Here is a 72,089-nt window from a genome sequence, read left to right on the forward strand (position 1 = left end):
TTTTATGTTATTTACCCCATGATTTTAGCTAACCTTTACATCTGATTGGTTTTTGGATTTGTACTATCCATTTCAATTATGATACATCATAATGCAATAACTTTTGGTCAATTTTTTGACTTTGATTTTATACTTTAGGTTTTCATTTATTTGTGTATTAGTTTATAAAAGTTTCTTAAGCGGTTTAAAAGCATTCAATATTTGTTATCACCGGCTAATTGGGTTAGTTTTTTAAAATTATTAGTACATTAATTTGCAAAAAAGGATCACTACATTTTTTTTCCAATAAAAATACGGTTAACGTTTGTTATCCTTGGCCAACGGCCGGGTATAATACTAGTAAATTTATTCAAGTATTATTATATCGATAAATTAATAAATTATCAATTTAAAGAAGCATTGCAAGCATCAACAACACTTCATAACCTTTTGTTACATTACGAGAAGTAAATGTCTCGGACTCTTTAAAATAATTGAAAGATTTAAATATGAACCCAATATAAATTTGAAGCTAAAAAAAAAATACAAACAAGTGACTATAGATTCCATACTACTAGATGAGCTTAGAATTTTGGTATATTCTAGAAATTATTAGTTTATAATTTTGTTGGGACCGATATATCTATACTTGAAATTCAAAAAAGTTATTATCTTATTATTTTATCGATTGAGATAATATTTTGTACTTATCTCAAGTTGGAACTAGACAAATTATTAATTTTATCGAGATGATTTATCAAGTATTAATTTATAAATGTGCTACTGAACTTTAAGCCCGTGTCTAATATGCGGGGCTTACGACGTTATCAGCATTAGATATTAATTTGTTATAGTTTAAAATTTAATATATTACTTTGAGTAATATAAAATTGATATATATATATATATATCAACATTTTGAGTTTTATATTGAAATATTTTTTTAAAGTATGTTCATCGAAGTTGTTTCTAGTGACATGTATAGCGATATTTGAAACATCATAATAGGTCACTATCATTTTATCTGATTTATTGTTAAACATGGTGTATTACATTCTTACTTTAAAAAATCAAGAGTTGTGATTGGTCGATAAATCTTTAAAGCAACTGTGCTTTAATATAATAATATATTCTAGTTTATTAAAGATAAAAATACAACTTTACCCTTAATATTTATGATTAGTATTTATAAATTAATCCTTCATCTATGTATTCACTTTTGGAGTAGATAGTTTGTACTAGATTTTAGACCCGTGTTCGACACTGTACACGTGGTTTACGATATTATCAATATTAGATCTTCATTCATTTAATTCATAAAAACTTATAACTTTGAAGATATACGGTTCTAAGTGTTATACTTTGCAAGTTGTAGTAAAATAACCACATGTTCGTCACTGTCATTATTAGCTGATACATATTGTCGTAGTCATTCCACAAGGTACATGCTACAATAATTTCTCTATTATATAATTTTTTTGAAACCAATTGTACTCATAATGTGATATTATTATGAAAGATTATTAAGAATTAAAATATAAACATACTTGTGATTTCGTATTACATTCAAGTATACGTGTTTGATCATGATACGACCCATAACATGATTATGTTAATTTTCAACCAGTGTCCTATGATAATTAGATAGGATTGTTTTCATATTGTTTGATAACAATTAGGACTTTTGATTTGAGTGACAATTGTAACTTTAAAAAATTAAATATAAATATTTTTTGTAACGTTTTTAAAAAACTTAAGAAAAAACTTTTCAAATTGATGGCTAAAAATAAATATAAATTAAGTATTTAGGGTTAAAAGTATAAATTATTGATGGAAAACAAAAAAGTGTAAATTAATGAGACTTTTTATACGAATTAATATAAATACCAGTATATTAATATATTTCGATAATGATTTTTAGGATTTTTAATTTATAGCTAATCTAAATGATGACATAAGCGAGAGTCAATTTTATGAAATTGAGCGATTTGATTGGTTAATAAGTTATTAGTTCGACTATCTTATAGTATACATTAAGATTAAGATTAAGATTGATTATTTTCCTCCAGAACATCGGATCATATTTACATTTGAGCATTGGTGTTTGAAATTTGAAAATCTTTATGATAGAATTGTTCTATATGTAACGATAAACTTGGAATTAAAAAATAAAACAAACATCTATATATATATATATAAAAGCCTATCAGAAAGTGCTTACTTGGCGTTCTCCTATCTCGCCATGTCAGCAAATTCTGATGTGGCGTTACCAGAGCGATCTAAATGACACATCAGCAGCCACATGTGCATCATATTTGCTTATGTGTATAGTCCACGTAAGCATGCAAGCCATAATGGTAGCCTTTATATTAAAAAAAAAGGTTATGGGTTTCGAACCCGCGACCTACCTTTTGTGCGCAATGCATGTTTACCACTTGAACCAAAGAATTTTTTGTTCATTTATGGAATTTCACTATTAATAAAGCATCATTTTGATCCAACACACATTTAGGAAATAATTATAATCTCAGATCCTCCCCATCGGTGACTACCAATTTCCCCAATTTTCAATTTCCTCAAATCGTTTCCTATCAAAAATAGCGTTGTTTTTGTGTTATAAAGATTTTATGTTTTGAGTTATAGACTTTTAGTAATATTGATAAATTATGGTAATATATCGTTTGATTTTTTGTTTGAATAGTGTCATTTTCATGGCTGAATCACAAGAAGATTAATTAATTTGCAATCAATAGATTCAAGATTAAGGTTATATTACTTCATTGAGTAATAATATACCTTTTCATGATTTTTGATAATAAATATGTAATTTCTCACACTTATTTCCATTTTATATTTTGTGCAAGTTAAGTATTTTTAGTTTTAATGGATAAGTTGTAATATGTTATTAAAATATGTTTTTGTTTAGATTGATATCTTTATTTTCATAATTTCAATAGTTTTATATTTGTTTTGTTAGGTGTTATATCATGAACACCAACTGTTTGATGAAATTTCTCAATGAAAAAAAATAACTGTTTTGTTTAAGCGCCCGTATTGTTTTGGTAAGCATCTATTCAATAGTTCAAACGATGGAGATACTTTTTGTCATTTGTCTAATTGGTGTAGATGATGTTTCTTAGTACTATTATTATCATCTGATGTATAGAGCAAAAAATCAAAGATTAGAGTTAATGTATACCAATGCCAAGATAGTCGAAGCAAGACAAAGATGCAAAGAGATACTCAATCCTAAAGAACAAAAATTCAATGCTCAGCCACCTAATGTATCAAGTATTTTGACCTTATTGAGTTAGATATTGTAAGTTTTAAATATACTATGAATTTGTATTCACTTAAAGTCCTTACTTCATTTTTTTTAAACTGTACTTAATTCATATTTAGTTAATGTTTCATAGGGAAACCATGACATAATATTACAATTATTTATACCATAAACATAAGTTATCAAGCCATAATTGGATTCCATCAAATGAGTTTTGTAAGTTCTAACCATACGATATAATACAAAATTGTATGATTTTTATTTCTGGCCACTAATCAGATATACTATCATATTTCTGTATATATTGATTTATTTGCATTGTTACAAATATAGTTTGTACCAACTAATAGTGTTTCGGGTCATAATTTTTTTCTTAAGTTCAAGAGACTATCATGAAAGTATTTTAACTTTGAATTTCATAATCTTACATAAAAGACTCAAACATATAAATCTTCTTCTATATTTTTTGATTGCATAGTGAGTGAAAATCAAAACTAATCAAATTGTCTTACTAATGTGTTTGTGATTCTACGTATTTTTTCAGGTATGTTGGATGAGCTTTAGGATCACATCGAGGAGTTTATTAATATGGCCAATGATGATATTTTTGTATGTAATTTTGATCTTTTTTATGTTAGTTATAATCATAAAATAATTAGTTGTGTACCTTTTCATTTGTTATATCTTAAATTTATATGAACCAAGAATTCAGAGGTTATATCTTTAGCAACTACCATGCTAATATATGAACTATGACTTCAGAGATTATAAGTACTACTGTCCAAAACATTACAAAGAGTCAACAATTGGTTATGGTTGTAAATTTTATTGAACCTTTGCTTACCAATTCCAATTCTAATGAGGATCTTATTGTTCAGACGTAGGCACTTGGATTAAGCAGAATGTTTGAAAGATGAAAGGTCTCGTGGGAGTGTTGTAAAGGGGAATCTTGGAAGTGGGTTTGGCTCGCGTTGGGCCGATTTAAGGGTTACAAAGAAGAATAGTAAATAACACTACTTGGGTTTGTTTTGATTGCGGGTATAGTGATGGATAGTGGTTTTATGAGAATTTTTAAGTTAATGTTTAAGAGGATTAATTATTTTTCGGTAAAAAATAATAAGGGTATGGTTTCAAGATATAGGGTTGTGTACACAATAATTGTGAGGAATGTCTTTTGAACTCGAGTGATTGATCCTAAGGTATCACGACCTTATTAATGAGTACCAATGTCAATAGGTTTTAAATCATATATGTTTTCAGTTTGCATCAAATGACTTATATTTTTGTAAATTCACAAGTGACTTTCTCCAAGATGATCCATCAAATCATTACTTTTATAAGTATATAAAATAGTATATACGTCGATTAATAGTATTTAACTATTCACTTATGTCAAAATTTCTCTTTATACTGTCTCATTTACAACGAATTATCTAGAAAATAATTTAGACCGCTGCATTGCGCGGGTTTCACCTAGTATCTATATATATATCGATGAATTAAATTACTATAAGCATTTAGTTTCACTTATGAGCAAATCAATTGACAATTATAATCAACTACGAGCATGGTACTCGCGCAATGCGGCGACAGTAGTGGGGAAAACGGTCTGCTTTATTAGGGATTTTGGATAGTTATGTAAAGGAAAAAAAAACAAAAAAGTTCAAGGGCAAATAAGGTATTTCAAAGACAGAAATATTTAATAGAGAAGATTTGTTTTATTAAGTAGTAGAGATTTTACTTTTGATCGTGAAGAAATTGATAAATCAATTAGTACTCTTACTCAATAGTTCACCTTCATTAATTAAGTCTTCCATCAAAATATTCAAGATATATATATTTAGGATGCTAATTGATAGGCCGCTAATGTGTTATGGAATTTCGAAATTACATTTTATTGATTTGCTTGAATTGTTCTGCGCCTAAGTACGCATGAATATAGGTGGGAATATAATTTTAAATTAGAAATAATTTTTTTCTAAATTTCCAAATTTAAACGAGTTGCTATAATTTAGGGTGATTAGGAGGATAAATATTAAGGGTATATTTGTATTTTTAGTTAATTATTATAATTAATTGGCCACATGGTAATGTAGCTAATATACCCCCCATTTTATATATAATTTCTAAAAGAAAGGTTCATTAAGAATAAATATATCATTTCTAATGTCTCATTTTCTTTTAATTATTTCCAAAATACAGAACTGAATTAACTATTTCCAAACGTGTAAATAACGGTATTTTTAACATCCGTTTGTATTTTGGCCTAAGTTGTTAACAGAGTTCCAAACCCGGGGATAAAAAACGTAATTTTATGAATCCATGAATGAAACATGAAAGTGGGTACAAACCACATGGACGAAAACCATAATTTACTCTACTTTTTATATTTTGCGGGCCGGAGCCTGTAAATGTGACGGCGCACACAGAAATTAGGAAACAACCTTATACAGCTGACTCATATCCGAATTCCATGGCTATCGACATAATTACTTAAAATTATGATTATTAACGTAATAAAATATCATATCATATATATATGTAGGACATAATTATTTTTTGAAAGATACTATATAAGTCTATAACTTGTTTAAAGTACAATAATTCACCGTCCGTGAGTCCGTCTACTAACCATAACTTTAAAAACCCGATTACAAAATTCTATAAATAACTTATTGTTCTGTTTACATACTCGCAAAATATCATAAATAAGAGAAACTGAAAAACGTTAGTACGTAAATATATAATATATAATTCGTATGATAAAATGTTGCACTGCACTATATGTACAATTTTATTTTTTTAAAAGATTCTATAAGCTAGATCAAAACTTAATTTATTTTTAAAATAAAAAAGAAAAAAAGATATATCCTCAAAAAGTTTTTATATACAAATATCTGCATATATAAAATATCTATATGTCTATATCTATATTTCAACTATATCCAATAAGTTATCCTAAATATATATGCTTATATAAAAGGTGACACCACTACTTCACAACTATATACTATCATCATAGTCCGTAAAAACATAAATATAAAGATATATATTTCATCATATTATAACTTGTAAAGGTTTGAGCTAGCTAGCCAATTAAAATATACGAGCATATATATGGGTTCTTTAATGGGAGGATGGGATTCTCATGTTCATGATGCTAAATCTAGTAAGTTTTATTTTAAATTTCATGCATGTTTGTTATAATTAATTTGTATTTGGCGATTTTACTACGTACGAATCTGACATATACATAATAATTATATAATGGAGTATATAATAAACTACAGTAATATTTGTTGTTGTTATTTCATCATTAGTAAAACTAGAGAGGAACAGATCGATGACAAATGAAGGGATTGAAACTTATTGGAGATCAAAAAAGAATATTATTGTCCAAGAAATAGTTCTAGATCATGATGAGGATCATGTTCTTAAACCTTGTCACACGTTTTCGGTGGGAGATCAGGTTATATTTTTATTTTTATGTATTGGCTAGCTAGAAAAGTAAATAAAATTACTTCAATATCGTTTGTAGTCATATATTACTACCGTTAATTAATCGTTATGTTGTATCATGTATTTCCGTATCACTACTGAAGCGCTACATATATATTGCTATTTTTCGATCTTGGAGTTTCAAACAACATTTTTACTAATGTTTACTTTCCACAGAAAAACGAAACCGGAAAGGTGTATAATAGATCGAATTCCCTTCCTATCACGAACAAAAATGTGATTATAGAAGATGAGGATGATGAAGAAAACCAGGAGGCACTTTTCAAGAACCATGGCTGGTAATTTATTATATTTCTTAAGTTATTTAATATTATGTGATTGGTGTATATGAATGAAAAACATTATATATTATGTAAATAATTATTAAATACTGGATTTCTCTCATAATTTGTGATTTGATGTTGGAACATGATCAGATGGCCCGTACCATTGATGGCACAATAATACTCCAGTAGCGTTGATCCAAACTAGTCATTCGATAAAAGTTATGATTAATTATCAATATATACGATTGCTGATTCAAATGTACTTGGATTGTTGTTTGTGTAGGTGGATAAATAGTAGATGGGCATTTTTAAATGAACCACCAGTGCTTGCATCTGAAACACCATTTCGATATGCCTCACAATTCCATGTTGCTCATGAACATATCGCGCGACACCTCCAAGAATAATCACACTACTACTCAAGACATCATAGCTTGATCAAACTGTTCTTCGTGTGATGTTTACGTTTTTTCCTTTGGATAGATTGAAGCATATAGCATCAATATGTAACTCTGAAACGCCTAATTTTTGTGTCATTTGTTTACTAGCTAGTTGATATAATGTATAATTATTACGATGGTTAATTAAAGTGTAAAAGTTTATGTTATTGTTCTATATATTGTATGCTTTCTTTCAACTCTTTATATATTATTTGTTTAAAAACTTATTATGAAATGAATAAGTCTTTATAAAGGTGTTGATGTCATTGGATTGAATAGTTTTTTTTTTTTTGATAAATAGTTTGATAATCCTCAATCTTTTGATCAAATGGTTTTCCTTAATTTGTCTAATGAATAGTGATGTAAAAAGTCTTAGAAATTTTTTTCCAAGATTCAAGATGGTGGATTAATTAAGTAACAAAATAAACAAGTTTCATAAGTATTTTTTTAAAAATTTTTATTTTTATTGTTGATGCTCTAAGTATAAAAAAGGACACGGTCACACGGACAACAAAAGTGTGCCTTGAGCTTGGCCCGTTTAATCTGAGATATATAACTTGAGGTCAAGCTCAACTCATTTCAATTTTTTGGAGTAAAACTTGAGCACCCTATGAATGTTTTTAAAGGTTTGAGCTCTAAAGCTTTTTGTATATATTATTATTATTAATTAAGTTAATTAACATTTTAGTTGTGTATAGTATTAACATATTAAATTATGACTTATATTTATTAATAAAGTAAAAATATCTAATATTAATAATAATAACATAACTTATGCTATAAATTTAAGCTCATTTTAGGATCGAGATTAGGCAACTCGATTTGGTGTTTTGAAGCTTGAGCTCGTTTATCAAAGGAACTCCAACTTAAGCTCGAAATTGACTTGAGTTCGTTTCATGCTCGGCTCGATTCAAGCTCTTAACGAGTCGAGCTTGAATCTATAGTTAGGCTAGTTTACACTCTAAAACCACTTATCTAGTGATATTCACATTCCATATTTTCTTTCGAGAGTCTTCATAGTTTATATAGGCATATAGCTTAATTAACGAATTTAAAATTCTCAGGCCCATCCAATTCTTTATGAAAAACGTTTGTGACCGGTGGTCTTATATACCTATTTTAGCATAACTTTCAGCATAAATAGATTTGTCTTATCTTAAATAGTTCAAACGATAAAATAGATAAAACAAATATAGCCCGTAAGCACATGTCTAAAGATATGTGTTGGAAACATCTTAAATCATACGTTATTGACTTATTGGGTACTCTTAAGCATATGTAACAAATTAGTTTTATACACAAAATGCAAACTATGGACAATAAAGTGTTTGCACATCAATCTAACCGGCCAAAATTTTACTAATTTGTTTGTGTTTTGATTAGATTAGACCCTTCTATTATACCACCTATATATTTCATGATATTAACTTGATGGGGCTAGCTTGATCATGGATGTTTTGGATGGTCAACTTGATTCATGTATGCAGGTCATAGTGTTGTTTTCCTTTATTGTCTTACTCTTAACCCGTCTTCATAATATTGGTTTTAGAATAGAAACCATTGTGAGCTAATGACATTGTGACGGGCTTAATTGCTCGTTGTCTAGAGTAGAGGTGCAAGAAGCGGTTAACCGATTTCGGTTATTAATTCTAATAATCGGTTTCAGTTATTTTTTGAAACAGTAATAACCGGTTACGGTTAACTTGTACCGGTTAATAACCGATTTCTAGGTTTTAAAACTAGAACTTATCTAACCGATTTCGATTAATAATAACCGGTTAACCGATACCGGTTAACCTATTCGGTTTTTTAACCACCCATTATAATATTGAGAAAGTGATGAATAATGGGGAAAAACAATCATTTCCGACAACTCTGAGTGGCGAACCTATATTTTTTAAACACAAAACAAAATTTATCATCCTAAATCTCAAAAACAAATAAAAATGTTGGATCTAATGAAAGAAACATTAATCTATATATAGTATAGATATATTGAAAACTTACGAAATCATCTGATGGTGCGATCTTTCCGGTTATATATTAGTGTATGTATATAATATGATATATATATATATATATATAGGGGGACAATCAAATAAGAACAGTTTTAAAATAAGAACAGTGAGAACACCTTAAAATCATCATTTTAATGCATTAAAAGTCTATAAAACTGACATAGTGCATAACTAATTATCATTATTTAATTGTTTAACAACACATTGATTCATCAAATCGAAAAAATCATGTTTTTTGTTGGATGCATCATTTTGATGAATATGCATCCAAGATGGATGCACAAAACAAATAACATGATTATTTCGATTTTGACGGATGAATGTGTTGTTAAACACTTAAATAATGATAATTAGTTATGCAATATGTTAGTTTTATAGACTTTTAATGCATCAAAATGATGTTTTTAAGGTGTTCTCGATCACCGTTCTTATTTTAAGAGTGTTTTCACCGGAGTGTTACCATATATATATATATATATATAATATGTATATAATATGTGATTAACCAGTTAATCGATTATTAATTGGAATAATTAACCGGTTATAGGTTAACAGGTTAATAATCGGTTTTGGTTTTAAAAAGAGTAATCGGTTAGTAACCGGCGGTTTCTGATAACCTATAATCGGTTTTTACTATTCTGATTATTAACCGGTTTCGGTTACCAGTTACAGATTGATTCGGTTTGGTTAATCGGTTTTTTTTTGCACCTCTAGTCTAGAGTCTAGACGTCAAGTATAACTTGTATTGGGCATCTATTATGGGCTTGTGGCCCACTTCGGTAGTGCTAGAATTTAGTTTTGGTTGGCTATTAGTAATCTGGTTGTACTTTTCTTTATTTCATTGGGAACTCTTGTAGTCTTGTGTCTTCTACATTTGTTAATATAATGGTTTTTGAATGAGTATTCTCCATCTTTAACAAATGCATCAAATAGTTTCAGAAATTAGACGTATACGTAAAATAAGAATACTTTTACATTAAATTTGTTTTTATTCCAACGCGTATACACCAAATGTTTACCTCAATTTGATTTTCTATCGAATATATTGGATAAAACTAAACTTATGTCAGCACAATGCGGCGACGGTAATGGTAGTGGTGGCGGCGACGGGTGGGGGAGGTGGTGGCGACAGCTAGCGGCGGTAGTGTCGGCAGCGGTGGCGGTGATGGTGGTGAGGGTGGCAATGCTAGTGAATGTAAAAATAATTAATGTTAAAAATGGTTGAGTAGTTATTTTAAAGGGTTGACAAATCCATATTATAAATTATTTAATTAAAAGTATTATAAGTATTTTAGATTGTGATATTTAAATTAGTGAATAAAGGAGAAAGATATTTTCGATTTTTCAAAAGCTGAAAATTCAAGGAATAAAAAGGCTTTATTCGATAGTATAGATTTACAAGTTTTACCATTTATAAATTGTATGAATTAATCTGAGGATAAGTAAGGTATTAAAATAAAGCAAAATAGTGTGTAAAATGATTGAAATAGAAGGTATTAGAATTTGGTGTAAACGAACCAAAAAGATAGTGTTGTATTAAAAATTACACTGCACCAATCTTGGTGACTTGGATGGAGATGATTTTTTAAACTAGAACACCAAATTTGGTGATTTGGTACATATATTGAATTTTGAAGATGGTTTAAAGGCTCTTTATATTTATACAAAATAGCATTACATTATCTTTTTTTCAAATTTATTTCTTTTGATTATCAGGTTGAAAAATTTAACATGATAAGTATTTTGTTGCACCATTCTATTCATAATTTAATTCTTAACTTTTCAAATTTATATGATTGTACATGCTAACTTTGGTTTTTTGAGTGGAGTTGGAGTCAAGATTCAGCAGGTAGGTAGGGACATAGAATATTGAGGCCGGCAATAGATAGCCTTTAGACTCGACTTATAATAAGGTATATCATGCCTTGCGATATTACAATACTATATAGTGAGTATATACTATATACATAATACATGTATTGTTTGTATATCATACTTATTGGGTAATGATATTTTTATAATAAAATTTAGCCATATACAACAAAAATATAAATTTTTATTGTATAAAATACAACTGAATGATGCAGATTTTGTTGTATATAGCTAAAATTTGTTGTAGAAATATCTTTTCCCTACTTATTGTGATCACTACCCTCTCCATTATTGGTTTTTGAGTAGAATCTTGAAAAGCTACTAGAAAAATACTCGTACATTATGATAGTATATAGTGTAAGATTGGAAACGGTGGTGTAATGGTGCCGGTGACAGATGGTGGTGGCATTGATGGCGAGTTACGTTGTCTAAGTAATTGACATAAAAATAAAAGTAATTAATGTTAAAAAAAATGTTATCTGTATTTTAGTACGGAAAAAAAAATTAAAAATAACTAAATGTTTTATAATGTAATATAAAAGTAATTTCATATAAAGATTTTGTGCAGTGTAATCCCTGGTCATATATAGTGTCAAAATACTTATGACGAACTACACAATTCAAAAGCCTTTCCGGTCCTTTCCAAAAACCCTGTTATCCTACAAAGTAGAGTGTCATTATAAAAATAAAATTTGTACATTGTTTGATACGAGAAATAGATACTTGCGCGTTGCGGCGGTGGTGACGGTGACGGGTGGTGGTGGCGGCGGAGATTGGTGGTGGTGGCGGTGGCACCGGTCAGTAGTGGAAGTTATTGATGTAATGTGGCTATGGTGTCTAGACATCATGTATTAGAATGTGTATACTACAACTGCCTTAATAGGGCGCAGTGGCATCCCTGTGTTGCAATGAAGGTTTGGGCCCTGGGAGACCAGGGTTCGAATCCGAGCAATCAAAGGTTTCCCCCAATTTAGCTTTATGCCTTCTGTAGCGGCTAAAGTGGTGTGGTTTTCCCTCCCTTGTGGTTCCCTGACTCGTGGATCGGTCGCTAGTGACTACCTGCCCAATTGGATGTAACGGCTAGCCGTCCCGTGACACGAATGTTCAAAAAAAATTAGAATGTGCATACTCTTGAAACTTAAAATAAATATTGAAATTTTAAGTTTAATGTTGAAAATCAAAAATAAATTTGCTGATAATATAATATAAATAACTAGCCAGAGGTCAAAACTTTAGCTCATAGATAGAGCTTTTGTTTAGATGTAACTGAAGGTTTTGTTTGTATAAATGTATTTCAGTATTTGTTTTTGTTTGTATAAATGTATTTAAGTATTTGTATAAAATAAGTGAAATTAAAGCGTATAAATCGAAAAACAAAGTGATTTCTGGAGAATTTTAGCCTAGTAGTGAGCATGTATTTCTTTTCATTTCATTGTTTCATTCGTTATGTTCTTTTTTTTTTGTTAGTTATGGATCTTTGGTTGATGTAAAAAATGTTCAATTTCTTAGCCGCTATGACAGCCTAGTACGGCTTATTTGATGTACATATTCTTCTTCAACGCCTTGCAAATACTACAAATAATATTATTATTATTTACACTTTTAGTTAGTATAAATAAATTGGAAAATTTGTCACACCTTTATGTGTGTAAAATTATATTAAACTAAAAGTATATATAAATTTATTCACATTAAAAATTGTGGTATTCTAAAAGTTTACAGTTTTTAGTGTGAATTTTCATATTTAATTTATCACACCATATTTGCTCACACTAACTAAAAATGTAGTGTGAACAAATGGGTGTAACAAATTAAGTATAAAAGTTCACACTAAAAAATGTGAATTTTTAGAATACCACAATTTTTATTATGAATAAACTTTTACACACTCTTAGTTCAACATAATTTTACACACATAAAAACGTGAATAAATTAAAATTTTATTCACGCTAATTAAAAGTATGAATAATTGTAATATTATTTGGAGTGCAATTAGATTAATAAAAGTTATAACGTTTTAGTAAATATATAAAACGAAAAAAATGCCATTTAAATCGTTAAAATATTATGCATGGAATAATGAAAACGTCACTGAGTTTGTAGGGAACTAGGGATCCGTGATTTGAGGTAGTTTTGTGATCGGACAGAAGAAAGTATCATGCAAATTATTTGTGCTTTTGTCTTCTACTGTGCCCTTTTCATCATTTTATATTTTGTATTCATTTTATTTAATCAACTGAATTGCCCCTTTCATCAGAAAATGGGTTTTTACAAGATGTTACAAACACACATCATCACAAACAAAGATGTATCTTATTATAACTCCAGGCTAATCATTCTTGGTTTCGTTTTGTATTTTTGATTTATAATAAAGTCCAAAGGAATGAAAGCAGGATCTTATTGATATCTAATCTAACTTCGGTGATGTTTTATAATGATAGAATCTCAATATGGGTATGTTTAACAAAATTAACTTAAAGTAGTTGAGGATAGCGCTTATTCTTTTGATTAATCATGATGTATGCATTTTTGCTACTTGCAATAACAACTAAAATTATGCGATAAGACTAGTTTTGTAACAATGGATGCGGCGATAGAGATGTGAAACTTTTTAGATTTGATAGAAGGTCGTGGCGATTATGGAGGCAGTGATAAAAAGTTGCAGGTGATTGTGATTGTAGTAAATGATAGCTAGAATCTTTTGAAGTTGGGGTCAATTTCATAAGTAAAGTTAAATAACTTTAACTTGTGGATTTAAATCAATGGACAAATATCAAAGATTAAGTTTAAATTTTAATCCTTGATTGTAATTTATAGGTTAAGGTATGCTTTAACACTACTACCTATAAAATTGATCATAACTTTAGAATATCTTTTATGAGAAATGATATTAGTACATACAACTTAATAAATTTACTACACTATCACATTATTTATTTGTACATTATTTTGAAAAAGCTATACAATATGATAAATTAATTAAAATGTGTAGTAAATTTATCATCTTTTTTCTTTTATCTTATAAAGAATTGGTGAAATGTGGTGGCAATGATCATGGTAGTGGGGCAAAGGAAGGTGGTTGATAAGAAAGAAGTTAGTGTATCTTATAGCTTGTGACGTGTGATTGGAGACATACATAGAGGTGATTTAAAAGTACAATGGATTAGGTAATTGTTTTAGGTCCCAAAAATTCTAAGGTCTCAATATTTTGTATTTTAGACTTAATGTTAGGATTTTGGACTAAGTATCATTATATAATTTGCATTACAACACTCTTTTGATTTTTGCATTAATTCTGCATTTTTTTTATTATTACTAATATTTCAATAACAAAAGTCGAACTATATATATATATATTTTACTTTAGTTTATATGGTAATAAAGTAGGCCCCACAAATTGATCTCGTTTGAAGCCTCCAAAAACCTTAAGCCGCCACTAGACATACAAATCTGCTTTGGTTACAATGATTGAAAAAATTAAAAATGATATATACGATTAAAGCTTATAGATTAACAAAACATATCTAAGATACGTGAAAAACTGAAAATATTGAAACATGGGGAAAGAGAACTAATGCAAATTTATATGTCAATAGTTGAGTTGATTATACATGTTTAAACATATGAACTTAAGCATATGTACCATACTCTAAAGATATATACCAAACACCTAACAAAAATCAAAGTGAGATACAATACCAACTCCAACTGCCGGATGAACATCTTTCGCTGCATCCCTGTCGTTGGAGCCTTGGAGGGTCTCATCGAACGCCAAAGGTCGGGGTGAACGGCTTCACGGCGTGAACGATGAGGCTTGTGTGTTTACAAATTGTAATTTCAGATTTAAATGAATTATGATCCATATATCTTTGTTTGAGATATCAACTTACATCAATTATTGAAATTTATTTGATCGTATTCAACTTACATTACTTATTCATATTATTACTGGATAAAATTAGGAAAAAATTTTACATTAACACTAATTTTTTCTTCACAAATATCAAGGAGATTAAAGCGCATGTTTATCTAAAGTTTAACTTGAATGGAGGCATACGGCACGGATAAGGCAGCTTTTTTGGGTGATAGGATTTTGGATTAGAATATTTCAAGCAAAAAAGCCAAAGCTATAGCAAGTGGCTTGTAAACGACAATTGTGTTGTGGCATCTTGCTCGCCTCTTCTATACTCCCAATCACTACCCCTTTTCACATCTTACATGACAAACTGCATAAAATGATAACTAGAGCGTATGTAATGATTACAGTACCACACCAACTTCGTGTGCTATGTTACAGTCATATAAACACCATGTAGCAATCACTCAACAATAATATTACATCAATAATAAATTAGTAATACCTTTATAATTGAATCACACCATATTCATTTTTCATCATCTTTATCTTAAGATTGACACATTTGAATTTTATATATATAAAAACTTCATTAAACTATAAATTACAATTCTAAAAAAAGTTATAATAAACAATAAAGTTTATAAAGAAAATAAATTAAAGTTTTAATATATATATATACACTAGTCATAAGCTTGCGCGGTGCAGCGGAATAATAGCGGCGGAAGTGGTGACGGTTGGCGACGGCAGCCGTAGCAGTATAGTTTTTAATGTAAAAATAGTTAATGTAAAATCTGTGTAGTTTTTTTAGAGTTAAATGTAGATTTTGCACATTTAACTAATTTAGGATATTATAAATATTTCAAGTTAAGATTTTGAAAATAATGAATACTCATATAATATAAAGGATGAGTGTTACGAGGTTATCAACCACTTGATTGGGAAAATTGAATGGAATGAAATGATTTATAATGTAGTATATATATATATATATATATATATATATATATGAGAAAATAGAGTATGTGGTTGTTAGACACCCAAGTTTAGGTGTAAAACACTTCACATACTAATGTTTTAATATATTTATAAATGTTTGGCCCTCATGTTTTTTACGGGTGTCTAACAGCCACATAAACCCTAACATATATATATATATATATTATAACTTCTTTTAAGCTATAATCTATTTTAATTATTATAACTTTATTTTTGTTACTTAATATCTACGATAAAAATGTTTTTATTTTGTCGTTGTATTGTTTCATTAACTTCAACTTATTAAAAATTTATTATCCACAACAAAAAAAATTTAAAAAGTTTTTGGTATTAAATTCATATATATATAGGGTGGTAATCAAATGAGAATCAATTTAAAATAAATTTATTATTCACAACAAAAAAAATTTAAAAAGTTTTTGGTATTAAATTCATATATATATAGGGTGGTAATCAAATGAGAATCAATTTAAAATAAGAGCAAATAAGAACATTTAAAAATTACATTTTGATGCATTAAAATAAGTTATCTAGTCCAATGCATTAAACTATATTTGGATAAAACTTTTTGTTAAAGAGGACTCACAACCTATTAATTAAATAAGTTATCTAGTCCAATGATATTAATTTTTTGTATAACTTTTATCTATAATACCTTATAAAGCAAACTGGATTCCTCCTTTAACTTAATTAAGAACCTGATAAGACAAAAATGTCCTTAAATAATCTTCCTTGCTAAGCACCCTCTCACGTGATATACCAACTATGCCCTTCAACCATTTTCGTCTCTAGCAAAGTAAAACCCTATCAACGCCACCACTAGATTGTCTTTCCCACCACCGCCGCATTACGCGGGTACCATGCTCGTTTTAGAAAACAAAACTTTCCATATGTCCTAAAGTTGTTCACAAAATCCTGCCATATAATGTTATTTACCCTTTTGTTCATTAATTTTTAATTGTTCATTGTTATTTCAAATTCAATGGTTCGATATGATAATAATATGGAAAATGACTAATCCTCTTAATAAAATGTTGACATATAGTATCCACTAATTCTTTTTCCTAATCTTGTACCCTGATTTTTTCACATGTCATGATCCAATCGCTAGAAGAATTTTTTGATTAATTTGTTAGGAGGATTAATTATTTCCAAATAATGAAATCACTAATTGCACAATGCACATGATACAACAATAATATGTTATTCAAATTAGTGAATTACTATAGCTTCCAAAAAAAACATAAAAACACAAAAATGATACGAGTAAATAACATTACATATTCTTACCAGTGGTAAACACCACCCTTGCCTCTGGAGACAGAGGTCATGGGTTTGATCCTCATCCCATGCAAAGGTTGGAGGGCCTTTTCTACCATTTAGGTAGAAACTGGAAGCAGCTTTTTCTACCATTTCGATCCTCTCTACCATTTTAACCTCCCCATATACCGTCAAGATATTGGGGCTCAAAACCCACAGAAGGCGGTACTGAGCAGATACTTACTTAGCATTACATATTCTTAAGCAACCCAATTCAAAATCAACTTTTTCATGTTTATTACCACAGTGGCTATATAAATGACAAGAAAACAATAAACAGGAAGGGGCAGGGAGATATACAGAGACACAAAAACCTCAAACCCACCCCCACCACCACCTCCAATTATGGGTGCTGAATTTCTCCCAAAGCCCAGTCAGAATCATGACATCTCCGGCGAATCGGACGGTCCTCCGGTCATCTTAGGCCTCCTTCCGGCGGCTTTAATTGACCACATAGCAAGGGTTGACCAAACAATCCTGTCCACAATTCCCGGTGAACCTGGTGGTTCTTTCCCTGTACACTTTCTCCCTCTTAACTTTTATTCATTTGGGTTTAAATTTTTTCATAATATAAGCAATACCATGTAATAAATTGTTTAAATTTCATTGCTTTTTCTACATTTCTACAACAATACCCAATTTCGTCGGGGGAGGTGACACGTAGACAGATATATATTATAGTCTGCATCCAGACAGACCTCAATTTCATTGCTTTATGTGTTAATTTTAGTTATAGTATATGGGTTTTGTTTCTTGAATGTTGGAATTTTAGAAAGATGAAAGCTTTATGTGAAATCTTTGAGTAGTGTAATCATATGGATTGGTTTTTGATCTGAACATTTAGTATTAGTATATTATTTGGATATATTAAGTTCACTACATGCCATTACTTTTGATCTAAGTATTACTAGTAATTTTGGAAAATTTAACATGAGATGTGGCATATTGATATATTTGTGTAAGTTTCCAATAGTAGAAGCTTTTTGAAGCAAGTCAGTTTTAGACAGAAAGATGCCATTTTTACAATAATCTTGAAAAGATTATGAAGAATAAAACTTGACTTATTCACCTTCTAGCAAAAGTTTATGTGTCACTTTTGTCATTTTTCATTTCGCAAATGACAAAGCAGAAATGTGTGTAGTGGGGGTGGGTGTGGATGGGGTAATGTTTAGCTAGATAATGTGATTTGGATTCGCAGTGATCTGTGCAGAGTGTTTGGGTAAAAGTGGTTATCATTTTCTGATTATTTTTCTCATTATAATTAAGTTTGGGGAAACAGGTGAGTTGTTGTAAGAAAATCGAAACATATATATGCTTTGATGAGCTAATTGTTAAAGTCACAATCTTTAAACACATCCAAAGTATGATCAAAGTGTCTTACTAGAGTAGATGTATTAAACTAGGGCTGGACCATGTTAATGTCGAATTCTTTCTTTTTTTAAGGAATTTTCTTCATGATTTTAAGAAAAATGTTCCGGTTTCGGTAGGTTGCAGCAGAGGAGTTGAAACATTTACTAAAGGAGGTGGATGCCCATATTCTATCTTCTTCATGTGATCTGCCTCCTATAAAGACTATAGCTGGAGGAAGTGTGACTAACACCATTAGAGGGCTTGCAGCGGGTTTTGGGGTCTCTTGTGGAGTAATTGGAGCTTGTGGGGGCGATGAACAAGGTGACATGTTCGTGAAAAACATGACCCTTCATGGTGTGAACATATCAAGATTAAGGGTGAAAGATGAACATACGGGTCAGGTAAGCTTGATAAAACCATAAAACACTCAAAAAACCAAACAGTTTTCTTGTTACTTTTTGAAATTGAAATGCATTTTTGATGCGGATTCGGTTGAGATGTAATTGGTAAAACTCTATACAGTGCATTTGTTTGGTTGATGCATTGGGCAATCGGACTATGCGACCATGCCTTGCTACTGCTGCTAAAGTACAGGTACACTCTACTTTCATATTCGTAGTTCTTCCAAATCTTAGAGGTGGCTATGTCAAACCATATCTTTAGTAAGTATTCTAAAATCCTAAAAACAAGAAGAGAAACTGTGCTTTGTGGGGCGGCCCGACCCAACCCATATTAAATGAGTGCCCAAATTTACCCGTTATCAAACCTACCAGATCCACCCACAGCCACCGATGAATTTTATAGGTTTCTGGACAAGATAAGGTTTAATTAATTATCAACATGGTTTTTGTTTTCAGGCAGGTGAATTACAGACGGATGATTTTAAAGGCTCCAAGGTAATTAAACATTTAATTCTCAAATTTTTAGCTTGATCTAAAGTCAGAGTTATGCAATGTTAGTTGAAAAAAGAAATTTGTGATTGGTCCCTTTTCTTATTCTTCATAATCCGTAGTGTATTCACTTGACATAAAACAAAAATAAAACAAATCTCTATTAAACGACTATCAGGCTTCCTAAAGTCCAATAAATTAAATCAATACTTTTTGATATTATCGTCATGATTGGAATTTTCCCTGTTTTAATTTATCGATGAATATAGCATTTGTCACTAATCGTGTTTGTATACTGTGTTACAGTGGTTGGTTGTCAGATATAATATATACAATTTAGAAGTTACTAAAGAGGCTATCAAAATGGCAAAACAAGAAGGAGTTCTTATATCTCTAGATTTAGCTAGTTTTGAGGTAGACCCTTGTATGATCTATTAATCCGCATTTCATATCTTTCTTTAGCTACGAAATATACATTTTATGTGACATTCTATCACATGGTCAGATGGTTCGAAAATTTAGGGCACCACTTTTAGAACTGCTGGAGTCGGGTAACATTGATCTTTGCTTTGCAAATGAAGATGAAGCCGCTGAACTTTTAAGGTGACAGTTTAGTTGATGTGACAATTTCGATCATTAATCTACGATTGGTCAATGTATGTCATGTTTCTCAAATGGGTTTAATTCAGAATTTAGGATTATTATCATAATTATAATGTTATAATCTTCAATTTTGTATAATAAATGGACAGAAAGAATGTGAGGGTCAGCCAGTCCAATTCATTTCTAATTGTACTGAAAAGTTAAAATGCCCATCCCCATTGTGCCTCCTGTCTGTTGATCATGACCTCCCGTGCTTAATTTTTTTTACATATTGTTGTAGTGATGAGCAAGTGGCTCAACCCGAGGCTGCACTTGATGTCTTGGGCAAATACTGCCAATGGGCAGTGGTCACATTAGGTGCTAACGGATGTATTGCAAGACATAAGAAAGAGGTCAGCCTCCAAATTTTTAACTTTTTGAGATTAAATACCTTTTCACAAAAAAAATGCCGTTTTACAAAACTTATAGTGTTTGTATGATGTATATACATAAATAAATAATCCAGGTTGTGAGAGTTCCAGCTATTACGCACACGATGGCCATTGATGCAACCGGGGCTGGAGATCTCTTTGCAGGTGGATTTTTGTACGGTTTGGTAAAAGGACTGTCTCTTGAGGAATGTTGCATAGTCGGGTCTTGCAGTGGTGGATCTGTGATTCGGTCGCTTGGTGGGGAAGTATCGCCGGAAAACTGGCAATGGATGTATAAGCAATTGAAAAACAATGGTCTTTCTGCTCCTAACATTGTAAATGATGTCTAGGATGAGTTATATTTATGAACCAAAAAAGGTCTTGTATCAAGTCCAAGTTGTTAAGTTAGACATTTTGTCTGTGTCTTCTCTAAATTTTTGGAATGAATTTCTAAGACTGATCAAATATATGATGAATGACCTGTTTTTTGTTTCGTTTTCCTTTAGAACCGCACACACTTGCCGCTACCTTCAACCTCTTGGTTGGTAACCTTAGGTTAAACGGCTGCTAATCTTTTTACTCATTCTACCGGAATATTTTAACTGGGATGAATTATGGTCTTAAGGGTGGTAGAATTATACTCATGACTCACGAGCAACTTTTAATGTTTTTCTTGGGCCAAAAGTACTACGTCTTCTAATTAAATAATTATAGAATTAAGTTGTACTTTATGTTTTTTTAGTATACTGCTAAAACTGTTACACTACCATTTTAAATAGGAAAATGATTAATCAATTTAATTCATATGCCTAAAAATCAACCTAAAACCTTAGCAGTTTGACATGTGGATTCCACTAATTCTCTTTTCTAATCTAACTCCTGATTTTTTGACATATCTCCATATTAGTTTGAATTTTAGGCATACAAATTAGGTTGATTTATCATTATCCTTTTAAATATAGCTTCAGTATATTGGGCTCATAGTATGCATCCAAGAAACGTGCAGGCGTGCGGCCCAGGGTCTGCACAACTATAGACTATTTAGAATGCCAAGTTGAACTGCTTGGAGCCTTGGATGTAATGGAGTACTAGAGTACTAGACTACTAGCAACGTATATCGTCAACAACATATATTAGATCATAACAGATCAAAATTTAAGTTCCATTCTTTATAGATGTTTAAAAATTGGAAGAAAAACAAAATGGAAAATTTATTTTGTTCTAAATTTGATAGGTTTTATTTTATATTAGCATAGCTAAAACAATATACTCCATCCATTCCATTAACACATTTGACTAACATAAATAGAAATGTAGACACTTGAAATGAGACTGATAGATTATTATATATTATATCTTGGAATTTGGATCATAAAAAGACATCAAGACGGCCTTATAACTTATAAGGCCATTTTGTGAAAAATCAGGTAATTGAAGAGTTTCTAGCCACTTGTGAGCATTTGGTTTTGAAATTTGTGGATGGCATGACTGGAAAAAACTGAAATCGATTTATACAAGTTCTGATTTATTTGTTTTCTAGTACACATTTTATAGCTACCATCTTTAACTTCCCACATTGAGTAAAGGAAAGTGATATTGGTATCATAACTTTTGATAATTTTACCACACTATACAACTATTAAAACACATTGTACAAGCCAGAGCCAGTAATGCGGTAAATATATCAAATCAATAAATATAAACTGAAGTTGCAACTAACAAGCATATTTGTTGGGCCAACACATACTGTAGGCCTGTAGGGTAGTTCAATATATAAATCCTATATCTACCAAAGTTAAAGCAAATGGGTTGCATTATATCAATGGGCAATGGCGAGACAGAAGCTAGTGATTTTCTTACTTATTATTTTACTTGCTATACTACAAATCTTTTTTAATGACAATTTTGCCCTTGATATATATTGTGACATATATTTAGTATTACTCTTTTGCCTTTAATTATTACTTTTACTACTCCCAGTTCTTTCTTCTTTAATTGCATTTCAAATTATTTATAATGTTGGCGTAAAATTTAAAACGAAGGACTATTCGGAGCATAGATTAGATAAAAAACTTTAATTGCTATTGAAGACGTACTGTGTCAAAACAAAGGATTACGAGAGAGTCGGATACTCGCGCAATGCTGCGGCGATGACGATAACGGGTGGCGGTGGTGCTAGTGGCAGTGATGGCGATAACGGTATAATTATTAATGTAAATGTAAATGATGTAAAAGAAGTAGTGTAGTTATTTTAAAATATTAAGGAGTTAGGGATGTATGGTTTAGATAATTTCATTAAGAAGTATTATGAGTATATTAAATGAAATTATTTAAAGGGTTAAGTGCACGGAAATGTAATCAACTAAGGTCGAAAAGTTATTGTGTACATGAACTTATAAAAGGTTTATTGTATACATGAACAAAATCAGAAACGTTATCGAATACACGATTGACCTGCTAATCCCTTAGCCGGTAACCTTTTTGAATTCTTAACTATCAGGTGACGTCAGCATGATGTCAGCAATTTTGTCTTATTCTTATTTTGTCATTTTCTGCTTCTTTTTTTTTATGATTGTATATTTTTACCACTTAACTTTTAGGTTTTATCACTTTAGTCTAACTTTTTATATACAAGTATAATTTATTTTTAAAGTTTTAATTTTTATCAATTAACTTTGGATTTTAAGATTAATCATCAAATTTTTTAAAATTTTTTTTTCTACTTTCTATCTTTTATGTTAACGCTTTTAACTTATTTATACCACTTAAATTATTGGTTTTTTAACTTTAGTCTAACTTTTTGTATACAAACTTAATTATAGTTTAGTTTTATACGGAGTAGTTTTTAATTTTTATCAATTAACTTTGACTTTCTAACTTTAATCATCAAATCTTTTTTTTTTCTTTACTTTTTATCTCTTATTTTAAGGTTTCTAACTAAACTATAGTAAATTTTAAGTGTCCAAACTTTTAGGTACTGTTGTATGTACAAATGCTTGCATGACGCAGTGTCGATCCTGGGCAATGTCCCCCCGGGGTCAAAAAACTAGTTCTAACTACACATATTCATCAAAATTTAGAACCATAAGAATTTAAAAACAAAATCGGATCTTATATCTTGATGATGAAGATGTCAAATAAATGAATCACAAAACTGATGAAAAACGATGTCAAACCACCCTACATATTCATTTTTCTGTATTTCATCATGAAACCGACAAACAAGTAATTTCTTTTACACCCCGCCGCCGAGAGATGTTGTGGGAGATGTTGGTCGTCAACTGTTACTGTCTTTTGCTTTTTCTTCTTCTCTAAGATATTCCTTTTTCTGTATTTCATCATGAAACCAACAAACTAGTAATTCCTTTTACACCCTGCCGCCGAGAGATGTAGTGGGAGATGAAAATAATTGGAAATTGTAAAAATCTTGATACAATAAATATTTATTATAAGTTCATGCACGCAATAACTTTTTGGGCATAGTTTATTACATTTTCATGCACTTAACCGGCCCACATCAAGCCTTTAGCCGGTTTCGATATACAATAGAAAATTAGCAGAGTTCATGTATACAATAAACCTTTTGTAAGTTCATATATACAATAACTTTTCGGCCTTAGTTGATTACATTTAAGTGAATACTGAGAGTGATAGTTTGGATCAATAGAGTTAGAATATATTTTAAGGATATTTTGTGTAGATTTCGTGAATGAGTTCTTGAAAGGACCCGACTTGATAAACCGAAAATACAAGAGATTTTTTTTTTTATAACCCACTGCGCCGCAGTGGGAATCCTCGGAACAAAATGGGAAAAAGTCCACTGCGCCGCAGTGGGTTTGACACTCCCCCACTGCACCGCAGTGGGAGGAACTGAAAACAAAGACGAGGAAAACAACTGCGCCGCAGTGGGCAAAACCACCCCTACTGCGCCGCAGTGGGCTACCTGATCAGCAAGCCAAAACCATTTTAACACTTAAACCAAATTGCAGCCTTCCCATATCATCATGAACTTCATAAAACACATTTCTAAGATTTTCAAGACACACAAAGACACATTTTAAACAAATTTACATCATCAACATGTTCACAAATCATGGATACCATCAAACGGGTCATTTACCCATTTTGATACCGTTTCGACCAAAAATTGCAACTTCACAACTGATTGAAAACTTTACACATGATCATAGGCACAAGTTTAGTAAAAGTATGACCATCAACAAACAATGTACCAAGAGCCAAAAGGTACGGGACTTCTAAGCATCTACCAAAAGATCGCCATCCATCCGCAATTGACCTAATTACCTTCAAGAACTTGCTAAATCCAACTTCGGGCTCAAATCACTCTTTTCAATCAACAAAACTAGTTCCGTCTTCCGGAACTACCTATAAAAGGGTAAACAACTAAAATAAGCAAAGGCTTAGTGAATACACTTGCATACATTTACGAATACAAAGGAAGGCACGTGCAAAGACTTTCACATGTAACGTATGACACCGTCGTGTCACATTTACATGCTCACTTTGCACACTAACAATACATATATGGATCCATATAAGCTAAACAACATAATCATGATCATCTATCGGGGTTCTTAGGCCACCGGAGGTTCTTAGGCCTCAATCGATCAACTATCGGGGTTCTTAGGCCCCGGAGGTTTTTAGGCCTCATAAACTATGCCCCACATGGGCTTAACGCCAAATCAATTACCATGCTTGGAACATTCACATCTCATGGTAATTGACCCAACGTATATATAAAGGTATGCAAATATACTCACCTCCTCCGCAACAAAACAATAACGCTAAATAGACAAGCACAAGCAAGCTTAAACCTATAATCATATCGTAAAAATGCATAAGCTTACATTCACACTCGACTAGTTCAACCTAGCCATTCTCAATCGCTAGCCTTTTCTAAACCCAAAACCCAACCCATTTGTCATTGAGTTACTTTCATTCATACAATAATACTAGGTAGCTCATTCTACCATTTTCATCATTATTTCAATAACTAGAAAAACTCATCTTTTCTCATAAACTCAAATTATCACATGAACTTATCAATTTCATAATCAAACACATCATATAACTCAATGACAACTAGGTTAACTAAGGAAATTGGAAAAATTCATCCATAAATCACATTCTAGCAAAACCCCCAATTTGGTTCATCCGTGAACCCTAGTTTCAAAGGAAAGATAAAACTAAATTAGGGAAATCAATACCTCAACAATGGAAGATAATAGATTAGGGTTTTCAATTCCCAAATTCTTCCCCTTTTTCCTCTTAAATTTTCGGCCACCACCACCACACCTACAACCCTAACTTTTAGTTCTTGAATAAAGATTATTTGATGGTGATGGTTAAGATGATTTCTATTCTTGAACTAAAGAGAGAATTGCTTTGATTTTTGAAGGAATAAGATGAATCTTGCATGAAGAAAATGGAGGTGAAAAGAAAAGAGTCATGAGTGGAAGATGACTCCAAACAAAAATGGATGGCTGGCACATTTTGGGGGTGCCACGACCCACTTCTAATTTTGTGGGTATTTTACCTGCTATCCACTAAAGTTTCAACTAAATTAACCCCATATCCAAAAATAAAATGCTAGGAAATTAATTTAATGTCAAAACTATGAAAAGGGGTTAATTTCTTTTACCTTAAAATCTTTGGAGTGTTATAGTTGTGAAAGTTTTGAAAGTTATTTTGGGTTTTTAAAGATAAAAAGTTAAAAAAAGATATAAAATAGTTTATTTTATAAAGGAGTAAAGAAACATATATATTTAGTCTAGCAAAAAGTCTATGTAAATATATACCCGCTAGTGTGTTTCAAAAGAAAATTTATGGTTGACATGTCGATAATACTTGTGGGTTTTTGATCACTAATTAATATTTGTACAATCTTATTACCACTTGCCTCTAGTTGTGTGTCTAGCCAGTAACAAATTTATGGGCAGGAATTCGGAGAAAAGATTTCTATGGAATAAATCAAATATATAAACTGTATAGAGAGTTATTAATAAATAAGGGCAACAATGTCATAAAAAACTATTTGTAGTATGAAAAGTAAAATAAGTAGTAGAAATATCATCTCCCTTATAAAAACCAATCTTATCTTATCATAATTGAGGAAAATTGACATTTTTGAAACAATCTATCGCAAACGTTGCTCATTACTTTATGTTATTCTTTTTATGTATAATAAATCATGAATAATTGGAGACAGTTTTAAAGGATGTGTTTTGATTGATTTTGATGTAGAAGGGATATTAAATACATGCTTTAAAATATCATATGAAAAGATAGTGACACAAACAAGATGAATAATGACTATAATAACCTTAAAATATGCTCAAATTATATGTCGTACGTAGTAATTTAGGTTTTTTAATAAGATTTATTATTAAATTTGCTCAGGTGACTTTGTGTACAAGATTGCAAAACCATTCTGTGAAATGATTTTGTTGATTTTTGTGATTTAGAAGGTTATAAAAAGCATAAGTTACTAAAAATATTTGTAACCAACCAAAGCTTATCAAAACCATCTAACGGAACTTATATTTTCTACTCAAAATAATATAATACATAAGTTTCTAAAAACCTCAAAAACTTCCTTTCTATATCATCGTAGGATACATCAGATTCATCTTTTTCACTTTCCTAACAATTTATTGAGTGTGTTTGACCAGATAGAATATAAACATAAATTAATAATAGTCTTTCTTTTAATGATAAATTGAACCAAATTTGCTACTATGATTATGTTGCAAAAGGTTATTAAGACATGTTATTGCTTAGCTCCAAGCATCAAACGTATACGTAGTTAAATTTCAAAAAAAAAATGTATACGTAGTCTTTACAAATCATTATCAAACAGCTGTTCTCTTTTCGTTCATAAATGATTAAATAATTAATTATTTACTAATTATTTCAAATCAAAAACATTCAGTTTATTGTTTTCTATATAATTGTGTCGAGTGGGCCTGAGAAATAAATATTCTACCAATCCACAACATATCATTAATGGCATCATTATTTTGTATTTGATATTAGAACACCCCAATGTACTCCGTATTTCTCCGACTTTGAATACGGTGAACATCATTGGGTGTGGGACGTATTTGACTGAATTGAGGTGCGCATTGGGTTGCTCCATGGTGGCTAATACGAAGGTTGGAACTTATTTTGTTTATTTTATTTTATTCTCTGAAATATATATATGTATATATAGAGAGAGAGAGAGAAAGATAGATATGTGTGTGTGTTTGTGTGTATCTCCAGATCTGACCGGGTTTTTTTTATTCCGATTTGCAATTGTGTGCGTGTGTGTTTGTGTGGTGTGGGTTTGTGAAGAAGATGGTGACGCTTTTGTCAGCTAGTATACATAAATTTTCAAATTTTACCCCATAGTTTCATATATTATTATTTTTTTCTTAAATAACAAATTTTCTATATTTTTATTATTATCATTGTTTTATTATTTGTATTTATTTTATAAAATATATTTGTGATTTTATTTAATCAAAAGTGTAAAAATAAAAATGTTGGAATGTATTGGATATTTGGTGTAATATATTAGAAAGATGTTTTTCTGATATGACGCTGATATGACAGTGTATTGGAATGTATTAAGGATGGACATTGGGGGTGTTGTTAGGAGGTGATTTTTATACACTTTTATTTTCCATACACAAAAACAGAAATGTATCTCATAAGTTATATAACACAGTTACGTGTTATATAGCTTTTGTGTATATGGTAAAAATGTTTTTTTTTAAATATCATCGCTCGTTATAATTATCTTTTTTTCGTCTATCTTCTTTGCTAAAAAATAAATAAAATAAAAAATGATTAAATGAGTGAGAACCTCTTGATCCCATTACCATTTTGATACCCAAACGCGCACTGCATAAAACTTATGTTTCAAACATGGAGCACAATATATATTTCTCTTACTTGTCTTTGGCAAGGATTGAACCTCTAACCTTAGGCTACTAGGAGTGTCTCACCATTTTTCTCCACTTTTCCTCACCTAATCTATTTTTTCCCCATATTTTCCCATTTATAAGAAATGTTTGGTAAAGATTGAACCTCTCTAACCTTGTTTGATCTATGATCAATTGTTGAAAATAAAATATGCATGTATTGTATATGTGGAGTCTTTTTGGTACCCATTATGATCCCCTATGATATATTGATAATTTGATATGTGTGTTTGAAATTTGTTTTTAAACTTCTTATAGAGGAAAAATACTATGTAGAGTGGTATATTCATTAATTGTTGAATTATAACACCATGTTCTTGTTATTATATAAGACTAGATTCATGTTCGCGCAATCCGACAATGATAGCGGTGGTGACGGCGACTGATAGCGAATAGTGTGGGTTATTTATTTAAAGGTAATTAATGTTTAAGGGGTAATTTCAATATTTTAAAAATCGAGAGATAAATATTGTAAATTATTTTATGACTGATATTTTGGTAGACCATGTATATTAAGAGGTAGGTATATTAGGGGTTATGTTTTATATAATATAAAGGGATAATGACATACGAATGTAACCACCTATTACAAATAGTTATGTATGTAGTGATCTACTCAAGTGGCTATGTGATGTATGCTAATGTGTAATTTCGAGTCTTAAAATTTATAACACGAACTAACTAGCTACTGTCTACTACACACTTGCTGGCAGTGTACCCGATCGTATGCAGTATAGTTTACTTGGTAAATCCGAGGTCGAACACAAGGACTTTGTAAGCAATTGTTAAAATAAAGTAATTCAGAAAAGAGAAGGGTTTGTGACTGAATTGTCACGTTGCAAAAGTTAGTAGAAAAAGGTTAGTAATCCCGTAGGATTAATCGCAAAGAGAATTTTATTGTTGAATCTTAACAAAGATTTAAAAGGAACACCAACTTGGATCAGCTCACATGCCAATCATCGGGTCTAAACATTACTTGCATTTGTTGAACGACTTAAAAGATTACCAAGATGAACTCCCGTTATACTCGATACTTTAATTGCGTTAAATATGATTATTACTCCCGCACTTAATTTCTACTCAAAACAATTGAGCATTAAGAACCTAAGTTGATTTTATGATTTAATCTTTAAAAAGCTTTCTCCCGAACTGCTTATTCGTCTAATCAGATTCCTCTATCATAAGCGTCTACACACTCAAAATGGATTTAATTGTTTAAAATCTTTATCGTTGGTTACTCCCGAACTCCACCAACTTTAGGTTAATTATAAACCAATCAACCGTTTCATAAATCAATTGACAATGACATAGATTTCTCCCGAACTTCTAATTACAATTATCAATCAATTAATATAAATGATAAAAACAATATTTAAACCCAAATAAATGTGGATTTACGATTAAACATAAAAATCTTGTTCAACACTTGCAAGTAACTTTAAATTGATCCTATGACATGCTTACTACCCAAGTGGGTGCAAGAGAATTAGTTACTCATCTTACAAAGACAAGAACAAACAAAAAGAGAAAAAATCATATTATACCAAACGATTGAAGATAATCCGGTAGCAACGATGATTACAATCCAAAGCTGAAAAGAGATAAAACCTTAACAACTTGTCTGCTCCAAAGTTCTATTAACTATGAGAAAACTAACAAAAATATGCAAAAGATTCGTCCCATAATGTGGAACCCTAATCGTGTATTTATACAAAAAAAACTCGCGTAACGCCCATTATCTCACTAACGGTTGTTACCTTTGTACTAGAGCCCTAACGGGCGTTACACGCCTTCACATTCTTCACGGACGTTATCATCGTAACACCCCGTTACAGGAGTTTTGGGAAATCTCCATGTAACGGGTGTGACATCAGTAACGGGAGTTACGTGCTCCAGGCTCCGTTTTCTTCGTCTTTCACTTGATTTCAACTGAACCCTTCTCCCGTTTCTTCCAAAAATCATCTAAAACAACCAATTCCTGCGTATAATCATTTTCTATCCTGAAAACACTTAACAATACCTCAAAACATCGAAAGTTGGATATAAAACTATAAAAAGTATGAAAAATTGGTCCTAAAATCACGTGGGAAATGGTATAAAATATGGCACATCATATGCATTTATGTTTTCTGGGCTATGTGATGTATGTTGTCGGGTGCTGCAAGTTGTAATAAATAAGTTGGTAATAGTTTAAGGGATAATGACAGACGAATGTAACCACTTATGACAAAATGTTTATGTTATGTATCCGGAAAATTTACATTCCGTTCGTCTTCTCCGATGAGTTTTCCGGCAACACCATTCTTGAATACGTGTTAAACCAATACATTTCCATATAAACTCAAAATAGGAGAGTTAACAGTTGCTTAAGAATATATAAACTCAATTCCAAATCCGAAATCAAAATCCAATTGCAATTCAACGAAACAAATTAACCCAAAATCCAATTAAAACTTTCCATATAAAATCAATTCAATATATAAAAATTATATAACAATGAAAAATTATAAAAGATAAACATGAAAGGAAAAAACTCAGCAACCAACACTCGCAACCACCATAATACCATATTTCCGGTGACACAATCTCCAGTAACACCATTTCGGGCGAGTTGCCATATTTTCCAGCGAAGTGTTTGACGATTAATTTTTGGCTAGTGGTTGTACGGACGTCATTTCTGGGTCAATTGACACCGGTTTCAAGTTTAAATTCAAAGTAATGTGTAAGAAATTGTGACTTTTAGTATTCCGGCGAAGTTTTCCGACCAGTGTGTATTGTTGAAATTAATTGTCTTTTCCGCATATATACGTATATTTAAGCTTTTCTGGGTTTTTTTATATAGATAATCAAACAGTCAGCCTCCACATGTACAAGTCAACGTGGGTCGGACAAAATGGTCATGTAATGTAGTGGTGACCGGTAACCTTTACAACAGGTAACACAATACGTCACATAACATGAAAAATGAAGGATCTTACATCACTTAGCCACCCGAGTAGGTCACTATATTACATAACCATTTTGTCATAATTGTTTAGATTTGTATGCCATTATTATCCCTAATATAAATAAGGGTGTATTAAAAAAAATAAATCAAAATAGACGAAATCAAACCACCTTATTCGAGACGAAAGTTAATTTTTTTTTTTTAAACAGCGAGTTAGTTAGTAGTTATCATTCGATTAGAAACACCGTAACGAAAACATCCAACGAATATATAAGAACCATACTTTGACTACCAAACCTAGCAAACATAATAACACAAGTAAAGTTAAATCTTGAAAATAAAGCTAAGAGAACTAAATCGTCAAATAATTAAAGTTATGAGAATTGAATCATCAACTTATTACGGAGTATAAAATTTGTAATAAACTAACAAAAAAGTGCACGGTTATAAATTTGTGTTTTGTGATATAACTTAAAATTCACTTAGCATAAATCATGTATCAATATAACATTTAACAATTATAATAATCATAATAATATTGAAATACAAATAATAAATAGTTAATAACCTCATATGACATTTCATACATGTAATTATTATGTTATCAAATCAACGAACATATAACATAAAAAACCATATTGACTCTCCACACATATTGGTAATGTTACCACTTACTAAATCATATATTGACTCTCAACTGTTCTTATAAGGTTTTGTTTATCTATTTTACCACCAAGGAAAAAAAGCTCGAACTTTAATGAGAAAAAGGATTCCGAATCGTCGAATTATTAAATAAAAAATAAGAGAAAAAAGCAAGGGGATTATGTAAAATTCATGAGAGGTTATGTAAAGTTTAGGGGGGGGGGGCAGCATGTTTATCAAATTCAAAGGTTTAATTTGTAACCTTTTTTAAAGTGGCAGACTGACAGTATCTAAGCTTAGATGTAAAGTCTGCAGTATAAATCATTTTTCTTAAAAAATAATAATTAATGGTTAGGAATCAGGATTACTTCCTGGTAATTAAGTAGTGTTTTTTTAATTATTATTACCATAAAAAATGATTTTATAAGTGTGTCCATATGATATGACTATATTTGATCAAACAGCGAAGTGACCAAATTTAGGGCTGGCCCTTTGTAAGATACCAGCTGCTATAATTTCATTTCTTTTTTCCATAATTAATATTTCTTTTCGTTTCTGAAAATGTATGAGTCTATTTTCTTATTATGACAATAATGACCTATAAATGTACAGCATATTTAAATACTTATTCTAAAGGATCGTAAACATTCATGAAAAGTTGGTGTCCAATCTAAATGATATAGCCGTTTTATTAAAGTTGTAGAGGGGTCAATAAGAAAAGAATTGGGCAATGATGTCTCAAAATTAAAATGAATTCAAAAGGGGAGATTTAAAATTAGTTTTTTTTTTTTTCAAGAAAAAAGAGTTGTATTTTTTTTTCTGCAACGAATAATAACCCAATAGCAAAAGGTGATTTTACACATTTACAAAATGTTTACGGCGTAGAGTAGCCCAAGTTTACAATCTTTAATTCCAAGGGTATAACCGTATATAAGTAGTTAAGTACTATAGAAGGACTTTCCATGAAATGATCGTCGTTAATGTTTCCCAACAACCAGGATGTATGGTGAAAAGTGTAAAACGCGTCTTCTGACCTCCATATGTATATTTTTTTTGTTTGTATTCATTCCATTAATGGTTTTAATGAAATCAAGCTAGTTGTACACAATCAATATTCCGTACCATATAAATATATTTTTTTGGGTACAAATTCGGATTGGGACAACTAACCTATCTAATAATTTTTCTTTCACATAGAAGGAAATTCACCATGAAACCTCAAATTTATTTATATATATTTAGTATTTACCAGTCCTAATACTCGTACAATGGTGGCTATATAGATTGTATCGTAAAAAAAATTAGAATATGACTCATACATAATTTGTGAGTATGAAATAACTTGTGTTATAATAAACCGATGATCGAATCTGAGTTATAATAAACAGTAATGATAAATATAATATATACTTAGTTAAAGTTTTAGATTATCCTTTAAATTTTAAAATCACATCAAAATCGAAACTTGTAAGCATTAGGGAATACGACAAATAACCTTGTGATTTCAATCGTAAACTCAATTTTTTAAAGTCTTCATATTATTAATATATTATAAGTAATATAAGTAATAGGAAATGAAGAATTGAAAAAGAAAAATAGACAATTTTATTAATGAGAAAATAATCAATCAAATAAGATTATAATGTGTTTTGTATCTATAAGCTAAGAGTTAGAGTTTAATTCTAAGTCTAATAAGGAAATTAAATTTATATACAATTAAAAAAAGCTAAATTAATAAAATAAATAAATTAAAAGGACACGTGTCGGTCAAGAATTACTCCACGTATCGTTTCAAAAAACATCTCTATCCTGTTTTAATTAATTGGTAGATGAACGACATGAAACTTCTGAAAGTCCCAAGTTTGCAACAATCAAAACAGATTAAATAAAAGATATAAGATAGGAAAGTAAACACATTTAACTATATGTATATTAATTAAACAGTGAATACATGGTTGGTTTACAAAGAAGAAAATTGAAAAATACTTGTTAAGTTTTTGACACACAAAAACTTAAATGTTCTACAATAAGAAACATACACAAAGTGACAATTGCAGAACTACACCAACAAGAGTTGCGGCTAGGTCAAGTGATTCTTTAAATAGGCAGAGATGGGAATCACATGACAACCCAATAGATGTTGACACCTCAAGGTTGTCAACCATCTATTGGTGGATCTCTCAGATCTGCAGGGTTCTCTGTCTTCATCTTGTTTGTTTCCAAATCCGGTATGAAAGAGAAAGACCCAAGTACCGTTTTGGTACAAGATCACATGTCTTCAGTCTTCTTGATCAACATGTGTCTTGGGACCAATATTTTTATCTTCATTTTCCCGCTATTTTCTGACTTACAAAAACTGGGCAATGAGTCATCGAACTTATCTTTAACTTGAAGATAATGTTGATCGCTGAGAGATCGCTGAAGAAGCTACTCGCTGAAGAAGAGACTTGCTGAGTCTCTCAGCGAATCCATAACTCAACAATCTCCCCCTATTCGCTGAGGAGACTTAGCTGAGTAAAAGGCTTGCACTAACAAGTATTTGACAAGAGATTTTTGGTACAATGCTGATTTTATATATGACAAACAATTTACAAATACAGCAAAGTAAAATTACAAATATTAATCTACTCCCACACAGATTCTTGCTTTGCTTCAATGAATGCCTTATCATTTTGTCTTTCAGACTTCATTAATTCTTGATCAATTAGCTTGATGAACCTTGGATTGTTTGAAGTCCTTGAACAATACTTTCTTAATTTAACAAGAAATCCAGAGGGAGCGATGGGAATTTTACTGGTCCTGAAGAAGAGTTCATGACCATGAACATTACAAAAACAGAAACCTCCCAGATCTTCACTGTACAATCCTTCCACGAACAGTAATCTTGAAGGCATGCGAAGGTTGAGCGATGATTCCTCCCCAATATCAGATTTTGGTAAAGCTCTAAGCATAGTGGGGAGGGAGGAAGTAACCTGACCAGAAGCTGTCCTCTTGACACCACTTCTTGGTTGCTGAGAAGGGGGATATGGATGTCTGGCAGCGCTGAGCAAGGAATCTTCAACTTTGTATTTCAACAACTTCAATTTTTGGTCACATTGAAAGTCACGTATTTATTGTAGTGAAAGTAAAACTAGTGTACAATCTATCGATTTGATAAGAAAAACAGGGCCAGATTTGACCATGCGTAATTCACGCAAACGAGCACGGCCAATATTTTATAGAAGCCCAAAATTTTGATGGTTCAACGGTATATATGAATAAACAAAAAAGGATATTACGAAATGTTATATTAAGCCTATTGGTAATGGGTTTTTTTTTAAGCCCACATACATTCGAACCTAGCATAACTAGAGTGATTTTTTTTAATTACATAGTATTTTTCTTTTGTTTATAATAAAGAGCGTTTATTATTATTATTTTTTTGTTTATTTATCATTGTTATCTTTTCTTTATTTTAGTTTATTTTTAGTTTATCATTATTATGTAATAATGTTCTTATCACTCTAATTAAATAAAAAGAGTATGAATAATCATGAATTATATTTTAGAGATTATTAACATATGGGGTCTATTTTAAATTAAAATCATAATTGTAGATTAGCTCAATTCTACATGAAAGAGTTGGGCACGAATCTACCAATATATATATAACAAGGTGGTAAATTTATTCCTAAACAAACAATAACCCTTGGATGAATTCCATTTTTGATTTAGAGCCATTAGATCAAATTTAATTATTTTATCTTTCTTTTTTGACAATATTAATACTTATACTTTATATGATTATAAAAAATACCCCATTTAATTTACACTTTTCGGTTTTCCATAAAAAATTTACACCTTTTACCTAATAATTTAAATTTAATTTACACTTTTCGGTTTTCCATAAAAAATTTACACTTTTTACTCAATAGTTTTAATCAATAAATCAAAAATAATAGCTAATATATATACCCCTTTAAGTTAATTTACACTTTTTGATTTTTCATCACAAAGTTACACTTTTTATCCATTAATTATAATCAAGAAATCAAAAATAGTAGCTAATATGTATATAATAGTATTTTTTTAATATATTATTATATTAACTGCTAATATATATCCTAACTAGATTAATACTCGCGTAATACGCGAGAAATATATATAATTAATAACATGTTAAATTTTTATAATATCATAAGTTGACAAATATTTAACCAGGTAAGAATTAAGCCACTAGAAAACATGAAATTACATTAGTCGTCGATTAGATTCTGCTTAATAGTGTCCAGACAGTTCACTTTTAGGCATGATGTTCGTTTTTTTAACAAACCTTAGTCATATATATTTGTGTGTTATTTAACCACAGTTTTAAAAAATGGATACATCATCTATTAGAGGTCTCGCTAAGTAAGATTTTTGTTTCTTTGGATGTTTTTCATTCATCCGGATATGTCTGCATTGTCATTGCACTTGTGTTTTAATATTTTGGTCGAATAATTTAGTGATACTCTAAACTTTCTAAGCATATAACTTAATATAAGCGTATTACATTAAAAAAGAAAATTTTATTGTAATAACATTAAAAATTAATTTTATAGATAAAAAATAATGCAAAATAAAAAAATATTAGTTTCATAATTATATCATTAATAACATTAATTATTAATGTATACAAATTTTAATAAGGAAGTAATAATAACTTAAATTTAATAAAATTAGATCAAAATCGCTCAGGTCAACAAGGACTCACGCACCTACTCCTTATCTAATACCTTTCTCGCGACCCCTACTCTAATCAAAAAACTAAAGGCTTAAATTTGATCCAAAAAATTTAAATAAGGTATATGACATCATTATTTGATCTAAAGGCTCTAAATAAAAGTTAAAACTCATCTAAGGGTTCATACTTTTTCAATTATAAATTAAGGTTTCTCTTTAATATATATATTTAATGATAATAAAATAATACTCTTTATCTTTTGTTTTATCCAATAGAATAATTGTTAATATCATATAAAAAAAACACAGCATATTTTAATTAAAATAGTTGAGATATGTTTCATTTAAAATATATAGATCAATTTTCTATTGATAAAAATAGTAAGTAATATTTTAAACCATAAAAAGAAAATTGAATATTAATAATGTCATAATACCCTGTATCTACAATATTATATATATATATATATATATATATATATTTATATAATGTCTGGTTTAGTCAAATTATCAACGACAGTTTTGAGAAAGGTCGAGTTTAGCTTAGGTGAGTGACAACTTTGGGAACATCAACCTTTAACATTGATCTGCAATTTTGGAGCATGTCGTGACAAAGAAGTTGCGCTCTATTAAATAAAATAAAATAAATTATCGAATTAATGATATATAATTTAACTTGTAAATATGCGTGACTATTGTGATTACTATTATAAAAGAATTTGAAAAGAAATAATGTTTTTACATACAACTATATTATCAATGTACTGTACCTTTACCCAAACAAAAAAAAACATTTTTCCAACCTCTTTTTTTTCTTTTTCCTATTATATTAAAAATCAAAATAACTCAAAATTTTTACTCTACCAATAGAGAGGTTTAATTATCTCAAGACTAATATTTCCAACCAAGTGATGTAGATTTAAAGAAGATACTTATGACAACAAAGTCAATGTTTGTATGTATTCTATATTTATTAATATTTGCATGAACAAAATTACAAATATACCCTTAAAAGTTTACATTGTACAAAAATTAGAGTCCGACTCCATCCATGGTTATATTTCATAAATTTTGGAAAGTTATTATAGAATTAAATCTAAACTTAATATTAATGTGTTGCCTATGATGAATTCTAACTCGGCAATTCAAAGTATTTAGGATATATTATTTTTCTTTATTTCGATTGATAAAGATCACAATTTCATTTTATTTAATTTTTGTGTGGAAGGGGCAAGGGAGGAAGGGGAGGGGGTCGAACTCGGAAAATGAAATGTAATGGATTGACTGGAAGGCAATCGTCAGGTAAAAAAGTGGGTGGTTTAGGTTTTGGTGGTTTGGAGACTCAAAATTTAGCATTGATATGACATGTGGTTCAAAACTTGGATGTCATGAGGTTTAAAATCATCCATGTGATTCATGGTTATGAGTTTGCATTCTTATGTAAAACAAAATTATTTAAAATGGTAATAATATATGGGCAAATATATGTTCCTCATTCTCTGAGGCACACTCGATTGCTAGCCCCTTAAGATGTTATTAAAGATCAACTGGGAGTGAAAATAAGACAAGATTATGGAGTGATCATTGGCTTAATGATGACAATCTTGCAACTTGGTTTAAAAGGTTGTATGCCTTGACATCATCTAAAGAACGTGTCATATGTGATATTTTTTATGATATGACATGGAAATCCGAATGACATCGAGATATTTGTGATGACATGGATAAGCAATAACTTTTGACATTGAATAATTTATTGAATCAATAAGACTTAATGAACAACATAATAAATTTTTGTGAAATTATTAAGGTCAAAAACACAAATGTTAATAAAGTGAAATTGAATATTTTAACTCGTTAATTATTACTAATTCGTTAACTATTACTTAAGAAAATTATATTTTTGATATATATAATTATTAAAATATACTTACTCGCGTATTACGCGGGACAATAATCTATTTCATGATATATATGAAGAGAAGAAAAAACTTCCTTATTTAAAGCTAACTATATGTTTAAAATTTCAGGGACTAAGATATTAATAAAAGTTCGTTTCCTTTTTAATTCTCAAGATATATCTTCTATGTACAGGACTCAAAAACGAACTTTGTAAAGATATAAACATAAAACAAACAACCACCCAACCAAAAGTACCCTCGTGCGTAATTATGCATGGTCCTGTTATATTTAATTGAGGACATGTGTTTTATGGTCCATAGCTTTCAACTCGTAAATCTCGACTCGACTCGAAATCTGATTTTTCGACTCGTGACTCGAAACGTGACTCGAATCGTAAGAGTCATGAAATTTGAAAATATGGTATTTTTTATTATAGATAAATATGGAATGGATGTTCATGTCCTTTAATAGATTAATTAGAGAGATATTTGTATTATATTAGAAGATCTATTTCTTAGAAAATAAGAATCATTGTATTATATATTGAGCCTCTGAATGAGATGAATAATAGAACTCTCTCCATTCTCTCTATATACTTGTCTTTTGTATTGTTACGTTTCTTTAGTTTTACAACACGTTATCAGCACGAATTTGCTTTTTAAAACCTATTTTTTTTCACGGCTGAGTTCTATTAAAATTCAAAGTTTCACGGTTTGATTCATATAGCAACTTTGTGATTTTTCTTATGATTTGCTTATACTAACTTAAATATTGGATCCGGTTTTAATAACATATCATGGAAGAAAAAAAACAAAACTTTAAAGTTTTTTTTTGACTTTGCTTTAAACGGTAGATTTACTATTAACTATTGGTGATAAGAATGCAGCTTTCGATTATACGGGTTTTCATCGGCTCGAACAGGCTTGTTTACACTCAGTTTGAGATATTGTAGCGCTACGTCGTCTCGAAGATACACAGGTAATTGCCATCTCTAATTTTTTTTTTAATGCGTAATAATATGTGAAACACTATATTATATTATTAGTGGCTTGGATTTTGAGATTTATATATTAATTTGATAGATCTATTCTACCGTATATTAACTATGTTATCCACCTTGTTTAGATAAACGCATGGACTCTTAACAAGAGCTAAATTTATTTTGAAAACCTGTCTTCTAGATTTTATAGATAAATACCTTGTGTAATTAGTATCGCATTGACTTCATGATTTGTATAACAAGGTTATGTAGTTGTATCAAATATATATGATATATGTTAATTTGCAATTGATTGCTAAATATATATTACGCAATTCAGCTTCATGTCACGACCGCATGCATTGTGTTGTATTTGAATCCTAGAACACAAAATCGTACTATATAGATAGCTAAGTTAAAGATCTAACTGAAATCTTTGATTTAATTGATACATGCATCATTCTCCATTAATTATGTCATTGGTAATTAATTTTAAAACTTTTGATACTTATGTTATAAACCATTGTTGGAATGTATACTTGGTCTTTAAGATAGTTTCCTGATCTTAATCGAAACTTGTATATATGTGTTTATTCGAATAGTTCGAAATCAAAAATCAGAAAACGGGTCTAGTAGATGGATTAATTTTGACGTGTCAGTGTAGATAATACTTTAGTTCATGTAACCATGAATTTTCTTTGTATGTTATATTGTATTCTCTGGCCTAAATCTTTTTACACGATTAAATGTCTTAACCGATTTAGGTTAAGAAGAAAAAAAGATATATAATAGTTTTTTTTCCATAATTCATGTGATTCTCTTCTTTTTATTTATGCTTATGAAGGGAAACTTGATCGTATTCGAATATTTGGAAATATAATGATCATATAAGAACATATTATTGAAAATGATTACAAATGGATTTTAGTATTTTACTTTTGGCATATATATTTGGTAAAGATTTTGATTACACTCTTAAATTATTAGTTAATGTTATTAATATATATATATATATATATTTACCTTATATATTGATTATATAGAGATATCTTAATATTTATAACTAATATGCCAATATTCTCTATGCTAATTATGTACACGAATGTAAATTTACATATGTGGTGAATAAGGTAAATAATAAATTCAGTATACGAAATTGCTTTTTGATTACATTAATTAAGGATGGTAATGGAAATATAATACAAGGACAAAGAATATGAATTGCGAAACAGGATAAAAGTGCCATATTGTTATAGATTAGAGATTTATTGTAAATTGAAAAGATGTAAAGATATCAAAGAATTTTGATACATAGATAATGATTTTTATTATTGATGGATAAATAAAATAACATGTCTTGTGATATATATATATATATATATATATATATATATATATATTTCAAAGTCTTTTTTTATCTGGTGTATGTTTTATATGTATCATGCAAGATATCTGATTAATTAATTAATGAAATATATGTAAGATGAGTTATATGCATTATAGTGAGTCGTTTGTTAATAATGTTTTGAGATTTGATAATACATGTGGCTTGTATTATAGCACATATGAGTCTAAACGAAAGTTTATAGACATTGATTGATTGATTAATTAGCATGACCGGTTGGACCATCTCGGGTCAATAATGATGCGAAATATATTGAAGAGTCAAGAGATTCTTCAAAGTGATTATATATAAATTTAAGGCGATTTGCTCTATAAGAAAGTATTTGCCAAGTACGATAAAGATTGTATCTTTTTAAATTGTTGGAACATATGCAAAGGAGATGTAAGTAGGCCTATACATCGTCCATAAAGACCATTTAGTGTTTAAAATCGATGCATCGTCTAAATGGGTCATTAAAGTCGCAACATGAAGTTTGTGTGGTTGATTGCTCATCTTGTAATATTGAGAGCATGTTCCATATTGTATTGGCAATAGTGATTGATTTGGTAATGATTATTTAGAGCAAAATGAATATGATTTGGGGCCATGTTATTTAACATGCAATAATATGAACGCGCATCATGCCAAGAATGTATCGTTTTTCCTCCCCATTGAAATTGGTTTATGGTCAGAAACCACATATGTCTCATAAGAGTTTTGAATGTGCAATATATGATTAAGTTGCTCCACCACAATGCACAAAGATGAGACTTCAAAAAATGTTGGAAATAATGTTGGGAAAATAGACGTGCCTTGGAAGTGTGTAAGCTCATGCTTTGATTCAGTTCGAAACTGTCTGATTACACTAGACATTAGTATGGTTGTTTTGGGTATGAGGTGAAACATGAAAGAGGTGTACGTATTCAATACATTCATCATTGGAATATTTGTTTATGACTTAAGTTTCTCATTGACATGATTTAGTTTTCCCAACATTAGGGTGAGATGTTCCCAACATTAGGGAAAAATGGAAAGCAGCTAAAATGAATAAAAATGAATTATCAAAGATCCTCACATCAATGAATATAAGCTTAAAATTTGTGGGATAATTCATTATGAATATTTAGTAATTGCCAACAATGTTAACTGACCAAAAAGCTGCTTATGCTCCAATGGATAATGAGCGATAGAAAAGTCGATTCCAATATAAAAGCCTCAAAAAAAAGGAGCATAAATTTTCGATGGTCAAAGTCGAGGGAGAAAGACCCCAAAGAGATTGATGATGAGAAACTAGACATGGAGGTTTTTGAGAAACCCCGGGTACTTGGAAATACTGAGATCTTAATGAGTTGTGACATGTCTAGAGAATTGTGGAATCGAAAAATAAATAAAAGCAACGTCGAGATTGATTAAATATGATAGCGCTAAGAGTATGAATAATGTGAGGATCTTGAAAGCATGCATGCACATAAATTGATATGTTATGAATGTTTGGCCAAGATGAAAAGACGCTAGTAGTTTGAGACATGAAGTCCAAGCACTTGAAAGTGTAGAAATTATATGGTGGAAGCAACTAAATTAAAAGTCTGGCAACATGAGAAAGTATTGATTCGCGTCTAGTATATAAAATAGAGCTCATTTGATATTGAGATTCCATGAGGGATATAAAATGAATGAAGCATGTCTCATGATTTATAATGCTTGAAACACGTGTGAAAATTTTTCAAGAATAAAAAATATTATGTTTGAAACTTATAAAGAAATCCGAATATGAATATGATATAGGTTTCATGTATTTTGATGATTTGAATATCAATGGAACTCCGAGGAAGTTTCTAATGATGATTGAATAATTAAATGAGAAATAAAAGACAAAGTTTGTCTTGTTTATGAATCTTAGAGATAAATGACGTTCATGATTATGAGGTCAAATGATATTGTAATGCCCCTTTGACTTTCAAGATAATGATCACAATGTTGAGTTGAAAGTGTCACTGAAGCAATGAAATTGAAGCAAAGAGATTTATTTTATTCAGACACTTAATATGTCAAACATCGAATATGTTTGAGAATGATAAGTATTTTAAATGATGTGATCATGAGGGGGAGAAGATACGCGTTGCACTCTTTTTCCCTTGAGCAAGGTTTTGTCCCACTAGGTTAGCCTGTCAAGGTTTTTAATGAGGCAACATCCCCAAGCGTATCAAAAGAATTATGTTACTCTTTTCCCTTCACTAGAATTTTGTCCCATTGGGTTTTATCTAGTAAGGTTTTAACGAGGCATAATGTCTTTAACTGATGAACATCCAAGGAGGAGTATTATAGATAAATATGGAATGGATGTTCATGTCCTTTAATAGATTAATTAGAGAGATATTTGTATTATATTAGAAGATCTATTTCTTGGAGAATAAGAATCATTGTATTATATATTGAACCTCTGAATGAGATGAATAATAGAACCCTCTCCATTCTCTCAATATACTTGTCTTTTGTATTGTTACGTTTCTTTAGTTTTACAACATTTTTATAATTATGTGCAAGTATTTATTGTAGACATATTGTAATGTGTTAATGTATTGAGCTAAAAATAGAAAATAATATTAAAATCAAATCAAAGTTAAAAGCATATAAGAGAGTTATGTTTAAAAAATAATTTAAAAATAAAAAAAATTTAAAAATTATTTTGTGATTCGTGACTCGGAACATGACTCGGACCGACTAGCACCACAAAACACGAGTCATGTTACGAATCTGGAGTAAAGCGAGTCATTCCATCGAGTCGCCTCGTCTACCCTTTTTTCTGACTTGACTCGTACGAGTTTGACAACTATGCTTTTTGCATAAGCTAGCCAGCGTGTTACATTTGAGTTCTAAGACTGATTTCTCAAGATGGCTTTTTCCTCTAGAACTGAAGTCGGTGATATTGAAACCACGTTAAATGTGATTTTTATTGATCGTTTATCATTTGTGATATGATAATTAATTATTACCTGAATCTCTATATTTAGTAAATATATAATGAGCGTATTTGCTATTATAAACATAATATAGAGTTTCCCATGATTAAAACCTCTGGGACTAATATTGTACACATGAAACATCAAAATTAAAAGTGAAAGGTCTGTAATTATAAACAGAGACTAATTACATTCATTTTAACCTCTAATCTCCATTATAACTCCGTATGTGTGTCTCTCTTTATTTCGGCTCTTACATAGCCGAAATCATCATCCCATCATCATTTGATCATCTCGTTTTGAAAATCTGAAATCTATGACAATAATGCTTAATGTCTCTACAGGGTCTTTAGGATCAATAAGTATGTTTTTCTATCATATTTTTGTTATATTATTCAATATGAATTATAACCAATTCTAGAAGAGTTGACCACCAGCTGTCATTTTCTATGAACAACTTGGGTTCAAATCTTGCTAGAACAAAATTGAATTTAAATGGTTGAATTACCTTGACACTATCCCTGTTGGGGGTTATATGGGTACCAATTCGGTACATGAGATCAAACGGTTCCTATCAATCTATCATTTTTATTTTTTTTATTTTCTTTTTAAATATGAATTATGTTTATTCTTCCAGCTAAAAGCCCGAAACGGTGAAACCTATACTTATCATTAAAAAATTAATTAGATTACTGTATTTTCTAGCTGGTAATAAACATTTTTATAGACGAAAGGTAACATCTACATAAGCAAACCAATCCGATAAAATGCACGTTCCCACCAATCACCGACACAACTTGCTGATTTACACGTACAGAAAAACTATATAATATCCGATTACACATTCCAACTCGTTCTCCTTTACCAAGAAAAGTTTGCAATAATAACAAATAAATAAAGTAAAGTAATAATATTAAATTAATAAGATTTGTTTATGCAAGAGAACGTAAGATAAAGCTTAGCAAGTTGTTTGAATATTCCTTTTAAAACCTTTGTGGGTTGTGGCAATAGTGAATCAGATAAACAAATTAGACCCTATATTTATGAATCCAGACACTACAACAAAAATGTTAATTACTTACAATTATTTTTAAAAAATACGAAAAATTATGTTAATTTGTTCACATTTAAAATTGTATAAAAAAAGTTCGCAATTAGAAGTGTGAAAAATTTAATAAAGTCATAATTTTTTCACATGTATAAATGTATAAACAAAATGATCACATATAAAAGTGTGAAAAAATGTCAAGCATTTTCACACTTAAAAGTGTGAGAGCTAATTTGTCACACTCAAATTCCTCGCACTTCCTCTTGTGTGAGGAAATTTGGTGTCACAAATTATTTCCACACTTTTAAGTGTGAACAATTATATATTTTTAAACACTTAAAAATGTGAACTTTTTATTTCTACATATATAATTGTGAAACTTTTTTTATCCTTTAACATTATTCACACTTTTAAATGTGAGTTCTTTTTCACACATTTATAAGTGTGAAGAAATGAGTGTTAAAAAATAACATATTTGTTGTAGTGAGAGAGTGATAATTCAATGCATCTCCCAATAGTCTAATTACTCTAATACGATTACAATATTAACCTTTTTTCACTGGCTCACATACAATTAAGTTTCTAAATGTATGAATTCCATACGACGAAAAAGATAAATTAGGACCATTTCTTAAATTATGACCATTAGTATCAAATTTCAACCATTTATTTTTCTCTCTTTTCAAATTTTAACAACTTATTTTTTTCCCTACTCCCTTCTCCTTCCTCTTTCCTCTCCGGTTACCACCATCATCTTCGGCCACCACCATCACTATCTCCGACCACCACCATGATCCTCCGACGACGGCGACCACCGCCACCACGACCATCGCAATCTGCTGTCTCTCTCTTCTTTTCTTGCGCCTGCTCCGACGCCACCAACGGCAAAGGCGGAGCCCGTATCGTACCTAACCACCACTATCTCTTGGATCGTCGCCCATCAAATTCATACGAAAATCATATGCATCCAGTGACAACCCTTTTAGAACGGATAAGTGCAACACCCGTACCATATCCACCAGAAAACGAAACTGATTCTTGCCGGAAATGTCGTCGGAGATGTCGCCAGATTCTGGAAAACTGGATTTGAGATTTGAGGGGAGAGAGAAAGAAAAAGAGAAATGAGTGGTTAAGATTTAGTCCTAATGGTCATAATTTTTTGGGATTAATCACGAGAAGACCAACGTACTTTCCTATTTGTACACGGTTGCCCATTATACTTTTTTATTGATGAGGTTTACACACATACTTTTCTTTTTTGTACACGGTTGACCAATATTACCGACTATCACAGGTAAACCGGTAAACCGATCAACTTTGAGTCAACTGTGTACAAAAAAAAAGTGTGTGGGTAAACCTCATCAATAAAGAATATGATGGGCAACCGTGTATAATTGAAAAAGTACGTTGATCTTTTCGTAATTAATCAAAAAAAAATAAGTAGTGATGTATGGCTAAAAAAAATATCTTATGGATGATCCCGCATACTTAATACATGCGAATCTTTCTTACTAAAAAAGGAATAACAACCAAATATTTCATACGAAACCCAAAATACAAAAATTTTGAACATTTTGACGTTGTAGATGTTGCATATCATTGCAACCCAATAATAATGAATGTTGGTGTCCGACCTCAAAACTTGTTTTTTCTTTGTAACGAGGTCTTAAGACCCGTGCGTTGTACGTCCGAGATGAATTATATTATTTTCATTTTTAACGTGTGGTTTAAAAATGATCTATATTAGAACGATGTTGAGTTGTGTGTAAGAGTATAGTTATAATATGGACATAATTATGAAGATAGAATGTAAGGAAACAATTGACAATATAATATATAGTTGGGTTGATTAAAAAGTACATGTTTACGAACGTTGATTAAAATTGGATTAATCACGAGAAGACCGGCGTACTTTTTCATTTGTACACGGTTGTCCATTATACTTTTTTATTGATAAGGTTTACCCACATACTTTTTTTTTGTACACGGTTGACCCAAAGTTGACCGGTTTACCAGTGATAGTCGGTAATATTGGTCAAGTGTGTACAAAAAAGAAAAGTATGTGGGTAAACCTCATCAATAAAAAAGTATAATGGGCAACCGTGTACAAATAAGAAAATACGTTGGTTTTCCCGTAATTAATCCCTAATTTTTAACATGGTCCTAAATTAACTCTCCCCTCCATATGATAGGAGAACTTGAACATCTTTTTATAAGAAAGGTTAAAAAATTTCATGTCCAATTCTTGAGGGGGTCTTTATAACATAAGTTACTTGTAAAACAGTATTTGGTAATTTTGCATTGCCATATTCAAATTTACTATACAAGCCAAATTTTTAGGAGACAACAATCCCTCCTGCCTTTCATATGTTCCTCCATTACTGCTGACGTACATGATATTATTTTCATGACTACGTTTATAAAGTTTTTGTAAAATATATCATTGACGCTAGAAAACGCTATTCTTGGCACAATGAGATTTGAGTTGACTATTGATTTGTGAGTCGTCTAGTGATTACAAAAAAAACAACAAATAGAATGGTGTAAATTGGAGTCTAAAGAGCATTTGGGCTAGCTGTATTGGATGACTTGTCAGATTAAAAGGTGTTGATTTAAAACAGTTGTCAAATTTAAAGATGAACTTTTCAATATGAAAGATATAAAATTTTTTTTATAGGCTCTAAGAATTGTATCTACCATTTTCTTTTATTTAAACTAGTAAAGTGCGGCCCGTATTGCGGGACTTCAGTTGTCATGTTGAAATGGTTGCTTATTTTAGTGTATTTTGTTGAATCTTCATTGGCTTAATTAAAAAGTATTAGTTATTGATAGGTTTGTTTTAAATATATATTCATTAAAGGAAAAACCACATTAGCTTCATTAATTATGAGCGTTGCAAGGCTTCAAATATTGTGATTATGCTTTGTTACTAATGATATGTCACTTTATATGTTAGATAAAAACTTTTGTGTCAGTAAATTAGTTAAAAAGGGAAAAAAGTGTGAAAAAAACCGAATCGTGGTACATTATATGGCGACGAAAAAGTTGTAATATATTGATTGGAAACCTCAAAAGAAAAATTGTGTAAAAACCAATAATTAACCTGTAGTTGAAAATCTGAAAAGGATGCGATATGGTAAAATCCGAACAATGTACAGAACGTGGACATGAAAAAATTGCAATATATTAGTTAGAAATCCCAATGAAAAAAATGTACAAAACCTAATAACTAACCCGTATTTAAAAATCTAAACGGAATGCGATATGATAAAATTCGAATAGTAGATGAAAGTGTACCGTGGATGAATAGTAACTCGCCACGTCGATGAGTCACTATTCATCATTCCATTCAAAATAATAGAGTACATAATACTAGTTTATGGACCCGGGCGTTGCCCCATGAAGAATAACGATATGTAAAACTTACAATGTATATAAGATCGGTGATACATACATAAAGATAAACGTATTATAAAGTTAAAAAGTTACAACATGAAGAATAAAAAGTGGTTCAAAAGACTATTTAAACACAATACTACATCATAATTTTTTGTGATTATTGGGTCGTTGACCATATAAATATCAACTGTTTTTATTTTAACTAATCAATGAATAAAAATAAATTAAAGGTGAACAATGGATAAAAATATTAACAAAAAAGAAAAAAAAATAAAAATCAAACAGATATTCTTATAGGTAGATCTGCTTGTTAGTCAGGGATTACATAAACATTGACCAAGGATAACAAGTTTCACTTTATAAAAGCGATTATCAATGAATATACTACTAGATGAAGAACAAAAATGAAAAATCAATGTTTGGTAAAAGCGTGAGAAAATATGTAGCAACCTGTTAGTCATGATAATTAAAAAGCAAATTAAAAAAAAAAACAAAAAACAAAGAGGCTGACAGGCTACTTGCTTTCCTGTTTATAAGCCAGTCCTCAAATGTATTTCACTTTATAAAAACGATTATCAATTAAATTAGTACTAAATGAATAAAAAGAATAAAAAATCAACGTTAAGTAAAAACGTAACAAAATACGTAGCAACCTGTCAGTCATGATAATTAAAAAACGAATTTTTAAAAAATGCAAGCAGGCCTACTTGTTTTACTGTCCTAAGCCTGTTCAAAAATGTATATCTTTACTATCTTATAAGCATTTTAGATTTTATTTATTGTATGTCTTAAGAAATTAAGCATATTATTTTTTTTTTAAAAAGCCCCTTTCAACATATTTATAATTTCTAAAATGCCCCTCTACACACTATAATACTAAATTATTATATCTACCCTTATAACAAATTGTCGATCCTAAAATGAAATTCCGTCGCAACGTGCAGAAATTATGCTCGTATATACTAATGTGGTCAAACATCATGTATAGGAGAATCTATAAACACAATTTATATAAAAAAAGAAATCATTGGTTTTCCCATATTCAATATTTCAGCTCACATATTCAACCCTTTAATCCAGCTCTGCACACCAAACTCAATTTTATTCCCTTAATATCTTGTAATCATTGTTAGAAAATAAAATATTAATCAACATATTAAATCATAATACCCTTCTGTTCTGTCTTCCTTCTCCTCTCCCTCTCATTTGTCCTGTTTTTCTGCTCTATCCCCCCACTCCCTCTGCATATTAAAACACCCAAATCCTTTTCCCACAAATTCCAAAACCAACACTTAAATTATATACATACAGAATTATATATCTATATTCACAAGAAAATATTTATAAAAATAAAAAACACGCAAGACACACACAAAGAGAGATTCAATTTCTATACAATAAAAATGGAGTCAGTGTCGTCCCGTACTTTTCAGTCAAGAAGACTTTCAAACAGTAACCAATACGACGACGTTTTATCAAGCAAGCGTAACAAAAGTAGTATTATTAACGTTGAAGACTACAGAGAGATATTTGGCAGTGGTAGTAGTAGTAATTATACTAATAGTTTTTCATGTTCAATTCCTGTTTTAAATCTTTCGACATGTTTAAATAATAATGATGATGTTTTTAGTACTATTATAAACTTTCGTAACTCAACCATACCAGTCGATTACAATGATATTTTTGGTTGTAATAATAATAATAATAATAATAATAATAATAATAATAATAATAATAATAATAATAATAATAATAATAATAATAATAATAATAGTAATCAAAAACTTGCTGCTGCTGCTGCTGCTGCTGCTGCTAATGATGTTGTATCTTATGAACAGCTATTTGGTCCCGACAAAACAGCTACGTGAGTATCTTATTCCCTTTTTCTTTTTTTCGCTTTTAATTTTTTTCTTTTTCTTTCTTTGATTATTTTAATGTAACGCGGTTTGAATGGAGTTTGTGTTAGCTTATTTTAATTTTTTAGAGATTTTTTTTCGCAATTTATTTTACCAAAAAAAAAAAAAAAGAAAGAAAAGAAAAGTCATTGTAAGGTTACTAGACAAAAAAAAAGTCAAAACTTTAAGTCAGTGTAAGCTCTGTCCTGAGATATTATGTATCCGCCAAAAAACCATAAGTTTTTTAGGATAAGTTTGTGGAAAAATGTATCAAACTCATATAATGGGTAGTTTGACAAAAAGCTAGTATTTATTCCGTTTGAGCTTTAAATAAAATAACTTGACCCTATAATATGTTGAATTACAAAACACTCTTTAAATTGTTCTTGTTTTTTTTTTTATTTCTTTTTTTTTTTTTTTCTATGATGTACTTTTCTATCATTTTACGAGTATATTTTAAGCTTTAGTTTTAACTCGTTTGTTAAATATAAAAATTTCCTTTGTAAAAATAGACATTTCAGCTTTCAGCTTCAAATATATATAAGCTCTAGCTTTAGATATAGCTACCTAGTAGTAGTTTATTTGGTTCAAAAATTTTAAAAGAATGTGATGGAAATTTTTTTGAAATTTTCCGTATAAACCCAAGGTGACAAGAAAGGAAATTCAAATTCGTATCGACCAAATTCTTTTGTGTTCGGTGAACCAAACAGCCCCAAATGTCTGCATTTAGTTTTTGTCTGATCAGATGACATGTCTTAGCTCCAAGAGTAACGTATTGATTTAACAATTCTAACCTTAATTAATCAAGTTTTAACAAAGTTATATTTCATACTTGTATGTGTTGAAAGCAATAGTAAAAAGGGAATTTGCGTATTGTAAATCATAGATACGTTTTTTCTAAAAGTTTGTCTCTTCAATGTGAATATTTAACATGGACCACATGACTATTTTTTTATTTTAAAGTATACACTTTTTTTTTTTTGAATAAAGTAGAGAAAATCTATGACTGAGGGAGTAATAACTAATAAGCCATGCCAAATATCCCAGCATATAACTTATTGTTTTCTATACATAATACTGTATATACTTTGTTTGGATACAAATAAATAAGAGCCCATTAGTTCAATTTTTTTGGAATGCACTTTTAAGGAGGTCAACAAGGGCATGAAAATGTGTTAAACTTATGTACGTTGTCATATTTCCTATCAAGTCATCAAAACCGGTGCCACGTCAGTAGTTTACAAGTTATAGGATGTCAAATGGATACTAGATAAACAAAAAGTTTGATACACATGATAGATATTTATATAGTTTGAATACTTATAGTAGCAAAACATATGTGACAAGTTTGATATAATAAGCACCTCTGAGATATACAAAACCAACCCGGAACACGTAACAGGTAAGAAAACCAACCCGAAACACTGAAGTGGTAAGAAAAAGTTGTCTTTTCTGCTGTTGTTTAATTGATACAGATGTTTTTTTGATTTTCTTGTTGTTGTTGATGCATGCGGACGGCAGTTTTGTCAAGGGCTTTGGTGATATATGGGTAGCATAAAATGAGAATTTTAAATTTGGAATGTATCTATTTGGTTCTTACTTTCCTTGTTTTTATATGCATATTTTAAAAAAGATGCACTTCATGTATCTTGTAATTAAGTTTATAAGTTTAATATGAAATTAAAGTTTCTATTAAAGCTAAGTTTTGTCTGTTCAAGACTACTTTTCTGTTAAAATCTGCATTAAGAACAAAAATTTGATTCTTGGAGTGTAGCAAAGGATAGGTAAGGCATCAAAGATTTCGGTAATAAGATTCAAAGTTTTGTTTATTTTCTGCTTTAGCGCATAATTTTTTGTATATAAATTGCCCATCAAGGCTTACTTATTGATCAATCTTTTTTTCTCTGAGGCAAGTTTCTATAATTAGGAAACTTTGTTGCAGATTTTAGTAATTGAATAAGTGCATCCAGTTGAATTATTTGATATCATGTGTTTTAACTTTCTTTTTTACTTCATTCATGTTGGTATTTAGGTCGTCTTCATCAACAACGTCGACATCTGAAGATTTGGACGATATATCTCATCAATCTTCTGATGTGTTGAAGCAGTTTAACATGTCATATAACAAGATTGGCCCAAAAAGTAAAGAGGGGTTGGATGGGACAAAGCATGTCACACAGTTACATGCTACACCTGGATATACTTGTTTCATTGATGAACCTGTTCAACCGAAAATGGAAGCCGAGAAGCACAAATCATCACCAGTTCGTGTTAGTGTCAACGACTCCAGTACAAAGGTTGAATTTGTAACTGAAGATAAGAAGTTTAAAACATTTGATATGGATTTCAAAAGACGTCTTTCAACAGTATCGTCAGCATCAACTTTGCCAACCAATGTAATTAGTCACAAAAGTGATCCAATTAGATCAACTGTAGATAACGAGGCATGCAAGAACGATTTTACAAGTACTTATGAAGATGGGGAAGTTGATGTGAATTCAGATGCTTCGGCTTCTGCAGCTGCTCTGAGAAAAGCCATAGAAAAGGCTCAAGAAAGTATAAGAATTGCTAAAGAATCAGTTGGCAGAAAGAAGAAAGGTCTTAAAAGCTTTTCGAATAGAAGTTCTAAAAATAGTATAAAAGTTGAAAGCAGAATGGAGGATATAACTGCAACTAGTACTTCATTGCAAGGTTTTCCAAATTTCATGGATGTTGAGAAGCTTTTTGGTGCAAAGAAGGTTATAGATGAAATAAATGGAAAGTTATCAAAATCTAGTCATTCTAACAAATTTAAAGATAGTACTGTTGTTTCTAGTTCTACAGAGTATACAGCTAAAACAGAATCCAGGCTGCTTAATTCCCCTGGAAGAGATGAATATGCGACCTTGCATGCAGAACCAGTTCACACAGAAATTGGCACAAGTGAAGAATCCGACTTTGTGCATACATATCAAACAAATAACATGTTTGTAGATGATTATGAAGGAAAAGTGGAGGTAAGTAAAACCGCCACTGGCGTCTTGGAAAAACAAGCTGTTGTGTATGAACAAGATTCGGTGAAAGGTCAGTTGAATGAAACAGTGAAAGATGAGGCAAGGTTCACTACTGCGCGTGAGTTAGTTAAGGAATTGAACGACTTACTTGTGTCTGAAAAGGTGGAATATGAGAAGAAAGAATCCCAAGGGTCCAATCAAAATGATAATGGAAGTAGATTAAATGAGTTTGAAAAGGAAACACAAGAGGAAGCTCTCGATCAAGAAGACATTGAGATTCTTGATAGTGCAAAAAGGCATGGAAAGGAAGGTGAAGTTGAAACAAGTGATGAACGGATTGAAGACACTTTTGAGTGGCTTGAAAGTGAGAACGAATCCAAAGATGACCACACGCAAGAAGAAACCAGTAAGATTCATTATGATGTTCGTGAGATTGAAATGGAAATGGAAGCGAAAGAGAATGCTAGAATTTGTGATAAAAGCGGAGAAGAAAGTGAAGTCCATCTGCAACACGATTTTGAGATGAAACAAGAAGATAATTTAAAGGAGAAAAGTTTGGATGACACTTTTGATCAGGAATATGATGAGAACTCATCAGATGAGGATAATGTGATAGAAGAAACTGGTACTATAGATGATATGGAAACAACTCAAGAGGTTGAGGATGTAACAGGAGCTTTCAGTGAATTCCAAGTAGAAGAAACCGAATCAATGAAAGAAGTGTATGCATCAGATGAAGGACTATGTGAAAAGACTTTTGTAGATCAAACTGTCTCAGATCACAATGAAGATCAATATGAAGTGAAATCCGAAGGAAATGATATACAATCTGAAACGTCGTCGGGTAGTATACATGATGTGAAGATAGAGGTTGACGAAGATATCGAAGAAACTACAATTTCAGAAGAAACAGATATCCAAATTCCTCAGAACGAAATGCACGACATTAGAACTACAAATGAAATCAACGCATCCCACAAACCACACGAGACACAAAAAACAGCAGAAGATGAAGCAGGTGAAGTTGGGCCAAGCAAGGTATCAGGAGAAGAGAATTCTAGAAGGATTGATGAAGTGACGGCTAAGAATAATAGACTGGCAGTTGACAGAGCAATTCGTGAAGCGCGTGAGCGAGCCTTTGCTGAAGCCCGTGAAAGAGCTGAACGTGAACGTGCTGCTGTTGAAAAGGCTACTGAGGAAGTTAGACAAAGAATGATGGCTGAAGCCCTAGAAAAGGTTGCTAAAGCTTCTAAGCCGTCTTCTGATAAAATTTCTACACAGTCCAAGCTTAGAGCAGAACGTGCTGCAGTAGAAAGAGCCACATCAGAGGCTCGACAACGGGCTTTAGAGAAGGCAATGTGTCAGAAGAGTGCTTCTGTAAGTAGCCAAAATCGATACTATATTACTTATTATAGTTAGTTGTTACCAATATTGTTTCTTTTTGTACTATTATTATTATTATTGTTATTGTTGTAAAAATGTATGAATGTTGTTTGGGCAGGATTTAAATAGTTCTGAATCCGCTTTGAGAACCAAGGCAAAATTAGATAAGCACAACAGGATCATGGAAAGAGCGGTAAGCGTTTCTTTTGTACTGTACTTAAATCACTTGGTTCATGATACGTTCAAAAATTCCTTATTGATTTGCTGGTTTTTTCAGGCTAAAGCGCTTGCAGAAAAAGAGAAGCGAGATTTACTTGCTCAAAAGGAACAAGCTGAGAGAAATGTAATGATCCTAGTCGAATAGAAAAGATTTACAATGTTTGATATTTAGTTTTGTCTCTTACGGTTTTGTATTCAATTGTATATCAGCGGTTATCAGAGAATCTTGATGCTGATATCAAAAGGTGGTCAAAGGGAAAAGAAGGGAACTTGCGTGCACTGCTTTCAACACTTCAATATGTATGTACAAGCTTCTCCTAATAATAATTCGAGGTTCAGTATAAGTCGTCTAGCTAGTTTGTTGATTTTCAACTAAATCCTTGAGCTTGCAGATTCTTGGACCTCAAAGTGGCTGGCAACCGGTTACAATGACAGAGATCATAAGCAGTAGTGCTGTAAAGAAAGCTTACAGAAAAGCTACTCTTTGTGTTCATCCAGACAAGCTGCAACAACGCGGGGCAAGCATCCAGCACAAGTATATATGTGAAAAGGTTTTTGATCTTTTAAAGGTATGCAGCTGATCTTAATATATATTGTATAGCTTCTGTCCATTTATGAGCAAACTTGGGTCTATCAGCCCATCCATTCCCGGCATTTCCCTATAATGTCTTTGTAATCTGTTTATTATATGCAGGCGGCATGGAACAGATTCAACTCCGAGGAGAGATAACACCCACATACTCTCGCATAGCAATGATAGTCGTTACAGGATTAGTGGTGGCTGAATATTTATTCGAGAGCTGTATGTTCTTTATTGATTTATTGAACAGAAAAATTAGTAGTTCAGTGCAACTGGGTATATGATTTCTCATGTGTCGAGTGATTTGGACATGACTGGCTGTGTACATGAGAAATCATCATACCAAGATTATGACACTGAACCATGTATTCAATGTATAAAATGTCTTCTTTTGAGGTATATAGTGACCGTTAAAGGCTTCTTTATTATACATGAGATAGTAAAAATGTCAGAAAATGTAATACTGCAATAGTACACTTACAGCAGTTAAAATATCTAACCATTAACCGCCTATTAATCTCATTTTATTACACGATTGTTCCATCTTTTACAGTCGCGTTCTTTAGAATTACTGTTATTCCTGATCTTATGTAAAACCCTTCATCCGATCTGTCTCCTTCTTCAACGTTATCTTTATTTGCAATGACTACATCTCTTCCAATTTTTGCATTCTTATCAATTATGCAATTCCTAAAACCAACAAAAATGAGAATATCCAATAAACATAAATATGTCATTTAACAAAGCTCAGGGCAGATTACGGGTAACAAAACACTTACGTGATTTTCGTATTTGGTCCAACCCCCATTGGAACTTTTCCATTTGCCATCAGTGCTGCGATTTCTGAATCAGTTTGATAGTAGTCTGCGCCCATCATCATGGTATCCTGACAGGGTAATTATGTCATTTAACAAAATCGAAAGGTAAAATTTTCATTTGTCTTGAGGACTGAGATGGTTATAATTGTCACCTTTAGCTCCACCCCTTGGTCCAAACGTGAACGCACACCGATGACCGAGTGTTCAACACTACATTCTCTCAAGAAGCAGCCATGAGAAATTATTGCATCCACAATCTGAAGTATAGTAAGAATTGGAATTTGAAATGGACTAATAATCAGTATTCAAATCACATCAAGCTTGCAGGCAGAAGTGGCAATTTCAACTCATTTACTAATAAATGGGTCAATTCTAATAATGTTTTATCAGTAACAGATAAACCTTGTAATATAAAATGAAAGTTAGCTTAACAGAAAACGTGTTGAAAGTGTCACAAAGACAAATTGTATATCAAACACATTAAATTTAAACTTCCTTAACAGTTTCTATTTAAACAATGACTTGTTAAAATACTATAACGTAAGTATGAACTAATTATTTTGGTTTAAAAAGTTGGGAAAAAGTGATTCGAGTAAACCCAACCCCATGGACTCATACAATAGTTACCCGTTTTGACCTATCACCAAACCGATGGACCTGCCCATTTTCCCAACTTTACTGAGTTACCAGTAGCATACCCTGCATCTTTCAACTTTAGTAGGAGGTAAAAATCTTGGCGATGTGAAGAATGGAGTCTTTGGATCATTAAAGTCAAACTTTGGAGGCTGTTCATGGAAAAGTAAACATACTCGTTAGAAGCAATCATCTTAAATAGATCAATTACAAACCATGTCGGATTTGGTTGGACTAACCTGTTCAGTAAGGGCTAAGTTAGCATCAAAGAAAGACTTTATGGTTCCAATGTCCTCCCAGTAATCTTTGAATAGATAAGCCTAACAAGAAACGAAGATCCAACAATTTTAAGGTAACTTCAACTGAGAGGTTAGAAACCAAGTTAAGAATGGAAGGTAAGTCTCACTTGGACATTGTGTTCTGCAACCGCATAAGGAATAACTTCAGACCCGAAGTCATTGCATGACGGGTACTTCCACTTTAGCATATCTAGCAAAACTTCAGTTCGGAATACATAAACGCCCATTGATGCAATGTATGGGTTTTTCAAAGCCTCACGGCTAGATAACCCAAGAACGGTGGTGTCAACTTGCTGAAAAGTCAACATCAAATAAAAGTTTTACTAAACAGAATAAGGTTACTGATAACCAGAAAGAATCCAATAACCAACTGATCATAGATCAATCGGTCACACACCCACAAAACAGATGGGCCCCAGGAGTATCATAGGTCTCGGGTTTGAACATGGCTTCCTGCGCTGACTCATTGTGCCAAGTGAGTTGCCCGAAGTCATCCTTCTGGGGTAAATGGCAATGCCAAGATGGCACCCTGGTTCAAGGGTGTCCCACCCAATCTACACCATTATTATTTTGCCAAGACAAAATTTGATTAAAGTTTAGCCAGTTTTAGCATCCAGAAGTAGTTTAGTCAGCGTTAAAAGTCAAAGTTTGCAGAAACTTTAACAAATTATCACTCTATTTATCCGAAAGAGCACATTTTAAGATCCAAAGTAAACTTTTTACAGTTGTAATAATCTGAGGCAATCCCTAATTACTTGAAAATTCAATTTACGAAAGTCAAATTTAGATATTTGAGCATTCAGATAACATGATTAATAATAGATACTGATAGATAAAATACTAGGACATTAATGGATAAAAGACAGGGAAATGAATCTTAATGTAAAACTTTAAGATGGGATCTCTTTATATATATGAATTCCAGGATCAAATATAGGAGCATTCACCATTGATTTTAGCAAGTTGCCCTTTGGTTTTTCAGCAAAATGAACTATTCTTCCTGTTTCATCAATCTTCATTAACCCATAATCAGATGCTCGGCTAAAAAGCAAACGGCGAGATATTAGTGTAACAACAAAACTATATAAAAGATGTGTAGGGAAAAATGAAACCAGATTCACAAACCTATCATCCATCGGAATACAAGAAACTGTAATATCAGCATTTGTGTCGACATGTTTCTGAACAAAGTCCATATAGTCCATTCGGTATAGATGATCGCCTGATAGTATTACTATATTCTCAATATTCTTGTTCTTAGCATCCTACAGCAAAGCGTATAAAACCCGATTGAAAAAATAAATAACCACAAATATATGACGCAAGTACTTGTGAAACAGATAAGTGTTACCTCAAACAACCATATAAACTGGCGAACGGCATCTGCTGTTCCTTGAAACCACTTCTTTCCAGCTTCCCCTGGTGTTTGAGTGGCAGCCAGAACCTATATATATGCCACATGATATTCAACATTCATGTAAATAGAACTGAATATTTCATAAGTGGAACAACATGATCACAATTCCCAAATGACCATTACGTATAACATTTTTCTCTAGCTTACTAATTTTTGGTTTCTTACTTTATTCTGTTTCATTAAATCCAAGATTTTGTTCCATAATGGGTCACATAAGTGTGAAACTTAGTACCACAAGCAGGACTTCAATTTGATAGTTTTAGCTGAGCCTGTCGAAAATGAACTTTCCTTCGAAAAGACCCTTTATATGCCTAAAATAGTTATTTAAAACTATATAAACGCGTTCCATATATAGACATTTATTAAAACGTACAAAACGATAGAAAAAAGGTATACCTCCACAAATCCATCCCCAAAACTCATGCCATTTCCAAAGTTATAAGTTCGAGCCAAGTGACGATTTAGTGAAAATGAGTTAAATTGTGTCAAGATGAAGATCTTCCTTATACCACTATTAATGCAATTACTCATAGGAACATCTATTAATCTGTAACATCCACCAATTGGAACCTGCATACCATCTCTATATTAATCCAACATGCATTTCAATCACTTCAAAAGTTGTTCAAATCACTTAAATAAACTATTTAATGCACCTTAACTGGGCAGCATTTAGCAAAACCCATAAGCAAAAGCCAGTAGAATTTGGCAAAGAATTAACTTACAGCTGGTTTAGCTCTTTTGCCAGTAAGAGGAAATAATCTTGTCCCTGCACCTCCACCCAAGATAATGGAAGCTACTGTTTTTGGGTCTACTTTTTTCTCATCAAAAAATGGTGCCTCAAATGTCTGCACACACACAAAAAAAAAAATCATAAAAATAAAAACTCTTACACTCACCCAACTCAAATAAACCAACATCTTAAATGTTAAAAATTGCCAAAATTCTTAAAAATTACCAAAATCTCCTCATCAACTGGTGACTTAAGAACAGAATGAGTAACTCTAAGTTGCTTGATCTTCTTACTTTCACTTTTACAAAAATGGGATGCAGAAATATTGATCTTTTTTCCCCAAAACCCATTTTTTATACAGCTTTGATCCTTTTCAACATGCATATTAGTCTTAAAAGTAGCACAACAAGATTCCATCTTTTTATAAAAAAAAATCAAGAAATATTCAAGTTTATTAATCTTAAAGCTAGAAAAAGTGTGATTTTTGCAGAAAGTTTACTACTTTATTGTTGAAGATCCCAAGTAAGTACAGAATTAAAGAAATGGCATTTGACCCATATCATAAGCAAAGCCTACACATTATCAAATACTTTATAAAATTATGTATCTATGACATATATATATATATATATAAACCAACACACTATAAAGAAGATTACAAAATGTGCTTTACTACAAAGATATATATTATGATATACTTTATTAAGAAATGGGCATATAAAAAAGTACAAAACCTCTGTGTTTTTAAGGTTTAAGAAGAAAAAAGAACAGAATCTTGATATAGATTTTGTTAACAGGGAATTATTTATGTCATTAAAAAAGGGTTTGATCTGATTATTATTAATTAAGCAGAAGAATGAATGAGTGAAAAATAAGAAAATGTATTATTAAAAGTTTGGCAAGTTGAGTGTGAAGGGTTTGAATAAGTTTGAAGAGTGAGAGCGAGAAAAAAGCATGTGAAAAGTTGCAGATTTTTTTTTACTCCTACACGTGTATGAACCTAATGTGATGTATGTGCAACTTAATGAATAGTGAATTTGATTTATTGTGTGAAGCTTTTCTGCAACAAATGAACGCAAACAATATTCCGTGTTTAAGTTACAAGATGGGGTTAAGTTGCGAACCCTTAGGAGCCTTATGCTAACAAACTAGTCCTAATTAGCGTCGTAAATGAACCGAACAGTTCATGAACTGTTCGGCAGAAAGTTCGTTGTTAAACGAACGAACATGAACACAACTCTCGTTCATTCATTAATATATTCATGAACATCCATTTGTGTTCGTGAACATTGTATTTGCTATATATACTAGTATTAATATTAACATTAATATCTAATAATTTATTTAGTTAAGAAGAATATTAAATACAAACTATAAAGATAAAATACTTATATTATATCAAGTTGTAAGATATTTTCACTTTCTAAAGTAAGAAAGTTTTGTAAAATTTTTAGCTGATCAATAATTTGTAACCTTGAATATGAAGTCTAATATTTCTAATTATATGTTTGTAAATATTTTAGGTATATGTTCGTTCATTTGTGTTCGTTCGTTTGTGTTTGTTCATTTGTGTTCGTTCGTTTGTGTTCGTTCGTTTGTGTTCGTTCATTTGTGTTCGTTCGTTTGTGTTCGTTCGTTTGTGTTCGTGAACATTCGTTCATGAACACAAATGAACGAACATGAACAAGCCATTATGTTCGTTTATCCATTTGTTTAAGCTAAATGAACGAACATGAACAAGCCCTCGTTCGTGTTTGTTCGGTTCGTTTACAGCCCTAGTCCTAATAAGTATTACATCAGCAAAAAACCATCCAAAGACTAACCCTTCTAAAACCAACCTTGTACCAAGACTAGTCTTGGCCCCGCCTTTTGTTTAAGAGCATTCACAGTCGTAGACACTCATCCTCGAAGAACCAGTCCCTATCAGCACCACATCAGCTCAAGAACTAACCAAGGACTAATCCCTCAAAACACTCACAATGCAAGGACTAGTTTAGGACCCACCATTTATACAATTTTACACTTTTAACCCAATAATAATAATACTAATAATAATAATATAAAAAATAAATAAAAATAAGAATAATTAATAATAATAAGAATAATATAGAAAATTTATTTATTCTAGGGTGGTTTAAAAAATTACATATAACTATAGGGGTTAAAATTGAAAAATAATAATAATAGTAAAATATAGTAAATGGCTATAGTGATTGCACAACATCTTCTTCGTTTTCTTTTTTGTTCAAGCCGCCACTACCACATACGTACATCTCGCCGGAAAAAATGGCTACTCCTTCGTTTTCACAGCCACCACCACGCACCGATATATACATACATAACACATATATATACAATATATACATATATAAATACCTAAAAAAATAATAAAATTTGGATAACTAGTTTCGTCCTTGTGGGAACGAATGGGTTGAAAACAAACCAAGGACGAGTGACACCTAGTGGTGTGCACTCGTCCTCCTTTCGAAAACGAACCAAGAACGAGTGGGAACGAGCCCACTGTGATTGCTCTAATTATACACTTAAAAAATTAAATTAAATTAAAAAAAGAAAAGGAGCTTAACAAGTCGTCCCCGAGGACGAATCCAAGGACAAGTCGAACTCCGTGGTGTTCACTCGTCCTTGGATTGAGGATGAATGAAGGACGAATCTCGTCCTTGGGCATAAGGTTGCTCCTTATAAGGTGCATTTCAGAAACATTTGTCGCAGTCCAAGGCAGAGTCGTGACGGTTAAGAATTAAGATCGTTTGGTAGATTATCAATCAGTTAGTCATCCCTATATCCTTTCCGCCCCACCCGCCTATCATTTATTGATACATTTATAGGTGGAATCCGTTATATAAAAAATGTAAATGTAACACCCAATGTTGTCTTTTATGGAGTTTGGTCCCAATACCTTGACACTGTATGGAGAGGTTGAAATGTAGACAATCTTACCTCTACCTATGTAGAAAAGGTACTTATAGACTCTATGTAAATAATAGAATAAATGATAGAATAAGGCGTCAACCTATTTATTCATCCTTTGATACTCCAATTTTATTTTTTTTAATTTTTTTTTTATTTATTATTATTTTTTTTAACAATCTAAGATTTCATTAAATATAAAAACAGAGTACATAGAACTTAGACTGAGACTAGAACTAAGTTTTACATATTGTTTTACAAAGTAGCTAATGTATTAACATACTCATATAGCATTTATGCCCCAATTACCCCATTGGAACTTTCATGATCTTGCCCGATAAGTAATTCATAGTAGGACCGAGATTTAATATTCTCTACAACTGTAGCTACATCAGGTGGCATTCCTTTGAAGATAACGTCGTTTCTTGCTAACCAAATACACCAAACTGTAGTCATTATCCGGCCATTTCCTTTTCTTCTCGTTGTTGCTAGTCGACTTTACCAATGCCATAACTTCGCTAGCAGAACTGATGGTACAATTCTACACAAATATTAATCTACTCCAAATTAATATGAAAATATTTAAAAACCATCTTTAAAACATTGATTTTTAACATAATACATTGATTTTTGACCCAAGAGTGTCAGTGGTCCACAGAAATACAGGGCAAAGAGACACATGGACGGTAAGCATGGTTCAATGCTAGTATCGGGAAAGGCATTAGGAGAACATCGGATCCAACACCTTTTCTTATTGTGGTAACTCATTATTTACTTCAGTTAATTAATAATGGACTTATGAAGTGCATATACCAACTCAAAGGTGCATGAGCTTATAGTATTTTCCTATAGAAAATATTGATACTTTGATTTCGTAAGTATGATTTGAATTTAGAAGGATTACAATTGTTGGGATTGTATATAAACTAGAAAGAACATCAGCATTGAAAGGATTGTACAAGAAATAAAGTTGTTAAACTTCTTGTGGTATAAGAATAGAGGAAATAATAGCTCGATCACTTGGAACAATTGGTGTAAATTCGATTTGATGTAAATGATGTTGTATATGTTGCCGTCCCACTAGTTGGTGAGTGTTGGTTGTTGTGAATAAAGTTTAACTTTCAAAAAAAAAAAAAAAGGTCATCAAAGCTTGTATTGTCTCTCAAAATGCCATCAATGGTCAATCCAAAGAAATATGTCAACGAGGTTTCAAAATGCTATATTATTCATACCAACAATTAACACAATGCCTATTGTTGCTTTTGTTACAAATTATTTAATAGATAAAAAGATAAATGATTAGTCATGATAAATTTATAACATAAAAACTTTGAATGTATAAGAACACATATAGGAGGAGACAAAATAACTTTTAGATCTTGTGTGCAATAATATCACTTTGTCATTGAATATCCATGATTGCAAAGTGCTTAATCGTACAACTTCTTTTGTATTGAAATAAAACTAACACGGATGATGTGTTTTAATTAAGAGACAATACACTTTCATATACTCTCATAAATTCTGCGATGCGTTCTTTTACTAAGATACATACATCATTCCTGAATAATAAATTTTTGTAAGTAAACAGAAACATAATCATGTTAGATATGTTGGAATGGACTTTGTTGTTTGGAAATGACCAATTAACCACTATTTCCACCTCTCAAATCTCACTTTATCACATGATCTGCTGTTCCCCTTCTCCTATCTTTTGGTACACAAACCACATGTTATGATTTTTTTTTATATAGATTAGATTATCATATCATATTAAAAAACATATGACCAGTTTAACCAGAATTCTCATGAGTTAGAACCGAAACAAAATGAAAATCTTGGATCAAGTAGCTTTAAACCAACACCGTGTAGCTCAATTGGTAATACGTGCAAAATTGTTGTCACAAGTAATAAGAATGTGTTGGTTCATGTCCGGGCAACCCCATAAACATAACCGTTGAGTAAGTCTGGTGCGTTCCCTACACTGTGGATAGCATTATATAGACCGATTTGGGTTGTCAATTATCAACCTTTTTTCCACAAAATGGCTTTGATAGTTTCATGGCTATTGGCTAAGCTAAACACACCTTGCGTTGGTTAACATGACCGGTCTAGCTAGTGATATTGGACAATATCTTGGTTAAATAACCCATTTGAGTTACCACTTTCATGCTTCTTAGTAGACTAGTTATCGTCCCCCAAAACATCTTTTGATTATCTTCTCGTATCTTGAAAGAATTGATTAAAAAACCTATACGCATAGGAAACAAAATAAAAGTGGAATGAACAATGTGATATTTATAGTAGAAACGAAAATGAAACAATTATCTCCCTGTCGATCTGAAGATTTGGAGGATTTAATCAGTGTTTCATAAAAGCTAGCAACAGGTTTGAAAAGTTTGAATGTCTGTTAGGTCACTTTGCATATGTGGTATGATGCAACGGGTATTCAAGTTAGTTTATGGGGGGTCCTTCTATTTGTGTCTCATTAGGAATACCATTTTATATTGGGGAATAATATATCTACAACAATTATTAGACATCTACAACAATTTATGCTTTATACAATTACAGATTGTATAGTAGAACGTATACATTTGTTGTAGATGGTTAATAATGGTTGTAGATTTATATTTAGTACGTAGTCGTTGTCATTTTACAATTTTTTTTTCCTTTTAGTCATGTCAGAATTCGTGTTTTCTGTTTTGGACCAAATCGACTGTGAACTCTCTTGTATCACCTAGTCTTTTACTAGCGATTTATTCTTTAATTAATTAAATCTTAATTGTGTACAAAAAAGTAGAAAAGAACAATCAAAAACAAATAATTTTTTTTATTTCCATATGTTCTCATTGTTAGGGTTTTCCCCTTCTCATTGATCACAATATATAGAGATACAATTTACATTTAGATACCTTGAACTATGCTAATAAAACAATATAATAAATATAACTAATATACTGCTAATACATCCCAATATAAGACGAATGTCCCTTTCTTCTTCCTCTCTCACCATCTAAAGAATATAGAAGAAAAATAGAGAGAGAAAGGAAGAGCGAGACCGAGCTCCCTTGAGTCACCATGTGGTACCGCCGTACCGCACCCTTTATCGTTGCACTTCCTCCTCCCTAACTACGCATATCTTCTATCATACAAAGTTGAGTTTTGATTAACGTATTTTCTAATTAATAGTTATGATATGTCAACTATAACATTAAGGGTTATCATTATTAAAAAAAAAAATTTAAAACATTACAAACGATCAAGAAAAAAAAAGGTTTCTTCAAGTATCGTCTAAATTTTGGATACAACTTGCTACATGTTATCTTTTTTACTGATGATACTTTTGTTTGGGTCTTCCACCGAGACATGGTTGAGACTTCACCAAAAACACCACAAAGTGATAACCGGTGGTGGCTCGGCCTTCATTGGTTGGGAACATTATTCGTGTTTTGGGCAATTGTAATTGGCAAGTTTTTTCAGTCTTTTTGAAATCCTCGCAGTTAATGTTTCGGGATGAGTCTAAAGTCTGATGTGGTCTCGATTCTAGATTGTAATTGTACCTTTGGCAAATACACAATTATAAAGAATATATATAGTCGATAACTCGTTAATATAGCTAGTAGAATATATTTAATGCAGTATAAAGAAACCTCCTAAAACTATGTATAGCTAGTAGAATATTATTAATACATAGAAGAAAAAAAGAAAATTAAACTTGTAAACAAAATGTAATATCAAGCTAGATTTCAGGGTAGCAGATAACTTATTAAAAGCATAAATAATATACGAAGCTAAGCCATAGCTCTATATATCCAGCAGCCTAAAACCCTCAAATAGTAAATGGAAATGGGAGAGAGGAAAAGGAAACAAACAATATGCATTTAGTATATAATATTGGTATGTGAGATTTCAGTGTATATTTAATAGATTATATGGAGTTTAAGCCAACTTCGATCATTTCTATATTTCTATATACTCTATGTTTAAATTCATACATATTTTCAATGCATATTAATTAAATTCTTAATGTAGTCTAAAGTTGATGTGTAATGTGGTCCATTAGATTAATTATTAGCTTGCGCATATATATGTTGTTATAAACTAGCACGGTATACGCGCAATGCAATGGTGGTTTTAACGGTGGCGGTGTGGTGGTGGAGATAACGTCGAGTAGTGTAGATAATTGAAGTAAAAGTAATTGATTTAAAAGGTTAATTGAGATATTTTAAAAAATAAAGGATTTATAGTGTAATTTAATCATTAATTTAATGGGATAATGTGTATGTAAAAGTATTTTAAAGAATGCTAAGGGAAAGTATTATATATTTTTCAACACTTCCATAAATAAGTGTTGTTTTTTTATATATAATACTAGCATGGTACCCGCACATTGTGTGGGTGTTTGTGACGGCAAAGGTGTGGTGGTGGGGGATGACTGTTGGCGGTAGAGGCGGTGTCGAATGGTATAGATTCTTTTGTAAAGGGTTAATGAAGATATTTTAAAAGATAAAGGACTAATAGTGTAATAGAATCATTAAGTGTTTTTAGACATTTTCCCTATGTAAAATTCAACATTGAGAGTTATTTTTCTATCTTTATATATACTAAAAGACAACGAATCAAATAACTTATTAACCAATCACAACTCTCGATTCTATCAAATTGAAAATTGCTGATGTCATAAATCTATTTTACAATATAAGATTAATCAATTAATTACATAAATAAATCAATAAGTTAGTCTTAAGCCTATATCTATATTTATGTAGATATATACTGATAATGAAATAAAGTAATATATTTATGGTACTTAATTTAACGGCAATATTTATATCTATGAAGATATATCTTTATCTATATGTCATTGTAACATAATAACAATTTCATAATCGACATCTTTATTTATTTACTTTTCCTTCCATTCATTATAACTTACTATGATATGATGCAACATGCTTGATGTTATGCACATGGATAAATTCAATAATACTTATCATCAAAATAGTTATATGCAGTCTATATACAATTGCTTGTGTTGGCTTGCAAAATATAACAAAAGTGCAGCTCTCATACGCCTATCTCTAATATCTCTATATTATATTGAGCTTAGTTTTTTTATGATATAAAGAAATACCAGGTTAGATTTATTTAGTAACTTTATAATGTTAATGCCTAATGTATATTATAAGATTACGACATTCTCTCTACTTATTTTTGTTTTAGATGATAAGGTGTTGCATTCTTTAGATCACAATTGATCAGTTGTAATTTATATTTTTGTTTTTGAATTATATATTTAATAACTTATCTTATTATGAAAATATCGTGTATTTAACACGAGATCTAGTGAGGTACAAATTCAGATCTAATTTTTATTATGATTATTATTACGCAATATACAAAAGTGTCATCAGTAAGAAAAATTATATGTAATCAGATGACACAAAACTACACTCAAGAAACAAACATGTTTTTTAATGATTCTGTTCAACAGTATGGCTAATGAAAAACATGTCGGGGTTGCATTCAAAATTTTTTAATTATAGTTAAAGTCCAAGGGTTTATCTAATCCAATTCCAACATTGTTTTTTGCTATTTTACTTTTCATTTAAGAAAACTTTACCTTGCATATATTTTTACTTTGATAATTATTTATTTTTAATAACAAAGTAAACCCGTGTATTTGATACGAGTCTAAAATCTAGTAATATAGTATACCGTACGCGATCGTATACTGAGTTGCTCCCCGCCGGTTGTTGGAATGACGCAAGACGGGCCGGGTCTCGATTGAGAAAGATGAAGGTCCCAAAAGTCTAAATAGGGAGTTATAAATTCCCCATAGATCGTATAGAAGATCATTTAACCTTTTATAAAAATAAAAATTCATACATATTTTCAACTTTTTATTTCATGTATAAAAATAATTGATATCTTTTAGTTTGTTTATGTTGGTTTTTCTTTAATCTATAATAACAATTATTTTATAATATATATATTTTTTTTCATCTTAAGTTCTACGATCTATTTTCATTGTTTATAATTTACGAGGAATATTATAAAAACGCACAAGAACATTATAACAGATTAACAGCTAAACAGCTCTCATATGGGCTAAGCGGGCCCAAAACACAAAAATCAGGGAAGACTGAAGAGACAACCCAATTTAAAGTCATGAACAAACCAACAAATTTGGAAATTAGAAGTCGACTAACTTTTCTCATTGGCAATTAATTAATCTGGTATGTGTTTTTCTTCATAACGATGAAGCAAAAGTCTATGAATCTAACCACAAATTGTTTACTTCAGGTGTTGATTGATCTATAATCGATGATCCTAATTTGTTTCTTATTCGTATGTTATCTATAATGGCTTTTTTTTTTTAATCTATAAAGTATACTTTTAAGGTGTTTGAGATTTTTGTATGAATATCCAGGTATCCTACCTTGGATTTTGATGGCGGCTGCCGCCGAGGTATTTATCTATCTCTCTCTGTATGTTCCTCATTAATTTTTTCTTATGCTATATATATATGTTACCTACAAGTTTAGGTAGTGATTTCCCTCCATTAACACTTCATAAAAAAAACAGCATGTAACTAAAAAAAAAAAACAGCCCACAACGATAATCTAGTATATGTTAGCCTTTAAAAAGAAAAACTAAAATCTATATGTTGACTTTTTTGGACATCCTAGTCCACCGCCAATAAAAATTCATTTGTTAGAGAACTTTTTGTTAATAACAATTAAGTTTTTAGTGAACTAATAATCCTTTCAAGCATACTGTATGTATAGTATTTGTCACTTTGTTTTTCCATTTAGCTGCCAGTATATATATTTGCTAGTTATTGATGGGTGTTTCTTGGCTGCCAGTCCTACAAATCTGTATCCAACGGCGGTGGACGCGGTTGCAGAGAAATATAAAGACTATTCTATAGCTCTATGTTGTCAACTTCTATCTAGAGGAAACGTGCGACTATACGGCAAATGGGTACCATTTTGGGAGGAGTGCGCTTGATGCACTTGTTGCTGCTACCAATGTTTTGATGGCAACAGCCACATTGTAGACGTTCTACCTGGATCTTCTGTTGTCAATGCCTAGTTATAACCATCTTGCAACGAGGAGCATCACGCCGCTGTGGATGATGCTTATGCTGGACCATTGGGAATTCAAAATGCTAGCTAGGCATGTCACCCTATCAAACAAATTTGAACAATCTCCAGTGAAGTTGTTGTACAAGATTGAGACTCTAGTTCACTAATGCACGTGTGCAGCTTATTTGTTTTTGTGTGTGTATATAAGCTGCTAAACAGATCATAATATGAAATGGCATTTGACCCATATCATAAGCAAAGCCTACACATTATATATTTCTATATCTATAATTTATATAACCAACACATTATAAAGAAGATTACAAAATGTGTTTTACTACAAAGATATATATTATGTTATATTTTATTTCTCTTATACAGAGATGAGCACATAAACAAGTACAAAACCTCTGTTTTTTTCTGTCATTCGGAAAAAAAAAGTTGATTTTTGATTAACATATCTTTTATCATACAAAGTTGATTTTTGATTAACGTATTTTCTAATAGTTATGCTGCTTTAACTATAACATTAATAGTAAGCACATTTTTATGTAGAAGATTACAAATGATTAAGATATATATATATATTAAGTATAAAAGGAATTAATTTGAGTTTCCTCAAGTGTCAATGTGTCATATAGACAATCTTAAAAATGCTATATAATAATCGTTAATATGCAAGGAAACCTCGTAAAATAGTGTAGCCCAGATCATATATATATATAGCTAGTAGAGTATTAATGCAGAGAAGAAAAATAAAAAATTTAAAAGTTTTACAAAATGTAATGTTAAGATTTCAGGGTAGCAAATAACTTATTAATAGCATATATAAAATATACATATTACAAAGCTAAGCCATAGGCCCATAACACTAATACCATATCTTGCACCTTAAACACACTCTATCTACTGAAGTTGTGCAATGATATATAGAAACTAATACATATCTTGCACGTTAAACACACTTTAATTATCTACCAAGTTGTGCAATAACAGAAACTAACACACTTTTGCACTTTAAACACACCTATCTACTCAAGAGTGGCAAATAGAAATTTGCAGGTTTTCTAGATTATTTAGCATCATCTCATATACTCCAACATCAACAAGTTTATCAACACCAATGTATTGATTAGCATCCTCTATGGCCTTTTCCAGTTTCTTCAAGTCCTTCTTTCGTATTCTTGTTTTCGCATCGTTACCTATGGTCTTGATTTTATTTTGCACAACATATATATATTCCTCCAATTTGTTGCGAGCAGTTACCTTCTTCTTGTACTCTTGATCCTCTAGTTTGTACTTTTTCGAGTCTCTTACCATTTTCTCAATCTCTTCCTTTGAAAGCCTCCCTTTGTCGATTCTTATCTTCTTTTTGAATCCGGTTGTTTCTTCCTCTCCCGAGCATTTCAAAATACCATTAGCATTTATGGCGAAAACAACTTTAACTCTTGATTCACCCCTTGGCGCACGTGGTACATCAACCTCAAATTTTCCTAGCCAATTATTGTGTATCGGCCTTGGTCTTACACCCTCATACACATTGAAAATTATGGCAGGTTGATTATCTTTGATGGTTACGTAATCACGTTCCTTCCTTGCAGGCATCGGGGTATTCTTTTCAATCACGACTGATATAGTGTCGTCATACGCCTCTACACCAAGTGACAAAGGAGTAACGTCCCAAAACTCTAATTTATTCAGGTTCTGACCTTTTTTGCCACTTAACCTTGCTGCAAGAATTGTTGCACCATTTGCTACCGCTTCATCAGCATGGATACCATTGTAAAGCTGTTTTCCATCAAAGAAATCTTGCAACAAACTGCGTACTTTAGGAATCCGTGTTGATCCACCTACAAGTACTACCTCATCAACAAGTTTCTTGCTCACATTTGCAGCGTTCAAACAACGCTCAACTGTTTCTATGCATTTAGCAAAGTAGTCTGCGTTAAGATTCTCAAACTTCGCACGACTAATAGTTAAGAAAAAATCAATGCCTTGGTACAATCCATCCACTTCAATAGTGGCTTCGGTTGTGGAAGATAGTGTTCGTTTTGCTCTTTCACAGTGGACTCTCAATTTACCAAGTACTTTTGGATTCCCACTAATGTCTTTCTTGTGCTTTCTATAAAACTCCTTGACGCAATGATCCACCATTTTGTTGTCAAAGTCCTGACCACCTAAGTGAGTGTCACCATCCACAGCCTTCACGGTTAACTTGCATTCTCTATCAATGGTGACTAGAGAAACATCAAATGTGCCACCACCCAAGTCAAATACAAGCACATTCTTTTCACGAGTCGTGTCAGCTACATTGTCTAGTCCGTAGGCAATTGCAGCTGAGG

The 72,089-nt window shown here is 31.0% G+C and overlaps 4 protein-coding genes across 5 annotated transcripts in view; 2 read left to right on the top strand and 2 right to left on the bottom strand.

The window, feature by feature from the left end:
* The first annotated feature begins 17,814 nt into the window (after positions 1 to 17,814).
* LOC122579541 (uncharacterized sugar kinase slr0537) lies at positions 17,815 to 21,298 on the top strand. Its single transcript, XM_043751729.1, has 8 exons — positions 17,815 to 18,068; positions 19,040 to 19,303; positions 19,425 to 19,496; positions 19,760 to 19,798; positions 20,099 to 20,206; positions 20,298 to 20,395; positions 20,676 to 20,787; positions 20,901 to 21,298. The coding sequence occupies exons 1-8, from the start codon at positions 17,898 to 17,900 to the stop codon at positions 21,153 to 21,155; spliced, it is 1,119 nt and encodes a 372-aa protein (XP_043607664.1). The 5' UTR covers positions 17,815 to 17,897; the 3' UTR covers positions 21,156 to 21,298.
* A 28,860-nt stretch (positions 21,299 to 50,158) lies between these two features.
* On the top strand, positions 50,159 to 56,255 carry LOC122610620 (auxilin-like protein 1). The gene is made up of 7 exons (XM_043783590.1): positions 50,159 to 50,619; positions 52,683 to 55,020; positions 55,145 to 55,219; positions 55,304 to 55,369; positions 55,456 to 55,545; positions 55,638 to 55,814; positions 55,940 to 56,255. Exons 1-7 carry the CDS (start codon positions 50,159 to 50,161, stop codon positions 55,973 to 55,975), a joined length of 3,243 nt encoding a protein of 1,080 aa, XP_043639525.1. The 3' UTR covers positions 55,976 to 56,255.
* On the bottom strand, positions 56,230 to 60,210 carry LOC122579238 (glucose-1-phosphate adenylyltransferase large subunit 1-like). The gene is made up of 12 exons (XM_043751361.1): positions 59,951 to 60,210; positions 59,718 to 59,840; positions 59,389 to 59,562; positions 58,927 to 59,019; positions 58,701 to 58,840; positions 58,523 to 58,616; positions 57,683 to 57,868; positions 57,516 to 57,596; positions 57,342 to 57,428; positions 56,796 to 56,900; positions 56,605 to 56,711; positions 56,230 to 56,515 (listed from the first exon to the last, which is right to left on the bottom strand). Exons 1-12 carry the CDS (start codon positions 60,140 to 60,142, stop codon positions 56,353 to 56,355), a joined length of 1,545 nt encoding a protein of 514 aa, XP_043607296.1. The 5' UTR covers positions 60,143 to 60,210; the 3' UTR covers positions 56,230 to 56,352.
* Positions 60,211 to 70,607: 10,397 nt separating this feature from the next.
* The window catches only part of LOC122579651 (heat shock cognate 70 kDa protein-like), a 4,732-nt gene continuing 3,250 nt past the window's right edge, over positions 70,608 to 72,089 (bottom strand). For both annotated transcript variants that reach the window (XM_043751862.1, XM_043751863.1), the window contains one exon: positions 70,608 to 72,089. This exon is cut by the window's right edge and continues 327 nt beyond it. In XM_043751862.1, the coding sequence (XP_043607797.1) occupies positions 70,783 to 72,089 (1,307 nt within the window). In that variant the 3' untranslated portion in view covers positions 70,608 to 70,782.

This window comes from Erigeron canadensis, chromosome 8 (genome assembly GCF_010389155.1).
Source record: "Erigeron canadensis isolate Cc75 chromosome 8, C_canadensis_v1, whole genome shotgun sequence".
In the NCBI taxonomy this organism is placed as follows: domain Eukaryota; kingdom Viridiplantae; phylum Streptophyta; class Magnoliopsida; order Asterales; family Asteraceae; genus Erigeron; species Erigeron canadensis.

What these genes read in the sequence shown, in the direction of transcription:
- LOC122579541 (XM_043751729.1), top strand. Translation starts at nt 17,898, where the DNA reads ATGGGTGCTGAATTTCTCCCAAAGCCCAGTCAGAATCATGACATCTCC. An exon ending in AAGATGAACATACGGGTCAG is followed by an intron (nt 19,304 to 19,424) that starts GTAAGCTTGATA and finishes AACTCTATACAG; the next exon opens with TGCATTTGTTTGGTTGATGC. An exon ending in ATGATTTTAAAGGCTCCAAG is followed by an intron (nt 19,799 to 20,098) that starts GTAATTAAACAT and finishes ACTGTGTTACAG; the next exon opens with TGGTTGGTTGTCAGATATAA.
- LOC122610620 (XM_043783590.1), top strand. Translation starts at nt 50,159, where the DNA reads ATGGAGTCAGTGTCGTCCCGTACTTTTCAGTCAAGAAGACTTTCAAAC. An exon ending in ACAGGATCATGGAAAGAGCG is followed by an intron (nt 55,220 to 55,303) that starts GTAAGCGTTTCT and finishes TGGTTTTTTCAG; the next exon opens with GCTAAAGCGCTTGCAGAAAA. An exon ending in AGGAACAAGCTGAGAGAAAT is followed by an intron (nt 55,370 to 55,455) that starts GTAATGATCCTA and finishes ATTGTATATCAG; the next exon opens with CGGTTATCAGAGAATCTTGA.
- LOC122579238 (XM_043751361.1), bottom strand. Translation starts at nt 60,142, where the DNA reads ATGGAATCTTGTTGTGCTACTTTTAAGACTAATATGCATGTTGAAAAG. An exon ending in GCAAAAGAGCTAAACCAGCT is followed by an intron (nt 59,563 to 59,717) that starts GTAAGTTAATTC and finishes GATGGTATGCAG; the next exon opens with GTTCCAATTGGTGGATGTTA. An exon ending in ACCAAGGGGTGGAGCTAAAG is followed by an intron (nt 56,712 to 56,795) that starts GTGACAATTATA and finishes TTACCCTGTCAG; the next exon opens with GATACCATGATGATGGGCGC.